The sequence below is a fragment of the Microtus oregoni genome, unplaced genomic scaffold (assembly GCF_018167655.1).
Source record: "Microtus oregoni isolate MIOR12 unplaced genomic scaffold, Mior012 000044F_ref0000062, whole genome shotgun sequence".
Classification (NCBI taxonomy): Eukaryota; Metazoa; Chordata; class Mammalia; order Rodentia; family Cricetidae; genus Microtus; species Microtus oregoni.
This window is the reverse complement of record NW_024543218.1, coordinates 2,790,111-2,862,199: the sequence shown is the minus strand read 5'-3', so window position 1 is coordinate 2,862,199 and position 72,089 is coordinate 2,790,111. Positions and strand designations below refer to the sequence as shown.

The following is a 72,089-nucleotide window of genomic DNA, read 5'->3' as shown; positions in this document are numbered from 1 at the left end:
GAAGGGTATTCCAACTGTGGTTTTCAAACCAGAGCCAAAGGAAAGAACTTTGTCTCTGAATCTAGAACTAGATAACGAAACAACGTCTCCCTGAAAACAGCCAAAACATTAAAAAGGCCCAGTGAAAGATACAATTTGGCTCTCAAACCACAACCATAAAATCCTAAAAAGTTTCAACAATGTTTTTAAGCTCAAAGGATACCATTAACTGAAATATGAGAGACATGAAAAGTCAAATCACTCATACGCTTACTTGTATGTTTTGTATAAAAGTATCCTTAGAAGTTGGGAATATAATTATAGTTATCAGAAGATTGGGAGTGGTCATCAGGAAGGTAGATAGAAGGTGGTTACAAGGAATATTTTCTGAAAAGGAAAGATGGTTTGAAGTAATAAATGATGGAAACATCACTCTTAACAGTAGCCGCAAATAATATAAAATATTATGGAATTACCAACTAAAGAAGTGAAAGGACTGTAGGAAAAGAACATTAAATCTTTGAAGAAGACAGCAGAGAATGGGAAGATGTCCGTTGCCCTTGTTAGGTAGAAATCAACATAGCAATCTACAGGCTCACTACCATTCCCATGTAAATATCAGAAAAATTCTTCACAGATCTCAAAATAAAAACACCAACTTCATATAGAAAACCAAAAACATGCAAAATAGTCAAAACAATTATATATAAAAATAATTTCATTCCCTGACTTCTTCAGATGAAAAGAGAGCTGCAGTACTGAAGAGAGCCTGGTGTTGGCACAAAAACAGATAGGAGGACCAATGGAACTGATGCTGGCTAAGACCCAGACATCACTCCACTCACCTACTACACCTGATTTTTGACAAAGCACCAAAAAATAAAAAATGGAGAAAACATTTAACAAATGGTGCTGGCATCACTGAATATCAATTTGGGGAAGAATGAAAGTAGATCCACATCTATCATCATGAACAGAACTCAAGACTACAACATAAAGACCTACACACTGAACTACATAAAACAGAATATTGGAATTACACTTGAACACATTGGTAAAGAGAACCACTTTTAAATTATAACCCCAGGCATCACAGACACTGAGAAAAATTATAAATAAGATCTCCTGAAGCAAGAACTTCTGTAAAACAAAGGACATGATCAACAAAACAAAAAAAGCAGCCTGGAGTATGGGAAAAGATATTCACCTAACCCTCATTGGACAGAAGACTGATCTTCAAAACATATTAAGAACTTAAGTATTAATATAGTATAGGGTCATTTCAGGTTCCCTATACTCAGCTGCCCAAGGAACTGACTGGGGAAATTGCCTTGGGCTCCTGGGAGCCACTCTAGGTTCAAGTCTCTTGCCAACCCTACAGTGGCTCCCTTAACTAAGAATTGTGGTTCCGTGCTCCCCTGTCCAACCTTCCTTGATCCCAATCCTCCTGTTTCCCCAAGGCCCCCCCTCCTTCCCTTCTAACTTGCATATCTTGCATATCACCATAGAACCTTCATCTGGTGATGGATGGAAATAGAGACAGAGACCCACACTGGAGCACTGGACTGAGCTCCCAAGGTCCCAATGAGGAGCAGAAGGAGGGAGAACATGAGCAAAGAAGTCAGGACCACGAGGGGTGCACCCACCCACTGAGACAGTGGAGCTGATCTACTGGGAGCTCACCAAGGCCAGCTGGACTGTGACTTAAAAAGCATGGGATAAAACTGGACTCTCTGAGCATGGCGAACAATGAGGGCTGATGAGACGCAAAGGACAATGGCACGGGGTTTTGATCCTGCTTAATGTGCTGGCTTTGTGGGAGCATAGCCAGTTTGGATGTTCACCTTCCTAGATATGGACGGAGCAGGGAGGACCTAGGACTTCCCACAGGGCAGAAAACCCTGACTGCTCTTTGGACTGGAGAGGGAGGGGGAAAGGAGTGGGGGGAGGGGGAGGAGGGGAAGAATGGTGGGAGGAGGGGGAGGGAAATGGGAGGCTGGGAGGAGGTGAAAACTTGTTTTTTTTCTCCGTTTCTCAATAAAAAAATAAAAAAAAAGAACTTAAGTAATTGGTCATCTTTTGAACAAATAATCCAAGAAAAAATGGAATACAGACCTAAATAAAAAACTTTTAACATATGAATTTGAAATGACTGAGAGACACTTAAGGAAATTTCCAAACTCCTTAGTCATTAGAGAAATGAAAATCAAAACAAATCTGAGATACACTCTTATATCTGTAACAATAGGCAAGATCAAAACACTGATGACAACTTAAGCTGGAAAGGATGTAGAGTTAAGGGAACACTCCTCCATTGCTGATGGGATTACAAACTGAGCCAGCTACTTGGAATATCAGTATGGTTATTTCGTAGAAAGTTAGAAAGCCACCTTCCTGGTTGTTAGGCATGCCTTAAACTCTGTGCTTGGGAGTCTGAGAGAGATCTCTGTGACTTCAAGACCAACCTGGTCTATAAGAGCTAGTTCCAGGACAGGCTCCAAAGCTAAAGAGAAACCATGTCTTGGAGAACCAAAAATTAAAAAAAAATAATGAAAGAAAATTAGGAAACAACTTATCTTAAAACCCAGCCATGCCCTTTGAATATGTACTGAATGGATGCTCAATCATACCACAAGGACAAATGCTCAACTGTGTTCACAGCAACATTGTCAGAGCCAGAACCTGAAAACAACCCCTCCACTGAAGAATGGACAAAGAAATTGTGGTATATTTACACAATGGAGTACTACACAGTGGATAAAAATAATTACATCTTGAAATTTATTTGCAATTTTATGGATCTAAAAAACATCCTAAAAGAGTGAGTTAACCCAGAACCAGAAAGAAAAATATATGTACTCACTCCTAAGTGGCTTTTTGATATAAAACAGAGGACAGTCAGCCTACAATTCACAATTCCCAGAACATATACAACAAAAAGGAAACAAACACATACATACATAAATCTATTCTATATAGGACATAGAGAAAGACAAGATCTTACTAAACTTGGAACACTGAGTTCATGTTTTAATGATGAATTTTGAAGGCTGTACAAGTCAGAGTGAGAAACCCTGAACTATGTGAGTACTAAATAAATCTTTGAATTTTGAAAACACCAACTTAGAGTGTAAAAATACCTTGGGCTTTTATAGGTCATATGAGCATCTACAGAGCAATGGATCATATATACAATATAGCTAGCATCCAGAATCAAGAGCTGGATTCAAGAAAGCAACCACACACTTTACAGATTCATTTATACTGTTAGAGACCATGCCCAAGTGGATTGATATCTTAAAGCTATCGAGTGGAGGAGCTCTCACAGCACCTACCCATTTAACTTAATAAGAAATTCCAAACCCTATAAAAAACTATGTACACAAGAAACAGATGTCAAGTTAGAATTACAATAGGCAGACGGGCAGTGGTGGCGCCTTTAATCCCAGCACTTGGGAGGCAGAGACAGGCGGATCTCTGTGAGTTCGAGACCAGCCTGGTCTATAAGGGCTTGTTCCAGGACAGGCTCCAAAACCACAGAGAAACCCTGTCTCAAAAAACCAAAGCAAAAAACCAGAATTACAATAAGCATAATCAATATTAAGGAAGGAATACATCTTAATGGCTTGGTAAGCATTCTATCCTAAGGAGTCCATGTTGTTGTAGAAATGGCTTAACTAGATCATAAGAGGATGGTAAGCATGATTATCTCATCTTCAACCCCATCAAAGACCTGAGAAGAGCAATAATATTATTTGAGTAGGCAGGTAGTGCAGTCTAGTAGCTTCCTAAAAGTATAGTAGTTGACAGAGACAACTGACTGAGCAATCAACCAAAGTCTCATCAGTGTTGAAGAATAAGATTTCATATCAGAATATAAAAGAATCTTTAAACAACTATGCAGTAAAGAAGGACAATGACCTCAAAATGGATTAAAATCTTGATCAAAGGTAGAGTTACATAATGCAATATGATAAATACATCATAAAATTGTGTCAATAAAAATATGTTTTAAACAGGTAGAATCATGCATTTATACAATCTGACAAAATAACCTTATATAGTTGTTACAAATATTCTAAACAAAATAGAAACATTATGTATAATAAATATAATTCAAATTTGTGTCAATATACAAAAGTCTATACCAATGTAAATCCATAAATAGTTCACATGTATTCCTTATATTACAAACTGTTATTATTAGTGTAGGTAAGTAATCTACCTATTATCCAATTCCATTTTCCCTCTTTTTGATATCTCTGGGTGTACGTAATTTCACCAAATCCTATCACCCACCCAGCAGGTCCTAAGTTACTCCAGGTTCTTGAAGAGGCACTATCTGAAAGACATGGGAGGAAAGAGAAATGGATGCCAAGCAGTATTTTGTCAAGGCATCCGTTTATTGAGCAAGTTTCATATCTTAAATACTCCTCAGAAAGGAGCTCGGGCAGGGTGAACTCTGGAAAGGGGGAAGGGAAGGAGGGGCTCGGTAGCTAGGCAACTATTGCTCTTGAATGAGTGCTAATAATCACTGTCTCACAAGAAGAACACAAGAGTTTGTGGGGCAGGGAGATTAGGGAAGATCGAAACACACATTTGCAAACAGCATTTGAGAACTGGTAGCCTGGATCGGAGGTCCTAAAACTTACACACGTACTGGAATTATTTAGAAGACTGTCAAAACACAATGTGTTTTCCTTCCAGAGTTCCTGGCTTAGGGTAGATGTGTGCTGTTCCTACTCTGATGGCACAGGGATGAATGTCTCTAAAGGTCCTGCTGACTTTGCTGCAGCCTCTAAGCCATGGCTTACACTGTTCTCAATATATGGAATATTTTTCATTTTTCCCTCACCTGTAGTAGCTGATCTGTCTCTTCTGGTTCTTTTTGTGACACTGTATGCTTTATATCTCAGGAAGGGGGCAGATACTGACCTGTAAACCTGTGAGGAGGCACACCCCCAGAGAGATAATCTGTTAGGTGCTTTGTATGGGCTACAACTTTAGAAGATGTCTTTTTTGTGTTTACATCTCTACTTCAGAACCAGAAATGGTTTTAGAATTAGACAATGTCTATCCTTCTCTAAATCCAAGCCTGATGTTAAAAGAAAAACTCAAAATTCTGTCTCATGTCAACAGCCTTCTGGTATGGGACAGAAAGAAGATCAATTTTAAAGGAATATTTTACTTTCCTTCATGCCCATTTTGTCTTTATCTTATCTTTCAATGAATATATGTCTACATGAATAATGCTTACATTTTCATCAAAGAAGAGCTTCCAAGAAGAAGACATTTGGGTCCCACAATGTCTCTACCTGGGTGATATGATAGCATGATGCTGATAGCACTACGAGACTGATTTATGGGTACAAGCTGCAGATATGAGGCACCTTCTTACAATGTTCTGGCCAGAATTCCAAATAAGAACATCAGAAGAACCCTATCGAATATTCAGAAACCATTTGCAATTATCCAAAACAGCCATCTTGAAATTTAACCATCATTTTACCTTTATCATATCCCATAGGAAGAACATCGCCCCCATGACATCTGGAAGCAAGTCTAGAGGAACCCATTCTCTCTCCCAACAGAGTTTGTCTTCACGGTCAGGGACAACATTTCAGAGCTGATTATTACTCATATAGGGTTGGGTGAAATTATGTACACACAGAGATCTCAAAAAGAGGGAAATGGAAATGGATAATAGATTATGTTCTAACACTAATAACAGTTTGTAATATAAGGAATACTTGTGAACTATTATTTATGGATTTACATTGGTATAGACTTGAAGGCGTAAGTCACAAACAATGCCACACCAATTCGGGGTTATGATTATTAGGGTGGTATTTATTTAAAGGGGAAAAAACTTACAGATCACTGTCCCAGGCAACAGCCCTCTACGCAACCAGGAAAGGAGTCTAGTCGCAGGCGGAGCAGGAAGTGAAGAGAGCGAGGAGAGGGAAGTGGCTGCTTTTTTTAAAGGGAGAGAAACCATGCCCCAGTGGGCTGGTACCTCAGCGGTGATAGGCTGGAGGAGTGGGAGGACCTCCCGCAACACCTCCCCCTTTTGTTTAAATAAGAGAGTTCTAAACCTACTATGAAATTATATACAATAAGTACAAATATCCTATTCTAACTAGCTTAGGTCTTGTATAATAAATAACTTGGCCAAGTCATGAGAGAAAGTAACTACATTTATATAGTCTTCAACCCCATCGAAGATCTGAGAAGGGAAATAATGTTACCTGGGTAATTAGGAAGTTCAGTAAAACAACTTCCAAAACATGCAACAAATTACAGAGACAACTAGCTACCTGGGCAATCACCCAAAGTCACATTAGCAGCGTTGAAGCAACCAACTTTGGCTAAGGCCTAACATAACTGACATACCATTTTCTAAGGCAAGCAACTTTTCAAAACTATCTTACCCTGTCTTGGCAGGATATGACAGTCCTGTTTTATCCATTGATGCATGCTCTGTATCTTTGTCAGTTGTTGAGGTATGGGCATTTCTTTGCCCAAACGCCAGTTCTGCCAAAAAGAAAGGCTCCAGGTGTAGTGTCTTTGGTGCTCAACATTCTCTCGGGAATAGAGTGGTGTTGCCAGGAGCAATTGTGTCTCACTACCACAAAACTCTGAGTTAGATTAAAGGCCATTTTCTACAGCTCTTTGAAGAAGTTGAAGATTATCTATCTATACTGAGTATAATTTCTATATATCTAAAGAACCTGATTAGTCTATTATAAATGACAAACTTAGATGACTATTAGTCTATATAATTCTCAATATCTATCTAACTTAAAGACTAAGACAATAAACGACTGTGAAACAAATGAGGACAATGACCTCCAAATATAAACAATGTACAAATAAACATTGCAGTAGGTAAATATATATCAATACACAATCATTATATAAGTATCTTAATCAGAGGTAGAAATGTACACTGCAATATGGTAAATACATACAATATATATATATATATATCAATACAATATATGTCAATACATAAAATGTTTTAAACAGAGGTAGAAACATGCATGCGTACAATAGTCAATATAATTTAACTTTGTATCAATATACAAGAATCTATAGCAATGTATTTGTCTAAAAACAGTAACTCACAATTACAAATCTATTATCCCATCATCCCTCTTTTTTTTCTTTCAAAATGATCCCTGAGCGTATAAAATTCCTCCCCCAACCCTCAATCGTATACTAATTATAATCAACCCCTAAATGATGTCCCTAAACCCAAGGGCAAGTTTTATTGGGAAAGGGGACGTCGTCCTCTAGAATTACTTCCAGCTGTCATGGGGGCGACGTTCTTTCTGGGGGATCCTGTGAAAGTGAAATGATGGTTAAATTTCAAGATCAATGTCTTTTAAAATTGCCAATAGTCTCTGAGTATTTTGTGCAGGTCTGGCCAAAATGTTGTATAAGATGTGCACCATTTCAGCTAACCAAGTTGGAACTGTCTTGTGCAGCTGGTACCAAAAGCAGGTCTTGTAGTAGCGCTATCAGTATCATGACGTCATATCAACCAGGTGGAGTTGTTGTTATGGGGCCCCATCTTCTTCCTGGAAACTTCAAATGTCACTTCAGGAAAAACTCATTGTTCATTATGAAAAACTTAAACATTAATCATATAGACATATATAGACATATATATATATATATTCAATGAAAGACATGATAGATATATTCAATGAAAAGTATGATAGATATGAAGAAAAGCAAAGATGTTTTCTAAACTCATATTTCTTTCTGTCCCATATCATGGCTCTTGACATGAGACAGAAACTCCAGAAACTCTGGGTTTTTCTCTTACTAACAGGCTTGGAATTGGAGAGGGACTGAGCCAGAGTCCAACTTCAAAACCAGCTTTATAAATTTAGAAATATGGTTTAATATTACTTACACAACCCATTCAGTTTTCTTGATATTTCCTATTGGGCAGGTATTTTTCCATCTGTCAGTATCCAAACATCCAGGGTCCCTTGAATTTCTCAAAGATGAGTGTTTTCCTGTGGAGATAAGAACAGAACCCTGCCCCCATTCTATATGTTTTTCTTACCACCTGTATGAATATCATCGTTGTGGATGAGTTGTCATTTCTCCTTTCCAAGAGGTTTCTCCTCTTCAAATCGAAACTTTATTAATTTTGATGGTATCCACAATTTTTCTTCTCCTGTGGAAACAAGAGCAAAACCCCTTCCCCAACGTAGCACATCTCCTGGCTTCCACTGAGAGGTCAGCACATCTTTGAAATAAATCGGTTGATTTAGTTCAGCAGACTTTTCCATTATCCAATGTCTTTCTGCTGCTGTCGTTCCTTTCTCATTAGCGTTAAGAAAATTCAAGGTTAATAAAGCATTATGTAATCTATTTCTGGGGGTATTTTCAGTCCCTTTCTGTTTCTTCAGCATATCCTTTATAGTATGATTTGATCTTTCTATAACTGCCTGACCTGTAGGATTATTTGGTATACCTGTAATGTGTTTTATATTATAATAATCAAAAAAGCGTTTCATTTTCTTAGATACATATGCTGGACCATTATCTGTCTTTATTTGCGCAGGTATACCCATGATGGCCATAACTTCCAATAAATGTGTGATTACTGAATCAGCCTTTTCTGAGCTCAGGGCTGTAGCCCATTGAAAACCTGAATACGTGTCTATGGTGTGGTGTACATATTTTAATTTACCAAATTCCATAAAGTGGAACACATCCATCTGCCAGATTTCATTTCTCTTAGTACCCTTTGGGTTACTCCCTGCAGGCAACGGTGTTTGATTATAGAAAGAACAAGTAGGGCATCTCTTTATAATGTCCTTAGCTTGTTGCCAAGTAATGGAAAATTCTTTCTTTAGGCCTTTACTATTGACATGATGCTTCTTATGAAATTCCGAGGCCTGCAACACACTTCCAATCAATAATTGATCAATCTCAGCATTGCCTTGGGCTAGAGGACCAGGCAGACCTGTATGGGACCGGATGTGTGTTATGTACATCGGACAAAGCCTGTTCCTGATTATGTCTTGTACCTGGATAAACAATGAAGTCAACTCTGTCATCTGGTATAAATTCAGCGGTTTCAATATGCAAGATAACTCTTTCTGCATATTGTGAATCTGTAACTATATTAAGAGGTTCTTTAAAATCCCTTAGCACCATAAGAATGGCATATAATTCTGCCTTCTGGACAGAATTATAAGGGCTTTGTTCCACTTTACTCAATTCATCTGACTTGTAACCTGCTTTCCCTGATTTATTTGCATCAGTATAGAACGTACGGGCTCCAGTTATTGGAGCATCACGTACAATTCTAGGAAGAATCCAAGAAGTTCTTTTTATGAGATTAAGTCTATCACTTTTGGGATAGTTGCTATTAATTTCTCCCAAAAAGTTAGCACAAGCTCTTTGCCACGGTTCATTGTCTTCCCATAACTTTTTTATTTCTTCAGTAGTAAAAGGCACTATAATTTCTGCTGGGTTTATAATTTCTGCTAGTTGACGAAGTCTCAGCTTACCTTTTATAATTAATTCAGAGACCTTTTCCACATAAGTTTTTAATTTTTTACTTGGTTTATTAGGTATAAATATCCACTCTAAAGTAATATCTTCCCTCTGCATTAGAATCCCTGTAGGAGAAATTCTGGAAGGCAATATGACTAGGATGCAGCTAAGATTTGGGTTCACCCTATCCACATGTGCCTCCTGTAATTTTTCCTCAATCATTGTCAGTTCCTTTTCTGCTTCAGCTGTCAGTTCTCTTGGACTATTCAAATCTTTATCACCATCTAAGGTTTTGTTTAAATGAACTATTAGATCAGGTGTTATCCCAACAGCTGGTCGTAGACTGGAAATGCCTCCTAACAATCTTTGGAAGTCATTAAGAGTCTTTAACCGGTCTCTCCTAATTTGTGCCTTTTGCGTTTTAATTTTCTCTAACCCTATTCTGTAACCTAGGTAATTAATAGAATTTCCTCTTTGAATCTTTTCAGGGGCAATTTGTAATCCCCACCTAGGCAAGACTTTCTTTACTTCTTCAAACATCCTTTCTAAAGTATCTTTATTTGAATCAGATAATAAGATGTCATCCATGTAATGATAAATGATGGACTTGGGGAATTGTTTACGAATTATTTCCAATGGCTTACTTACAAAATATTGGCACAGTGTAGGACTATTGAGCATACCCTGTGGGAGGACAGTCCACTGATATCTCCTATTAGGCTGAGCATTATTATAAGTAGGCACTGTGAAGGCAAATTTTTCTCTATCCTTTTCTTGTAACGGTATAGTGAAAAAACAATCTTTCAAATCAATAACTATAAGAGGCCATCCTTTTGGTAACAGAGAAGGCAAAGGAATTCCAGATTGTAGTGGGCCCATAGGTTGAATTACTTTGTTGACAGCTCTTAGATCTGTCACCATTCTCCATTTACCAGATTTCTTTTTTACAACAAACACAGGAGAATTCCAAGGGCTGGTTGATTCTTCAATATGGTGAGCATCTAGTTGCTCTTGCACCAGCTGTTCCAATGCCTGTAGTTTATCTTCAGCTAGAGGCCATTGTTTGGTCCATATTGGCTTCTCAGTTAGCCATTTTAAAGGTAGGGCCGTTGGTACCTCTAAAGGTTTGGTATTTGCTGTATGTTCTTGTACAGCCTGAATGGCTGGTGACCTTTTTCCATAATACCTCATCATATCCTTCCCAGAATTATGAGTTCCTGGAAATACAGGAATGTTAATCTGGGTATTCCATTGCTGTAGCAGGTCACGGCCCCATAAATTTATGGCAATATTGGCTATATATGGCCTTAGTCTTCCTATTTGGCCTTCGGGCCCTATGCATTCAACCCATCTTGTGCTTTGTTTTACACGAGATAGGGTTCCAATTCCCAGGAACTGAACATCTACCTCTTGAAGAGGCCAATTCAGATGCCAAGATTCTGGGGTAATGATACTTACATCCGCACCTGTGTCTAATAAGCCTTCAATAAAAGTGCCATTTATACAGACTCTTAGTTTTGGTCTTTGATCATTAATAGAAGTCTGCCAAAATATACGTTTACTCTGTCCTATTGGGTTTTTTGACTCATCCTCCACACGTAATTCTTCATTTAGACCAGTATTACTTTTTACAGCAGAAATTGGAGCTTTTAATTTTCTTGGTGAGGCACGTTCTCCACTGTGACTGGGAATGACTGGGCCACTGTTGGCTTGGGGGCCTGCGAGAGGCCCCCCAAGGAGTTTCCCGATGATATCGGATTGCCCCGTCTGTCTGTTGTTGACCTACATTCGTTGGACCAATGCCTGCCTTTACCGCATCTCCTACATATACCTGAAGGCCGAGGTCTCCTATTTTTGTCATTCCCAGAAGAGATATTATTCCTAGAAATTCTTTGCCTGCAATTCCTTTGCAAATGTCCTAATTTACCACAATTAAAACACCTGGCAGTTTGATGTCTCCTCATTGCTTTGGAAATCGCTTCTCCTACCCAAGATTCATCATTATAGCTAAACGTCTCAACATTCATCGTATGCTGAATCCATTCATCCATAGGTGCTGATCTAGACTTTAAAGGCCCAATTATCTTTTTGCATTCTATGTTTGCATTCTCAAAAGCTAGAGATTCAAGAAGTATTCGTCTAGCTTCTGGGTCTGTTACCCCTATGTCCAGAGCCTTAATTAATCTTTGCAAAAAGTCAATAAAGGGTTCTCTCTGTCCCTGCCTAATTCTGGTATATGATTCAACTCTTTTTGCTGGATCTTGTATCCTATTCCAAGCATTTAAAGCTGCTTGGTGACATAGACACAGTACTTCATCGTCATAAAGAGCTTGGACCTGTGGATCAGCATATTCTCCTGCACCAAGAATTTGATCTTGGGAAACCTCAATACCTTTTGCTCTTCCTTGCTGTTCCATATGTTTGGATTCTTCTCTGAAATAAATTCCAAACATCAAGGAAGGTCCATTATCTAAAACTGCAGACACTAACTGATGGAAATCATGGGGAGTAGCTCTGGCATCAGAAGCCCAAGTCCTTATCATTTCCTTTACATATGCATTGTGCAGGCCAAAATTAACAACAGCTTGCTTAATTTCTTTCAGATCATTCATTGCTATTGGCGTCCATCTAGCTTCTCTGACTCCCTTTGAGCCTTTAGAAGTTGATGCTTTTTCAGAATTAAGTATAGGGTATGTCGCTAGAACCCTGGGTAAGCCAGTTCTAATAGCTGGTGGAGGCCTTGTATCCTGTCCTTGTGCCTCCTTACTCTGTTCACCAGCTGCAATAATTTCCCCAATCTTTTCAAATCTTTTTATCATTGTCTCTCTTAAATCCTGAATCTCCTGACCTGTATATATTTCCAGTGATTTCACTGAGGTATCAATTTTTTGGTCCCCATTCTGCACCTGTGATTCCAAAGCTTTAATTTTTTCCTTCAAAGATAACATGTCCTCCTTAAACTTTTCTTGTATATCATGTAGATTCCCATCTTGGAGGTACATTCTGTCTTGTTACCTTATCAAAACTTTGTGATAAAGTCTGAACGTCAAATTCAACAGCCTGAACCCTTTCAGGTAACTTTCTAATACCCTTGGATATGGAATCAATTTTGTCTGTCATAGTATCCACTTGTTCAGATAACCTCTGATTTTCAATAATTTTAATCCTGTCAATTAGTTGTTCATTATTAGTTCATAAAGATTCTATCATTCTTAGGAGTGCCATATTCTTCCTTAATGATAGAATATGGAAAAGAAAACTGAAGGCTAGTAACAAGCAAATTAAGGTATCCCCATAATCATATAAACCTTGTATGATGTAATTCATTGTATTAGTAAATATAAATTTACTAATCCATTGTATTAGTGAAAACAAAGCAGTAAAATTTGTGTTAGAAACAAAAACTGCAATATTACCTATTATCCAGCAGGTGGCGCTGTTGCAGAGTCGCGGTGAAAACATGGTCCTGTTACAGTGCCTTAGTAGATGTTAAAAACTGGAAAATGCAAGTTTCTCAACAAAGTAAATGTAATTAAATCAATTCCTGAGACGGAACCAGAAACCCAGAATCCAGGGGTAGAGAAGAGCAATCTGGAAGCCGCTTATGCCTCCACGTGACAGAGTCACCCTGAGGGGTTGCAGCTTTCAGCAACCACGTGCTCTGGTTCGTGCCACTTAAGAGCTGTACTTGCAAGGGAGATTTAAAAATGACTCAGAAAAGAGCAAACCACGCGGCCAGAGACTACGCGGGCCTGTGGAGTTTAAATCCACGTGGGGAGTCCAAGGCCGCTGGCGGCTAGGAAGGGGAGGGCTCCAGCCAAGCCGAACTAGAGCCCGCCAAGCCCGCGGCCGCCAAGCTGAATTTGCGCCCGCCAAGCCCGCAGCCGCCAAGCCGAACTTGGGGCCGCCAAGCCGAACTTGGGGCCGCCAAGCCGAACTTGGGGCCGCCAAGCCGAACTCGCGGCTGCGAGTGGGGAAAGGAGAGGTTCTAAAACCAAACGTTGGGTGCCAAAAATGAAGGCGTAAGTCACAAACAATGCCACACCAATTCGGGGTTATGATTATTAGGGTGGTATTTATTTAAAGGGGAAAAAACTTACAGATCACTGTCCCAGGCAACAGCCCTCTTCGCAACCAGGAAAGGAGTCTAGTCGCAGGCGGAGCAGGAAGTGAAGAGAGCGAGGAGAGGGAAGTGGCCGCTTTTTTTAAAGGGAGAGAAACCACGCCCCAGTGGGCTGGTACCTCAGCGGTGATAGGCTGGAGGAGTGGGAGGACCTCCCGCAACATAGACTTTTGTATATTGACACAAATTCAAATTATATTTATTATATAGAATGTTTCTATTTTTGTTTAGAATATTTGTAACAACTATACAAGGTTATTTTGTCAGATTGTATATATGCAAGATTCTACCTCTGTTTAAAACATATTTTTATTGACACAATTTTATGATATATTTATCATATTGCATTATAAAACTCTACCTCTGATCAAGAATTTTATACATTGTTTACCTTTTGAGGTCATTGTCCTGCTTTACTGCATAGTTCTTTAAAGATTGTTTTATATTCTGATATGAAGTCTTATTCTTCAACACTGTGATGGGAATTTGGTTGATTGCTCAGTCAGTTGTCTCTGTCATCTACTACATTTTTTGGAAGCTTCTAGACTGCACTACCTGCCTACTCAAGTAATATTATTGATAATCTCAGGCTTTTGATGGGGTTGTAGAAGAGATAATCATACTTACCATCCTCTTATGATCTAGTTAAGCCATTTCTACTACAACATGGACTCCTTAGGATAGAATGCTTATCAAACCATTAGGATGTATGCCTTCCAAATATTGATTATGCTAATTGTAATTCTAACTTTACTTTTGACATCTGTTTCTTGTGTACATAGTTTTTTATAGGGTTTGGAATTTCGTATTAAGTTAAAAGGGTAGGTGCTGTGAGAGCTCCTTCAGTCAATAGCTTTAAGATATCAATCCACTTGGGCATGGTCTCTTAAAAGTGTAAATGAATCTGTAAAGTGTGTGGTTGCTTTCTTGAATCCACCTCTTGATTCTGGATGCTAGCTATATTGTATATAAGATCCATTGCTTTGTAGGTGCTCATCTGACCTATAAAAGCCCAAGATATTCTTACACTCTAACTTGGTGTTTTCAAAAGTCAAAGATTCAATTAGTACTCACATAGTTCAGGGTCTGTCACTCTTGTACAGCCTTCAAAATTCATCATTAAATCATGAACTCGGTAGTACATGATGAACTTAGAATGAATGTAGCTATATTAAGTAAAATCAAACACTTCTGTCTCGTGTGTTTGTATGTGTGATTATAGGTTTGGGAAGATTGGGAGATATGGTACAAATCTTTAATTTTCTTTTGGAAAATGTGAGGATTTTTTTAAATTAAATATCATAAATCAGTCTGCCTTAGCAAGATGAAGTATTTTATTCTGGTACAAAATTAAGCAAAGTTCCATATTTTAGCTATTCATTTTATACTATCACTTTGTATAATTCACCCAGGAACAGCTGTGTATCAAGGATTTTTTAATTGTTTTTTATTCAACTATATATTTGTCTACTATCCTCCCTTCCTCCCCCCTCCCCTTCTCCCACGATTCACATGTTTCAAATTTACTAAGATCTTGTCTTTCTCTATGGCCTATATAGAATAGATTTATGTATGTCTGTTTCCTCTTTGTTGTATATATTCTGGGCATTGTGAATTGTAGGTTGATTGTCCTCTGTTTTATGTCTAAAAGCCACTTAGGAGTGAGCACATATATTTTTCTTTCTGGTTCTGGGTTAACTCACTCTTTTAGGATATTTTCTAGATCCATAAATATGCACATAAATTTCAAGACGTAATTGTTTTTATCCACGTGTAGTACTCCATTGTGTAAATATACCACAATTTCTTTGTCCATTCTTCAGTGGAGGGGTTGTTTTCAGGTTCTGGCTCTGACAATGTTGCTGTGAACACAGTTGAGCATTTGTCCTTGTGGTATGATTGAGTATCCATTGAGTACATATTCAAAGGGCATGGCTGGGTTTTAAGATAAGCTGTTTCCTAATTTCCTTTCAGTCTTTTTTTTTTTAAATTTTTGGTTCTCCAAGACATGGTTTCTCTTTAGCTTTGGAGCCTGTCCTGGAACTAGCTCTTGTAGACCAGGTTGGCCTTGAAGTCACAGAAATCTATCTCTGCCTCCCAAGTGCAGGGAATGAAGACATGCCTCACAACCAGTCAGGTGACTTTCTAATTTTCTATGGAATAACCATACTGATATTCCAAGTGGCTGGCTCAGTTTGTAATCCCATCAGCAATGGAGGAGTGTTCCCTTAACTCTACACCCTCTCCAGCTTAAGTTGTCATCAGTATTTTGATCTTGCCTATTGTTACAGATGCAAGAGGGAATCTCAGATTTGTTTTAATTTTCATTTCTCTAATGACTAAAGAGTTTGGAAATTTCCTTAAGTGTCTCTCAGTCATTTTAGATTCATATGTTAAAAGATTTTTATTTAGGTCTGTACTCCATTTTCATTGGAGTACTCCATTTTTTATTTGATGACCAATTATTTAAGTTCTTTGCATGTTTTGAAGATCAGTCTTCTGTCCAATGTGGGGTAGGTGAATATCTTTTCCCATACTACAGACTGGCTTTTTTGTGTTGTTGATCATGTCCTTTGGTTTACAGAAACTTTTGCTTCAGGAGATCTCATTTATTATTTTTCTCAGTGTCTGTGATGCCTGGGGTTATAATTTGAAATTGGTTCTCTTTACCAATGTGTTCAAGTGTACTTCCACCATTCTGTTTTTTTATTTATTTATTTTTTTTGGTTTTTCGAGACAGGGTTTCTCTGTAGCTTTGGAGCCTGTCCTGGAACTAGCTCTGTAGACCAGGCTGGTCTCGAACTCACAGAGATCCGCCTGTCTCTGCCTCCCGAGTGCTGGGATTAAAGGCGTGCGCCACCACCGCCCGGGCACCATTCTGTTTTATGTAGTTCAGTGTGTAGGTCATTATGTTGTAGTCTTTGATCCATTGGGACTTGAGGTTTGTTCATGATGATAGATGTGGATCTACTTTCATTCTTCCCCACATTGATATTCAGTTATGCCAGCACCATTAGTTAAATATGTCTTATCCATTTTATATTTTTTGGTGCTTTGTCAAAAATCAGGTGTAGTAGGTGAGTGGAGTGATGTCTGGGTCTTAGCCAGCATCAGTTCCATTGGTCCTCCTATCTGTTTTTGTGCCAACACCAGGCTCTCGTCAGTACTGCAGCTCTGTTTTCATCTGAAGAAGTCAAGGAATGTGATGCCTGCAGAAATTATTTTTATATAGGATAGTTTTGGCTATCCTGCAATTTTTGTGGCTTTTCTATATGAAGTTGAGTGTTTTTATTTTGAGATCTGTGAAAAATTTTTCTGATATTTACATGGGAATGGTAGTGAGCCTGTAGATTGCTATGTTGATTTCTACCTAACAAGGGCAAGGGACTACTTCCCATTCTCTGCTGTCCTCTTCAAAGATTTAATGTTCTTTTCCTATAGTCCTTTCACTTCTTTAGTTGGTAATTCCATAATATTTTATATTATTTGCAGTCACTGTTAAGGGTGATTTTTCCATCATTTATTACTTCAAGCCATCTTTCTTTTTCAGAAAATATTTCTTGTAATCACCTCCTACCTACCTTCCTGATGACCACTCCCAATCTTCTGATAACCATAATTTTATCCCCATCTTCTAAGGATACTTTTATACAAAACATACAAGTAAATGTATGAGAGATTTGACTCTACATGTCTCTCATATTTCAGTTAATGGTATCCTTTGAGCTTAAAAACATTGTTGAAACTTTTAGGATTTTAAAGCTCTGGTTTGAGAGCCAAATTGTGTTTCTTTCACTGGGCCATTTTAATATTTTGGCTGTTTTCAGGAAGATGTTGTTTCTTTATCTAGTTCTAGATTTAGAGACAAAGTTCTTTCCTTTGGCTCTGGTTTAAAGACCAAAGTTGAAAAACCCCTCCTGTTTCCACTAATGTTTTATCCATTACTTTGCTGGTTCAAACTAAAATAAAGAGAGTTATAATGATGCATAAACAAATTGTTGACATTATCAAACTTTTTTCTATGCAATAACTGATTTTGGTTAACTGACTATAAGTGGCTAAACATCTGAAGGAACAATTTAAAATAAGCTCCCAGTTTTTCCTCAGGTCCAAAAGATTATGATAATATGCACAAGTTTTCTTAGATGACTACACACAAAGTCTTACTCTTATATGAAGTACAAAACATTATGACACTGAATTCATTTATAGAGTTTAACCACAGTATGATTTTTTTCACGTTTTTGAAAAGTATCCAAATTATCTTCAGGGTTTCTCTACAGAAGGGCTCATATTATGTATTTGGAGATAATTGTGAAAAAGAATTTACCACATTCCATTCACAGGTATCTCTAGAGTATGTTACATTTTAAGCCATTTAAGAGTACCGGGGTCTGCAAAGGCCTTATCACACTGATTACATTCATAGGGTTTCTCTCCAGTATGTGTTCTTTTATGCAATTGAAGATGATTATGTCGTGCAAAGGCCTTACCACATTCATTACATTCATAGGGTTTCCCTCCAATATGTGTTCTATTATGCCTTTGAAGATCACTGTGACATGCAAAGGCCTTAGCACACTGATTACATTCATATGGTTTATCTCCAGTATGTGTTCTTTTATGCAATTGAAGATGACTGAGATGTGCAAAGGCTTTAACACATTGATTATTTTCATAATATTTCTCTCCAGTATGTTCGTTTATGACTTAGATGAGTTTCATGAGGAAGAAGGTCTTTATCATTTTGACCATATTCATAGGGTTTCTCTGCAGTGTGTGTTCTTTTATGCACTTCATGATGATTGTGATAAGAAAAGACTTCGTCACATTGCTTAATTTCACAGCATATTTCTCTGCTATGTGTTTTTCTATTCCTTAGGAGATCAGAGTTATAAAACAAGACTTTACCACAGTGAGAATATACTGAAAACTTCTCTCCAGTTTGATTTCTTTCAATCCTGCAAGGATAATTTACACATGTAAAAGCTTTACCACCTTCAAAGAAGTTGAACCTCATATCTATATGAATTAATTTCTTTTTTTTCAAATTGTAAAAAGGAATCAAATATCAAGGTTTTATAGCTTTGTTTAAAATCATTTTTTGTTCTCTCATTAGGGGTCATTTTACATCTAGAAAAATATTTGTGATGAAAAATACCATTATGTCATTGTTTACGTTTTCATCTATAACTATAACTATAATCTTCTAGGATATTTTTTACATTTTAAGAGAACTCCATATACTGAGTGCTTTACCAACTTTACTCCATTCATAATTTTACTATATTGTGAACCATTATACATTTGGGAAGTGAACTAAGACACCCAGAAGTATTTGCATAGACCAAGAACTCATGTTTGTTTGTTTGTTTTTGTTGTAATGTGAGTTTGTATTTATGTATTACCCATGATGATAGAAAATAAATTAACTTTGTATTTGTGGATCAAATTAAACATGTACACTCTACATAGGAACTACAGTTTATCTTCTTAATTGTTCTTAAAGAGAGGTATGCTAAATATTTCCATATTTCTATTCCATATTCCTATGCTCATACACTTGTGTCAATAGTGACATATCATATATATACATAAAAATATATATGTATATATATATATGAAAAAAGAATAGTGATATGGGAGTGTCATATCAATCTGTTGATTTCATTGGTTAAGCAATAAAGAAACTGCTTGGCCCTCATAGGTTAAAACATAGGTGGGTGGAGTAAACAGAACAGAATGCTTGGAGAAGGAAGCTGAGTCAAGGAGTCGCCATGATTCTCCCACTCCAGACAGACGTAGGCTAGAATCTCCCTGGTAAGCGCACCTCGTGGTGCACAATGATTAATAGAAATGGGTTAAGAGGCTGAAACTAAGGGGCCAAGCAGTGTTTAAAAGAATACAGTTTCCGTGTAATTATTTCGGGGCATAAGCTAAAGCTAGCCGTGCAGGCAGCGGGGGTGCCGGGGACGCAGCCCCACCGCTCCAATGATTACAACAGAATAGTGTATAAAAGGTTTCCAAAATGAATCTACAAGGTTCGACTTTCACAGACTTTTGGTATAGATATTGAGGTTTCTCCACAACAACTGCCCCTTGACCCTTGACTAGTCTGATTTCATTAAAATTAGCACAGTCACAAAAAGTATATGAGTGATACAAGGCTTACCATGGGCTATTGAATTAGTAGAAAGTTTTGCAGCTATACTCATCATCACTGAAATATGTATACATTTTCTGTCATGAATAGCAAGAAGCAAATGAAGCAGCAGTTCTACAACATAGCTCTCATGGTGCTATGGATCAAATGGTGATATCTGCTTAGGTATTGCTACCTAGACTTTTTCTTAAATGAAGGCTTTGCAGATGCAATTCACATACATGAAATTGAGGTATATGGATTTGTGAGAACTTAATAACCATCAATATATTTAAAGCTGTGGTTATTTACACTGTTGCTTTTGTTTTAAAGTTCCAGAACACATTACAAACTATTCAAGGGAAATTGTTATGAACTTGCCCAAGAAAATTACCTTGCATGTCTTCTAGAACATTGACAATGCTCTTTGGTGTTAAGGTCTTCCCAAAAGTATCCTAAAATACAGTACCAGAATATATGTCATATTATTTAAGAATGTGCAACAATTAGCTTATTATCTTAAGTGCTCCTATGGATTGTGACTGTGTTATTCACCTCATTCTTCTTTCTCTAAAAAAATTACAGAACAAAATCATAAACCAAGGAAAAGTTGTCTCCATATTTTGAAACATGAAAGAAATTCTTTTTCACCTAGAATAGTGAGGTTCCTGTAGGTCTCCAGCATCACATCTTTGTAGAGATTCTTCTGGGAAGGATTCAGTAAATCCCACTCTTCCTTAGTGAAGTTGATGTGCACATCATCATACGTCACTGCCTTCAAAAATATACCATACATGAGTACAATGTAAGTATGACAGTGAAATGCATACTTCTTTGAAAGTATAGTTTTATGATTCTGGTGTTCCCCATTTTTGTTCCATGACATAGACAGTCACTTTAGAAGGAAATTGAAAAGGAGAATCAATTCTGTTATTTCTGTGTCCTTTGTATAGGATACCACCTTATAAGAGCAGTATCTATTCATGGGGAAAGAAAAAGAGAAAAGATCAACAGTATGTTGTATGCATGAGAAAATTAATGCCTACAGAAAGGGAAAAAAAAGATGGACAAACTGGGCATATTGGTGTATTTTGCCTTTACCACAATGCTCAGCAAACAGAGGTAGGTATATTTGTTTCTGAGATGAATGCCAGTCAAGATTTAACAGAACTGTTATCCATTTTTTGGATACCATGTATTTTGTCAGAGGTTGAGGCATGAACATGTCTTTGACCAAAGGCCAGTTTTGACAACAAGAAAACAAGCTTTGAGTGTCTCCGGTGCTCAACATTCTCTGGAAATAGACAATGCTACCAGTAGTAATCGTGTCTCACTTCAACAGTACCCTAGGTTATTTAAATTCCATATATTACAGCTCTTTGAAGTGGCTGAAGATTACCTATCTATGAAAAATATTTTATGTGTGTGAAAAACCTGATTATTCTAACTGTAAGTATGACAAACATAGATGACTATTGATCTATAATTCTAATACCTGTATAACTTAAAGACTAAGACTTCATATTAGAATATTGTAAATAAGCAACTGTACAACAAATGAGTACAATGTGCTCAAATTGTAACCAATGAATAAATATCTTGATCAGTGGAAGAAATGTACATTGCAATTTGATAAATATATTTGTCAATATATAAAATGTTTTAAGCATTGGTAGAAGCATGTATGCATACAATATTCAATATTTAACATTATATCAATATACAAAAATCTATATCAAAGCAATTGCCTATAAATTATAACTCACAAGCATTCACTCTATTACTCACTATTATTATTAATGTATGTAAACTCACACAAATCTATTATTCCATCCAATTTTCCCTTTTTTTCAAAGAAATCCCTGGGACTGGAGAGATGGTTCAGTGGTTAAGAGCACTGCCTGCTTTTCCAAAGGTTAAGTGTTCAATTCCTAGCAACCACATCGTGGCTCACAACCATCTGTAATGAGATCTGGTGCCCTCTTCTGGCCCGCAAGCATATATGCAGGCAGAATATTGAGACATACATACATACATACATCATACATAAAATTTAAGAATAAAAATAAATCCCTGAGCCCATAAAATTTCTCTTCTCACCTGCAACCCTATACCAATTATAATCAACCCCTAAATGATGTCCCTAACCCTCGGACAAACTTTGTTGGTAGAGGGGATTGTAGTCTTTTAGAATTACTTCCAGCTGTTATGGGGGCAATGTTCTTTCTATGGGATCCTGCAAAAGTAAAATGATGGTTAAGTTCCAAGATTACTGTCTGGTATAACTGGAAATAGTCTCTGAGTATTTTGTAAAGGTTTTCTGATCTTCCTCTTATAAGGTCTGTCCAGAACATTGTAAAAAGTGGACCATTTCAGCTAACCAAGTTGGAACCATCTTGAGCAGGTGGTATGCAAAACACGTCTGGTAGTAGCACTATCATCATCATGCCATTGTATCAACCAGGTTGAGTTGTTGTTGTGGGGCCCCAACTTCTTCCTGAAACTTCAAAAATTACTGCAGGAAAATTCATTGTTCATTGTGGAAAACTGAAACATTATTTATAGTCATATACAGACATATATATTCAATGACATATACAATAGACTTGAAAGTAGAAATGTAGAAAAGTGAAAATTTTTCTAAATTCTTTTTTCTTTCTGTCCCATGATCCTGACATTGAGAGAGAAACTCTGAATTTTTATTTTAATGACATGCTTGGATTTATAGAGGGACAGAGCCAGTGTCCATCTCCAAAACCAGCTCTATATATTCATAAATATACATCCACTTACAAAAGGCACCCAATGAAATGATAGGATAAAAGTGTACATTACTGAATCTAAAAAAAAATAAAGGGGCATATATGTGTATGATGTAAAAGTGTAGATCATTAAAATTAATTTTAAAAGGCAACTACTTATTTATATATTTTATATTGATATAGATATGGATGCTCCCTTTTGATATAAACTTGACATTTTTATCAAAACATACTGTCTATGATTTTTATATTCTTACTCAAACCATATTATCTAATTTAACTCACTTAAACATGTAATGAAAATTTCTAGTCCTTGAAAGTTATTATTATAAACCAATTAGGATATAAAGTACTGGATGTTAGTACTTTGTTATTTATTACAATGGAAATTATACTCAAGTTAGGTATGTTTTCAACATTATATGGAATTTCATTAGCTGATTCAAATGTAAATACTTTAGAGAAAATGTTTGGTGAAGTAAAGCAAACTTTGTCCCCTGGGAATTACTTCTGAAAATATACAAAAAGGTGATTGTATTAATTATTCAGCATATAAAATAGTGTTATAAAATTTTGAGCCCAAAAATTAAAAATTTGGAGAGGTTATATGTGGAATCCATTATTGGAGTAAAAAATTGAAAATAGTAATTAGAACCAAACCATAAAAGGTGACAAGTCAAAGAGAATTATCATCTACAGCAGAAAAAAATGGTTTTGTAGAAATAAAATTATAGGAGGCAATTATGGATTGTTTGGATCTGGAGTTTGGTTACATTCAAGACTTTTTTTAATATTGAAAAAAAGGTGAAAAAAAAATAAGTTTCCACCTCCTCCCAGCCTCCCATTTCCCTCCCCCTCCTCCCACCCAATTAAAAATTTGGAGAGGTTATATGTGGAATCCATTATTGGAGTAAAAAATTGAAAATAGTAATTAGAACCAAACCATAAAAGGTGACAAGTCAAAGAGAATTATCATCTACAGCAGAAAAAAATGGTTTTGTAGAAATAAAATTATAGGAGGCAATTATGGATTGTTTGGATCTGGAGTTTGGTTACATTCAAGACTTTTTTTAATATTGAAAAAAAGGTGAAAAAAAAATAAGTTTCCACCTCCTCCCAGCCTCCCATTTCCCTCCCCCTCCTCCCACCCTTCTCCCCCTCCTCCCACCCTTCTCCCCCTCCCAACACTCCTTTCCCCCTCCCTCTCCAGTCCAAAAAGCAGTCGGGGTTTTCTGCCCTGTGGTAAGTCCTAGGTCCTCCCCCCTCCGTCCATATCTAGGAAGGTGAACATCCAAACTGGCTAGGCTCCCACAAAGCCAGCACATTAAGCAGGATCAAACCCCGTGCCATTGTCCTTTGCGTCTCATCAGCCCTCATTGTTCGCCATGTTCAGAGAGTCCAGTTTTAGCCCATGCTTTTTCAGTCACAGTCCATCTATTGGGTGAGCTCCCAATAGATCAGCTCCACTGTCTCAGTGGATGGGTGCACCCCTCATGGTCCCGACTCCATTGCTCATGTTCTCCCTCCTTCTGCTCCTCATTGGGACCTTGGGAGCTCAGTCCAGTGCTCCAGTGTGGGTCTCTGTCTCTATCTCTATCTCCATCCATCACCAGATGAAGATTCTATGATGATATGCAAGATATTCATCATTATTGCTCTAGGATAGGGTCATTTCAGGTTCCCTATACTCAGCTGCCCAAGGAACTAACTGGGGACCTCAGCTTGGGGACCTGGGAGCCCCTCTAGGGTCAGGTCTCTTGCCAACCCTAAAGTGGCTCCCTTAACTAAGAATTGTGGTTCCGTGCTCCCCTGTCCAACCTTCCTTTATCCCAATCCTCCTGTTTCCCCAAGGCCCCCCCTCCTTCCCTTCTAACTTTTCTCTCCCCATCTTCCCTTACCCCCATCCCACCCCACCCCCAAGATCCCAATTTTCTCCCCAGCAATTTTGTCTATTTCCCTTAGCCAAGAGGATTACTATATGTTTTTCCTTGGGTTCACCATCTTACTTAGCTTCTTTAGATTCACCTATTGTAGACTCCGTGACCCTTATTTATGGCTAGAAACCAATTATGAGTGAGTACATCCCATGTTCATCTTTTTGGGTCTAGGACACCTCACTCAGGATAGTGTTTTCTATTTCCATCCATTTGCATGCAAAATTCGAGAAGTCATTGCTTTTTTTACCGCAGCATAGTACTCAAATGTGTATATATTCCATACTTTCTTCATCCATTCTTCCATTGAAGGGCATCTAGGTTGTTTCCAGGTTCTGGCTATTACAAATAATACTGCTATGAACATAGTTGAACAAATGCTTTTGTCATATGATAGAGCATCTCTTGGGTATATTCCCAAGAGTGGTATTGCTGGGTCCAGGGGTAGGTTGATCCCGAATTTCCTGAGAAACCGAAACACTGACTTCCACAGTGGTTGCACAAGATTGCATTCCCAACAGCAATGGATGAGGGTATCCCTTCCTCCACAGCCTCTCCAGCAAAGGCTATCCTTGGTGTTTTTGACTTTAGCCATTCTGACAGGTATAAGACGATATCTCAAAGTTGTTTTGATTTGCATTTCCCTTATTGCTATGGAAGTTGAGCACGACCTTAAGTGTCTTTGGCCATTTGAACTTCTTCTGTTGAGAATTCTCTGTTCAGTTCAGTGCCCCATTTTTTAATTGGGTTAATTAGCATTTTAAAGTCCAGTTTCTTGAGTTCTCTATATATTTTGGAGATCAGACCTTTGTCTGTTGCGGGGTTGGTGAAGATCTTCTCCCAGACAGTAGGTTGCCTTTGTGTCTTAGTGACAGTGTCCTTTGCTTTACAGAAGCTTCTCAGTTTTAGTAGGTCCCATTTATTCAATGTTGCCCTTAATGTCTGTGCTGCTGGGGTTATACATAGGAAGCGATCTCCTGTGTCCATATGAGGTAGGGTACTTTCCACTTTCTCTTTTATCAGGTTCAGTGTGTTCAGGATGATATTGAGGTCTTTAATCCCTTTGGACTTGAGTTTTGTGCATGGTGATAGATATGGGTCTATTTTCATTCTTCTACAGGTTGACTTCCAGTTGTGCCAGCACCATTTGTTGAAGATGCTTTCTTTCTTCCATTGTATACTTTTAGCTCCTTTATCGAAAATGAGGTGTTCATAGGTTTGTGGGTTATAATCTGGGTCTTCTATATGATTCCATTGGTCGACGTCTCTGTTTTTATGCCAGTACCACACTGTTTTCATTACTGTAGCTCTGTAATAGAGTTTGAAATCAGGGATGGTAATGCCTCCAGAAGATCCTTTATTGTAAAGGATTGTTTTGGCTATCCTGTTTCTTTTTTTGTTTTTCCATATAAAGTTGATTATTGTCCTCTCCAGATTTGTGAAGAATTTTGATGGGATCTTGATGGGGATTGCTTTGAATCTATAAATTGCCTTTGGAAGAATTGCCATTTTTACTATGTTGATCCTCCCAATCCAAGAGCAAGGGAGGTCCATCCATTTTTTGGTACCCTCTTCAATTTCTTTCTTCATTGCCTTAAAGTTCTTGTCAAATAGATCTTTCACTTCCTTGGTTAGATTCACCCCAAGATATTTTATGCTGTTTGTGGCTATCGTGAATGGTGAAGCTTCTCTGATTTCCCTCTCTGCTTCCATATCCTTTGTGTATAAGAGGGCGACTGATTTTTTGGAGTTGATCTTGTATCCTGCCACATTACTAAAGCTGTTTATCAGCTGTAAAAGTTCTTTGGTGGAGTTTTGGGGATCGCTTAAGTACACTATCATATCATCTGCGAATAACGAAAGTTTAACTTCTTCCTTTCCTATTCGAATCCCCTTGATCCCATTATGTTGTCTTATTGCTATTGCTAGAACTTCAAGCACTATATTGAAGAGGTATGGCGAGAGTGGACAGCCTTGTCGTGTTCCTGTGTTAAGCGGGATGGCTTTGAGTTTCTCTCTGTTTAATTTGATGTTAGCTGTCAGCTTGCTGTATATAGCTTTTATTATATTTAGGTATTACCCTTGTATCCCTAATCTCTCCAAGACTTTTAACATAAATGGATGCTGAATTTTGTCGAATGCTTTTTCAGCATCCAATGAAATGATCATATGGTTTTCTTCTTTCAGCTTTTTTATATGCTGGATTACATTGATAGATTTTCGTATGTTGAACCAGCCCTGCATCTCAGGAATGAAGCCTACTTGATCATAATGGATAATTTTTCTTATGTCTTCTTGGATTCGGTTTGCCAGTATTTTGTTGAGGATTTTTGCGTCAATGTTCATGAGTGAGATTGGCCTGTAATTCTCTTTCTTGGTTGAGTTTTTGTGTGGTTTTGGTATCAGAGTAACTGTAGCTTCATAAAAGGAATTAGGTAATGACCCTTCTGTTTCTATATTGTGGAATACATTAAGGAGTATAGGTATTACCTCTTCTTGGAAGTTCTGGTAGAATTCTGCATTGAAACCATCTGGTCCTGGTCTTTTTTTGGTAGGGAGGTTTTTGATAAGAGCTTCTAATTCTTTGCGACCAACAGGTCTGTTTAGATTGTTCACCTGGTCCTGGTGTAACTTTGGTATATGGTATTTATCTAAAAAAGTGTCCATTTCTTTTACATTTTCCAGTTTTGTGGCATACAGGCTTTTGTAGTAAGATCTAATGACTCTCTGAATTTCCTCTGTGTCTGTGGTTATGTCCCCCTTTTCATTTCTGATCTTATTAATTTGCGTGTTCTCTCTCTTTCGTTTGATTAGTTTGGATAGGGGTTTATCAATCTTGCTGATTTTCACCAGGAACCAGCTTTTTGTTTCATTGATTCTTTGGATTGTTTTCTGTGTTTCTATTTTGTTGATTTTCGCCCTCAGTTTGATTATTTCCAGTCTTCTACTCCTCCTAGGTGAGTCTGCTTCTTTTTTTTCTAGAGCTTTCAGGTGGGCTGTTAAGTCTCCAAAGTGAGCTTTCTCTGTTTTCTTTAAGTGGGCACTTAGTGTGATGAACTTTCCTCTTAGCACTGCTTTCATAGTGTCCCATAAGTTCGAGTATGTTGTCCCTTTATTTTCATTGAATTCAAGGAAGACTTTAATTTCTTTCTTTATTTCTTCCTTAATCCAGGTATGGTTCAGTAGTTGACTGTTCAGTTTCCATGAGTTTGTAGGCTTTTTGGGGGTAGCATTGTTGTTGAATTCTAACTTTAATCCATGGTGATCTGATAAGACACAGGTGGTTATTAATATTTTTTTGTAACTGTGGATGTTTGCTTTGTTACCGACTATGTGGTCGATTTTTGAGAAGGTTCCATGAGCTGCAGAGAAGAAGGTATATTCTTTCCTATTTGGGTGGAATGTTCTATAGATGTCTGTTAAGTCCATTTGATTCATTACCTCCATTAATTCTCTTATTTCTCTGTTAGGTTTCTGTCTGATTTACCTGTCCATTGGTGAGAGAGGAGTATTGAAGTCTCCTACTATTAGTGTGTGCAGTTTGATGGCTGCCTTGAGTTTTAGTAATGTTTCTTTTACGTACGTGAGTGCTTTTATATTAGGGGCATAGATATTCAGGATTGAGACTTCATCCTGATGAATTGTTCCTGTTATGAGTATAAAATGTCCCTCTCCATCTCTTCTGATTGATTTAAGTTTGAAGTCAACTTTGTTAGAAATTAGTATGGCCACACCTGCTTGTTTCTTAGGTCCATTTGCTTGATAAGCCTTTTCCCAGCCCTTTACTCTGTGTAGGTGCCTGTCTTTGTGGTTGAGGTGTGTTTCTTGTAAACAGCAGTATGTTGGATCCTGTTTTCGTATCCAATCTCTTTGCCTGTGCCTTTTTATAGGTGAGTTGAGCCCATTGATATTAAGTGATATTAATGACCAGTGGTTGTTAACTCCGGTCACTTTTTTAGTAGTAGGGTTTGTGTGTTTCCCTTCTTTGAGTTGCACTGGTGAAGGGTCTCTAGATGTCTGAGTTATTGTGGTCATTGTTGGACTCCTTGGTTAGTGATTTTCTTTCTATTATTTTCTGTAAGGGTGGATTTGTGGCTACGTATTGTTTAAATTTGTTTTTATCCTGGAAAATTTTGTTTTCTCCATTTATAGTGAATGAAAGCTTGGCTGGATATAGTAGTCTGGTCTTGCATCCATGGTCTCTTAGTTTTTGCAGTACATCTATCCAGGACCTTCTGGCTTTCATGGTTTCCATAGAGAAGTCAGGTGTAAGTCTGATAGGTTTACCTTTATTAGTAACTTGGCCTTTTTCCTTTGCGGCTCTTAATATTCTTTCTTTATTCTGTATATTTTGTGTTTTGATTAGTATATGGCGAGGGGATTTTTTTTTTGATCCAGCCTATTTGGTGTTCTGTATGCTTCTTGAACCTTCATAGGTGCATCTTTCTTCAGGTTGGGAAAGTTTTCTTCTATAATTTTATTAAGTATATTTTCTGGACCGTTGAGCTTCCCTTCTTCTCCTTCTTCTACTCCAATTATTCTTAGGTTTGATCTTTTTATTGTGTCCCAGATGTCCTGATGTTTTGTGATGAGAATTTGTTGGTTTTGCTGTTTTCTTTGATCAGTGTGTTTTTTTTCTCTATGGTATCTTCAGTGTCTGACATTCTTTCTTCTATCTCTTGTAATCTGTTGTTAGTACTTGTCTCTGTAGTTCCTGTTCGTTTACCCAGATTTTTCATCTCCATTCTTCCCTCGGTTTGTGCTTTCTTCATTGCTTCCATTTCATTCTTCAAGTCTTGAACCGCTTCCCTAACCTGTTTGATTGCTTTTTCTTGTTTCTCTTGGTTTTCTTGCATGTCTTTGAGCGATTAATTCATTTCCTCTTTTTGTTTGTAATCTCTAATTGTTTATGGCAGTTTTTTACCTCCTGTTTAAGGTCCTCTATTATTTTCATATAGTTCACTTTTGAGTCGATTTCTTCTAATTCTTCTGGAGTAGGGTGTGCAATTCTTCTTATTTCGGGATCCCTGGATTGTGGTGATGTCATGTTGCCTTTCAGGTTGTTGGAGGAATTCTTGCATTGGCACCTTCCCATCTCTTCCTTCAAATGGAGCCAGGAGAGGCCTGGTGTCTTGGTCCAGTCTTTGTTGTGATTGACTCTCTGGGTATATCTCTTCAGTGTAGAAGCAGGAACCCTTCCCGTCCAGATGGAATTCCTCAGCAACTAAACAGGGCCGCTGGTAGCCCAATGATCCAGGGCCAACAGGATGAATGGAGCAGGGGGGGGCGGTATCCAGGAGCGCACAGGAAGCCTGGCGCCGGAGCTGAAGGTGCCCGGGCTCCCTTACATGGGACGCTGAGGCCTGCCAGGTAGGCAGGCACTCACCGCTCCGGGTGGGTAGCCTTTGTGTAGGAGCTTAAAACTGTTCTTGAGCACTGGTCCTAGCATACAGCAGGGCAGGGTTGGGGAGGCGTGCTGGGGGGGTCGGTCGTGAGAAAGAAAGACAGCCCTGCAGAAGGAGCTGGGGGAGGGGGGATTGTGCTCTCTTCTGGGACAGTCCGCCCCTGGATAGCACACACTCACCCATCCAGATGGGATTTCTCAGCAACTAAACAGGGCCACCGGTAGCCCAATGATCCAGGGCCAAAAGGATGAATGGAGCAAGGGGGGGGTATCCAGGTGCGCACAGGAAGTGTTGTACCTAAATCATTATTTATCCCAACCTAAAATAAACTTTTTATATCTCTTAACCTTACATATTTCATGCTAGTTTCTGAGTTGTTTCACTTTTGTAACAGAAAAAACTACAATTATCTAGTATTTAAGTCCTTTAGAGACCTGAGTAGGTTATAGTACTACCTGAGTAAACAGAAAATATAGTGTTTATCTCCATGCAGAAATCTCAAGTCCAAATTGATCAAAACATAAAAACAACCACATTGAACTTCATAGAAAAGAAAGTGGAAAGTACACTTGAACACATTGGTACAGGAGACTGCTTTCTATATATAACCCCAGCAACATGAACACTAATAGTAATATTTAATAGATGGGACCACCTAAAACTGAAAACTTTCTGAAAAGCAGAGAAAATGTTTAATAAAATGGCAGCCTACAGGATAGAAAAAGGTCTTCTTCAACCCCACTTCAAACAAATGGCTGATATCCAAAATATATAAAGAGCTCAAGGAACTGGTCATCAGAAGAACAAATAAGCCAATGGAAAAAAATTGTACAGACTTAAACAGAGAAGTCTCAACAGATGACTATAAAATGACTGAAAGACACTTAAGGAAATGCTCAACATCCTTAGCCATTAAAGAAATGTAAAAACAATTCTGAGATTCCACTTTACACCTGTAAGAATAGCCAAGATCAAAAACACAGAGGACAGTTTATGCTGGAGAGAATGTGGGGTGAAGGGAAAATATCTCCATTGCTGGTGGGCATGCAAACTGGTACAATCACTTTAGAAATCAGAATGGTGATTTCTAAGAAAATTAGGACACAACCTACCGCAAGACCAAGCAATACCACTTTGGGTATAACATAAATGATTCTCAATCATACTGCAAGGGCATGTGTTTAGCGATATTCTTAGCAGCACTATTTCTATTAGCCTGGTAACAACCCAAGCACTCCCTGACCAAAGAATGGATGAGGAAAATGTGCTGCATTTACACAATGGAGTACCACACAGCAGAAAAAAAAATAATGACATTTGGAAATTGCAGGCAAATTTATGCATCAACACATCATACGGAGTGAGGTAACCCAGACCCAGAAAGACAAAATATACAATGTCCTCACTCATAAGTGGCTTTTAGACCTAAAGTAAAGAAAACCAGCCTACAATTCTCAACCCCAGAGAACCTAGATAACAAAGAGGAATCTAAGTGAAATACACATGGATCTAATCTACATGGAAAGTAGAAAAAGACAGAAACTTCTGAACTAATTGCAAGCATGGAGATCATTACAGAAGGTAGAAGAGTGGAAGAAGGGAAGAGAGCAGAGAAAAATATATACCTCAATAAAAAACAATTTTAGCCTGGATAGTCACCCAAGATTCCACTGTACTGTTGGACTTTTTTAACTATAGCCTATACACCTAGAAGATCTGACCAAGTTTCTGTGAGGCAGGAATTTTGAAGGATTGTCCTGCTTTGCCATGGCAATGCTCAGCTGTCACTTTCTTTCATGTCCTGCCTATCTAATTTAGACAGTCTACTGTCAGTAGTCAACTCAAAGGGCAGTTTCTTGCCAGTGCCTAAGTCTTGCCAGCAAGAAAGTTAACTACATTTAGTCATTTCTATGATAGCCATCATATCTCTGAAATAGGTTGGTGTTGTCAGGAACAGACATGCCTTGCCATAAAAGCCTTATATAATCATAACATCTTAAATGCCATATTTTGAATAGGAAATGTTTGATGACTTATTTAAAATGTATTTTTTGGCCAGGGAGTGATGGTCATGTCTTTAATCCCAGTACTTGTGTGGCAGAAGAAGGTTGATCTCAGTGTGCTCAAGGCCAGCCTGGTCTACAAAGTGATTTCCAGGACAACCAGAGTAATACAAAGGAACCCTATCATGAAAAAGAATGGAAATGAAATGTATTTTTGTTTCACTTTGAAAGACTCCCTAACATGACCATAAGTATGATTATAATATGTAACTATTAACCTGTAATTTTATCAATTTAAATAGCTTGTAATAGTAATTTTCAGGACTAGAGATTTATTTTACATCGTAAAGTGACTTGGGCAAAAACAATACATAAGAGTTAGAAATGTGGGCGCTTTTATATTCGGGGCATAGATATTCAGGATTGAGACTGCATCCTGATGAATTGTTCCTGTTATGAGTATAAAATGTCCCTCTCCATCTCTTCTGATTGATTTAAGTTTGAAGTCAACTTTGTTAGAAATTAGTATGGCCACACCTGGTTGTTTCTTAGGTCCATTTGCTTGATAAGCCTTTTCCCAGCCCTTTACTCTGAGTAGGTGCCTGTCTTTGTGGTTGAGGTGTGTTTCTTGTAAACAGCAGAATGTTGGATCCTGTTTTCGTATCCAATCTCTTTGCCTGTGCCTTTTTATAGGTGAGTTGAGCCCATTGATATTAAGTGATATTAATGACCAGTGGTTGTTAACTCCGGTCACTTTTTTAGTAGTAGGGTTTGTGTGTTTCCCTTCTTTGAGTTGCGCTGGTGAAAGGTCTCTAGATGACTGAGTTATTGTGGGCATTGTTGGACTCCTTGGTTAGTGATTTTCCTAATTTTCTGTAAGGCTGGATTTGTGGCTACGTATTGTTTGAATTTGTTTTTATCCTGGAAAATTTTGTTTTCTCCATTTATAGTGAACGAAAGCTTGGCTGGATATAGTAGTCTGGTCTTGCATCCATGGTCTCTTAGTTTTTGCAGTACATCTATCCAGGACCTTCTGGCTTTCATGGTTTCCATAGAGAAGTCAGGTGTAAGTCTGATAGGTTTACCTTTATAAGTAACTTGGCCTTTTTCCTTTGCGGCTCTTAATATTCTTTCTTTATTCTGTGTATTTTGTGTTTTGATTATTATATGGCGAGGGGATGTTTTTTTTTTTTGATCCAGCCTATTCGGTGTTCTGTATGCTTCTTGAACCTTCATAGGTATATCTTTCTTTAGGTTGGGAAAATTTTCTTCTATAATTTCATTAAATATGTATACACACTCATGCACAAATATACACACAAAGTATATACACTGGCACATACATATACATACAAATCATTACTAACTTTGCTTGTGTAGCTTTCCAAATGCTTATTTATTTTAGTTTATATTTGTAATATGAACATTCCCAGCTATTGGGTAGGTTTTACATAAAAATGAAGTCATAGTTTCATGAGTAGCCAGGTTTTGAATATTTGGTAAGCCAAATCCCATTTTCAAGTAATTTTATTGTATACTCTATAGATTTGTCACTCAAATTGGTTGAATAAAACACTGACTGGCCAGAAGCTGGGCATGAGGCATTGGGAGCTTGACATGAATGTGTCATGCTGATAAATGTTTTACCAGGGAAAGATACTAAATGGGGAATATGGGTTAACTTAAAATTTAAGAGCAGGTTAGTAATAACTATGATCTTTGTGTAAACATTTTCAATTCTTAAAATCTTAAAACCTTCTGTGTGATAATCTTGCGCTGGCAGTTAGGGAAAAAAATGTCTGTTCACAAATGGCATTCCAATGTGTAGCCAAATTTCCACATAAAATCTGAAATAACTTGGAAAAATTCTAAAGACCCCAAAACATAGTTAAATGCAGCATCTTTGTAATGCCTTTTCTTTGGTGGGCTATGTTTTCTAGCAGTGACCAGAGACTTGCCTCCTCAACCAAGGACTTCATGACTCAATATTAGCAACAAATAAGCAGCTCTCTTAAGAGATCCTAAGTTTACTGTTTGTGTGTCTTCTTTCTCTATCTGGCCAGAGAACACAGGTCAGGCACCTTCTGGCTGCTTTCTCTGTATTTCTGCAAATCAAAGAATGTGTGAAACCTTAATGTGATTGTCTACGACAGACACCCACAGGTTTCAAGGTCATGCATTTGTTTGTGGCTCCAGCCCACCTCTGGTCTGTTATTCAACAGGGCTGCCTTTGAATAGTTTTTGGGAAGCATTACTGGGAATTACCTCCAACTCCTTCCCAGAAATGTCCTTTCTTAGTCAGTCCACTGATCTACTTTGTTACCATACACTAGACCCTATAAAAATTTGCCACAAAGTTCTTGGCCCAAATACGATTGCCGACTTGTAATTTGGAATACTATTTTCCCATTTTTAATTTGTGTCAAATTTATTGATAGTTCAGAATGATGAATTAGTTAAATGCATGATGGTTAATTGAGGTCTATAAACAAAATTCAGGATAAGAGAAATTTGTGATGTGTAAGCATACAAAAGTAATGTTATTTTTACTGTAGACACTGAAAGACCTTCAGAGAGGACTTTTTATCTGATGAAGTCCCCAGAACCAGGACACTCCGAGACCAGGCCACAGGATGCAATTAGCAAGAGGTTTATTGAGTAAACACAGGTACCTGCTGGCGGCAAAGTCTTTCGGAGGACTTGCTTGCCTGCAGACTGGGGGAAGGTCCTTTTATAGGAAAGAGGGCAGCAGAAGCAGATTACAGAAGCAAATGCGTGGTTAGTGGTCGGTTGGAATGGGGCAAGGGTCATAAGTGGTTTTTCCTTTCCCAGAACAGATGTATGGAAACAGATATCCTGTTCCTCTTTTGGTTTTTCCTTTCCCAGCACAGATGTATGGCAACAGACATCCTGTCATATGGATGTCCTTGTCTTATATCCTGCTTTACAGATTGTCCTATTGTATCCTGCTTTGCAGCCAGGGACCCTGACCTCACTCTGCACTTACATTTGTTAGTCAAAAGCCTTGTGAAATGATGTTACCGCAGCTAAGCTGGGATCTTTCATAGGGGGAATTGTTTCTTTTGTGAACTGCTGATATTCTAAGTTTGGCACATATGCTAGCTATAGGCATACTGTTTCCCCAAGCAAACAGGATGTTCTCATGAGAGCCAGCTAGCTGGAGGCCCTGAAAATTTTTTTAACAAAATAGGCATTCTCACGGGAGCATGTTAGCTGGGGTTTTGAGGGGGGGGGGGGTCTGTAGGGTCTTTCAGACACTAGGTGGTGCCACCAATAAATTGAAACAATGTGATTTCTTGCTGGCCTTTGTGGTACATGAATGATCAAGTGCATATATCCAAGAATGTGTGCACATGAAAGAAATGATTTCACTAGTCCTCAAAATGTAACATAAAATGTACTTGTGCATATAAAGTCATTTGTTAAGTTGAAGCACTCTGGAAAGCAACAGATTGAGGTAAGACAGCAAGAACTTGCAAAGGCTTGAAAATCAGCTAGTAGTCTGAAATGACTGCTTAGGAAAGCTTCAAGTGGAATACTGCAAAATTTTTAAGTGTAGGTGGAAATGCAATCAGCTGAAACATGTTTGTATATTAAACATGGGGAATGTTACATCTCTGCACAATTTCACAATGTAAAAGTTAAAACATACAGAAAACAAACAGGCCATATTCTTGTGCTCTCTTCCACTAGTTTGAACTGTGGAATATTACAGAGATCCTTGTTCATTTAATTCCAAAAGAATGCTTTTGCTTTTCTTAAGGAGAAATACCATTTGAGTAACTATTTAATAACATGAAAACATAAGTAATGTTATAATGTTTTGCTATGTTAATTATGTAATAATCATATATTAAGAGATGTATTAATCATATATTAAGAGTTGTGTTAAATATTGTTTAAACAGTATGCAAAGCAAAAATGAAAGTGTTACTCTCTAAGGTGATTTACTTCAAGAAAAGAAAACATTCAATTGTCTAATATTATCCCATTTTTGTCAAACTACCATGTATTGTCATTATTTAAATTCAAACAAAACAAGGCAATTTATTTCCTCACTTTAATTTTACTTTTTGTGTGGTATGACTCATTGGCAAAAAGTTCTCCGACTAATCAAATAAAGCAATTTTTCTGCACTTTTATGCCATAATACCATATTTTCTCCTTTTCTCCAAAACAACCCTTGCTTTAAAAAGCTTGATATTTTAGTTCTCCACATATCAACTAAATGAACATTAGAAAAACCCTTTAAAAGCGATTACCTCAGCAATATTTATTTTTTGACCTTAATTTTTCATTGCTACCTTAGTTAGATTAATTATATCCAGCTCTTCATTTTTTATTGCTGTAGCTCTTACTTCCATGTGATTTATGAGAGCAAAATAGTGATTAAAAATAAATGAGAGAAATAGGTGGGTTGACATACCGTAATCTGTAATTACTTTTTATTTTATGATGGACACAGTACTGACTGTGACAGTCCTTTAGGAGTTCATGAGCTTTTGACCATTGTTATCATCCTCATTATTTAGCACACTGGCCTCATGAGACAACACTTTTTTTCTAGAAGTGAACATTTAGGTTGTTTTTATATTTAGAACACCATGAATATAGCTGCCATATGCATGCAAATACAATAATTCTTAATTCTAATTTCAATAATATGAAAAATATAATGAGGATATTGCTGGGATCTATAATAACTTATGACATTTTATGAGTACTACTCTGTATATAATAAAGACACATAAACACATGGATTTAGTTTTTTTTTTTTTGGTTTTAAACACATGGATTTAAAGAGAATGTCTGGGCATGACACTTTACTGTCCCCTGTGGAGTATTATGTCCAAATGAATCAAAATACATACACTAAATATGTGTAATTTTACATCAACTATAACAGTGCAACATGTTGTTATTTAATTAGTTGATGTCTGTGGGAAAACCCCACCTATTGCTATCAGAGTTTATATTCCATGATACTACACAATTTCATGTCACATTCAGATTCATTGTTAAATTCTGGAACATGCATTATTTTCACTGTTTGTTTTCTCATTTAAATCATACCGAGTGTTGAAACTTTAAGGTGAAAAAAACAATGTATTTTTTGTCACTGTCCTATACTATACTATACTATACTATACTGCAGTCTTCTTTCTATGTCTCTGTACATTATTTTCCAAATACACACTCAAGAATGTTTAGAGTCCTGTGTGAATGGCCTAAATAACACCCGAATGAACAGAACCACAGTCTATCATATTGTACATCAAACTCCCAGAAGATCTGTCAGCTCAGTCAACCTACTCTTTCTATTCAGAAGGCAATGTACCTCCACTTCCCATGGTATGACTTATGGTCTCCCTCACATTTCCCCAGAGCATCATAAGAGGAGAAAACTAGAATGATCCCCAAATCTACCTCCCAATTGTATCCCTTACTATCACCCTGCTGGGCCTCAGGATAATAGCAGCCCCCCTACTAGCTGAGCAGAGATCAAAGATTAGACTGCACAGGCCTTCCCAGCTATGGCCTTCTACCCTAGGGGAAGACAAGACTCTCATTAAGGAAATTGGTTTTTAGTAGGAACTCTTCCAGTCTCTCAGTGCACTTCCTGTTCCTCCTCCAAGATACAGTGTTTCTTGTGTGCATGTTTCTTTACATACTTGATGTCCAGTGCAGACAAGTCCATGCATCACAACTCATGAATTATCCTGCCAAAGAAAAGTCACATTTACACAGTAACTGCTGTTAAAGCAAAGGGAGGTCATGAATTAAAAATCAATGGAGAGTGTATGAAAAAGCTTAGAAGAAAGATAAGGAAATGGAAATTATGCAATTGTTCTCCCCAAAAATTATTTTAAAAAGTTGAAATAGGCTTTATGGCCATATGCTCCAGAGTCAAAAGTTTTATAATAGAGCACACCAAGATTCAGTCACTTTCTCTCAGAATGTTCATCTTAAACCTATAAAATAAGTAATTTTAGGCAGGGCCATATCATTTTATCCAGTTATATTTTGTTCAAATTAGTGTATCTTCCATAATTTGGTTCCATAATAAGTTCCAATCTTTATCCACATTCTCAATTTCCTTGTCTGTACATGTGAGAAATGACCAGTCAGGACATTTATCAATTACTACATGATATTTTGTTTGTTCCAATAAATAAAGCTTGCTTGGATATTAAAGGTGGGGGGTAAGCACTAGTGGACCGCAGGGTGTGGCAGGAAGTGGCTCATGCCTTTAATTCCAGCATTTGGGAGATTAAGACAGGAATATAAGATGGGTGGGGACAGGATCTCATCTCCCATTTGGTCCAAGGATTTAGACAGCTAAAAAGTGAATTTGCTGATGGATTTCTTCTCTGTTCTGTCAGATTTAAAATCTGACTCTGGAATTTTATTAATAATACTAATTAGGATCATGCTTCAATCAATGAAGTTAACTCCTTATTTTTAATGTGGCTGCTTGGTTACTTCTTTGTTCTCCCAGTTTTACCCCAATATCTTACTCTGGAATTTTATTGATAGTACTATTTCAGATTACACTTCAATGAATCAACTTAACTACTTCTTTCTAATATACACTACTTTCAAAAGAGGCAAGTTTTTATGCTCCTTCTTGTCTATGCCTTTTTCTGCTGGGATTACATATGTTTTACATTTAGCCATTGAACTCAATTCTTACAAAGGAGCACACTCATTTACTGGTCTATTTTTCCTTCTCACTGCCTAGGTAAGACCCATGCTTGAACAGTTGCAGGACTTTCTTTCTGGCAATGGGTGGCAAAAGCAGGATTATGAGTTCAAAGGAATTCTCAAACTGCTCACTGTAAGAAAAGCCTAGGTTACGGAAGACATTGCTCTAAACAGAAATAAATAATCAACATAACTTGAGAAAACAAGGAAGAAATTCTTAATGACCTAGAAGCAATGGAGAACAGAAAGAAATAAGAAAGTAGAACAAGGATAAATGTAAAGGAATTCAAATTTAAAAACTGAAACTCATAATTATTTTTAAAAAACAAATATAACTGAAAAAAGCACATAGCTAAATTGACTTTGCAAAAGAGAAAATAATTCTCTGGCAGAGGGAATGGCATTCATAAGATATTAATTTACCCTATGCTTATATGTAATGTTAGCTACTGAGACCTGTCACCTGAAATATGCAGTTACAGCTAATGGATGGAACAATGAGAGCAAGGTTGAACATATCTGTATATGAGAGCACCTTTTTAGAAATTCCATATTAATTGGTTCTATTAACCTCCACATTGTATACGGAAATCTGGCCTGATTTCATTTATATGGCATGGATCAATACATGCTGGGAAAAACAAAATCCCATAACCATCTAGAATCATACTATGTTTCATAATGGTGACTCTACAACTGTTTGCCTTCACTGTTTCCCCTAAAGTGTACACAGTAAACTATTCCACCTATTATGGTATGAAGGCAAAAACCATGCTGCACACACAAATCCTATTTCTATTACTGAAATGGATACATGACTCAGATTTGTAATTTTATAACTGAGTGATGATTGAGTTCTTTACCCTAAGAATTTAGTTGGTTTAATCATGAGGAGAACAAGCTCATTTCCGGGGAACAATGGAGTGAGATCAATGCCACATGATCCAACATAAGAACTTTTGGTTCAGAAACATTTTGTTACAGCTGGAGATACTGATGTTCAAGAATAATATGCCTTCATCTGCTTAAATCATTTCACAAACTTAAAAGTTGAATAAACAAAATCTCTGTAATAACACCAGGCATCTGGGGTAGTTAATTTTAAAATGAGGAGCCAGGCTGGAACAGATTTTGCATTCCACATAAGTTATCATCTTGAAGTCTGTTTTGGAGTCAAGCCCAGGGTTATACTGTGAACAATTTAAAATGGGATGGGAGAACCCAGTCGGTAGTGGTACAAACCTTTAATCCCAGCATTCATGAGGCAGAGGCAGGTGATCTCTGTGACTTCACGACCATCCTAGGCTGCAAGAGCAAGTTTCAGGACAGGACACAAAGCTACAGAGAAATCCTGTCTTGAAAAATGAAACAAAACAAAAAACTAACGAATGAAAAATGGGACATGAGAAGGCATGTCTAACCACTTATTCAGATGGAGATTTACAAAGCATTACTACCTTTTTTTTAAGATTTATTTATTTATTATGTATACAACATTCCTTCCATGTATGCTTGCATGACAGAAGAGGGCACCAGACCTCATTACAGATGGTTGTGAGCCACTATGTGGTTGCTGGGAATTGAACTCAGGACCTCTGGAAGAGCAGTCAGTTCTCTTAAACACTGAGGCATCTCTCCAGCCCACCTTCTTTTTTTTTTTTAGGTTTTTCGAGACAGGGTTTTTCTGTGGCTTTGGAGCCTGTCCTGGAACTAGCTCTGTAGACCAGGCTAGTCTCGACCTCACAGAGATCTGCTTGCCTCTGCCTCCCGAGTGCTGGGATTAAAGGCGAAAACTATCTTTTTGATAATTCATGATGATCAGAAATTCAAAAAGAACCAAGTCTAAGTTAGTTTCTGGTGCTATCGATTTTTTATTTCTTCTGGGTCACCAAGCCTGAGTAAAAGATGAACTTATTATACCAGCCTTTCCCACATGACTGTTATTAATGACATGTTCATGAGGCTGAATAGAAGATCAGCACCTAGAACACTGAAGACTCATCCACAGGGCCTAACATGGAGATTTACTACCCACAACTGTCTGTACCTCCAGTTGCAAGGGATTAGACACCATCTTCTGGTCACCACTGGTACCTGGGATACCTTTCATATATTCACTGGTCAAACTTTTATATCTAAATTCAATTTCATTCTTTTCTAAAATATGAGACAAACAAAAAATACCTACTAAAATAAAGAGTCAAAGAGATACATGTCCTTTCAGCATTTACATATCTGGTGCCCTAGGAGACCAGAATAAGACACCAGATATTTAATGTCTGCAATGACAGGGAGTTCTGATCAATCAGGTGTGGTGCTACGACTTGAACTTGGGTACCAAAGAGGATCAGTACTCCTGAGACAACTCTCCTGTTCCCACATGTGTCATTACAAAGCTGAAGGTGAAGATGTCCCACTGTTCCTTCTGTCTCATTGCACTTGAAGGATCTAAATGTCCTCTAGACGGTTGTCAAATGATTTCATGGACTGAATGTTAATGGAATTTCAATACTGTTTATGGTTATTGTTATCACAGTTCTTTTTTATGTAAGTGAAGATTAAAAAAAAAGGTTGGTTGAAATCAGTCTGAGTCCAGCCTGATTTTATTAGCAAAAAAGTTCCATAGTTTGAGATAGGCTTTTTTTTTTGGAATTTTTGAGACAGAATACCTCCACATAGCATGGAGGCCAGGAATTTATTATGGGGAACTAGCTGGCCTCACTAAGATCAGTTGACCCACACTCCTGTGTGCTGTAATTATAGCCATATACCTATAAGTCCAGTTGAAATATGTGTTTTAAGGACTTCTCATTGAATCATAGAAAGAAATAATAAAATAATATACAAAAAGGAGCATCATTGTTCTGATGAATAGCAATGTTTCTTGAAGTTCTATAATTTAAATGACCAAATCATTTCACATGCTCTCAATAATGGGTTATTTTTATTGTGTTGTTAATTCCATCCACTTAAAAATGTTTGAAGTGTGACTGTGGGAATACACCTGTGTCGTGATGTGTATGTAGCACTGACAGGAAAACTAACAGGGGTCTATGATCTACTTCTGCTGTGTGAGTTCTAATGATTAATCCTATGGAGACATTTGACTACAAAAGACCTAAATGGCACTTCTTTGGGTTTAAATATTATTCATGAATGTACTCTTAGAGAAGTGTCTATGTGTCACTGCTGAAGTGAAAAAATGTAAGAAAATTTGTAGAAGTATTGTATATAACCCAGAGTATTGTATATAATACCAGGTCATCAGACTTGGCAGCAATGAGCTATAACTTTACTAAATGAGACAATTTTCTGGTGTATAGTTTTGGTCCTGAGGAAGTGTTATAAATAAATGTCTACTCTTCAAAATGAACAAATTTTTCTGTTGTAATATTTTTTTCACATTTAATTTGAGCACCAGTGAAATGGCTCAGTGGGAAAGCACTGTTGTGAGCAAGACTAAAAACCTTACCTCAATTCCTATAGAACATCAAGCTATGGAATTTCATATACAGATGTTTGCTGATTTTCATAAATTATTATATCCATATCAGATAAATGGAAATACTTCGTTGAATACACACATGAGGTATTTAAATTTCTCATAATTTTTATCAGGTATTTTAACTGATAAAACATTGGTGTATTATAACTGATAACATTGTTAAATTCTCTTGAAATCACAGTACATTGGGTGTACATCATCTATCCTTGGATTTGTACTCAAGAGTAAGACAAATGAGCATCATGAGATCAAATGTATCCCTGAATCATTACTGACATAATAAGACAAATATCAAACAACAAAATTTCAATGAAATTTGTGAAAAGATGAAAATCAAAACCGGAAACACAATCCACCACCATTATGTGAAAAGTGTGATTGAGTGTGGCCTGATATTTCAATAACCAATGGGAAAATTATATGATAGGGGCTCCATTATATACATTACAGAAGAAGAATACCTATCACATTGTACAGGCACAACAGAATATGAACAAAAGTCATAGAAGGAATATAAGGTCTACAAAATAAACTTCACTAAATGAGTTTGCCACACATACAGCAAACTCTAGTGACTACCTCAAATGTTTAAAAATAGAAACCACAATGCAATTATCTCCTCCATCAGTCTTGACAAAACATGGTTTATAGTTTACTTCCTCCAAGGCTATGATGAAAATAATTTATTTTGAACCTGAAGAAATCTGTGATGTTTAAACGCATTAACATTTTTTTCATGAATAGGAATTTCTTCTTTATGAGCTTGTTTCAATTTTAGTCTTAAAATTGATCTAAATAGAATTTAAAACACTAGAGTAATGGTTACTTGACTAACTGAATTTATTCACAGAGTTTCAATGCAGTATGATATTTTTATGGTTTTGAAGCCTACATTCATTAAATTCATACTTTCTCTCCTGAATGGTTGATTGTGACAAAGGATTTACCACATCGATTTCAATCATGGTTGTTCTCACATACAGGAGATTATGCATTTAATGATGAATAAAATATAAAAAGGCTTTATCACACTGATTACATCCATAATGATTCTTACTCTTTTAAGCCTTTGAACATTACTGTGATCTGCAAAGGCTTTACACACTGAATACATCAATGGGGTTTCTCTCTTTTGTATGTTATTTTATGCCTTTAGAGATCAGTATGTTGTTCAAATGCCTTACCACAATGATTACAATCAAAGAGTTTCTATCTACGATGAGATCTTTGATGCCTTTTAAGATTATTGTGAGCTACAAATTTCATATCACACCGATTACATTCATAGGGTTTCTCTCCAGTATCTGTTCTTTTATGACTATGAAGTTGATCATGTGCTACAAAGGCCTTCTCACACTGAATAAATTCAGAGTTTCTATCTAGGGTGAGAATGTTTATGCCTTTGAAGATGACTGTTCGTTGCAAAGGCCTTACCACACTGATTACATTCATATGGTTTTTCTCCGGTGTGTGTTCTTTGATGACTTTGAAGATTACTGTGTTGTACAAAGGCCTTACCACACTGATTGCATTCATAGGGTTTCTCACCAGTATGTATTCTTTTATGCCTTTGAAGATGAATGTTCGTTGCAAAAGCCTTACCACACTGATTACATTCATAAGGTTTCTCTCCAGTATGTGTTCTTTTATGGCTTTTAAGATGATTGTATTGAGCAAAGGTCTTACCACACTGAGTACATTCATAAGGTTTCTCTCCAGTATGTGTTCTTTTATGGTTTTGAAGAGTACTCTGAGCTGCAAAGGCCTTACCACACTGATTACATTCAAATGGTTTCTCTCCAGTATGTGTTCTTTTATGCAATTGAAGATGATGATGACGTGCAAAGGCCTTACCACACTGAGTACATTCATAGGGCTTTTCACCAGTATGCATTCTTTGATGGTGTTGAAGAGTTCCCTGAAATGAAAAGGCCTTACCACATTGATTACATTCATATGGTTTCTCTCCAAGATGTGTTCTTTGATGGTTTTTAAGATTACTCTTAGCTGCAAAGGCCTTACCACACTGATTACATTCATATGGTTTCTCTCCAGTATGTATTCTTTGATGACTTTGAAGATTACTGTGTTGTGAAAAGGCCTTACCACACTGATTACATTCATATGGTTTCTCTCCTGTGTGTGTTCTCTTATGGGATTGAAGATGACTGTGAGCTGCAAAGGCCTTGTCACACTGATTACATTCATAAGGTTTCTCTCCAGTATGTGTTCTTCCATGGTATTGAAGAGCACTGTACCGTGCAAAGGCCTTACCACACTGATTGCATTCATAGGGTTTCTCTCCAGTATGCGTTCTTCCATGGTATTGAAAAGCACTGTACCATGCAAAGGCCTTACCACACTGAGTACATTCATAAGGTTTCTCTCTAGTATGTTTTTTTTTATGCTTTTGAAGAGTACTGTGATCTGCAAAGGCCTTACCACACTGATTACATGCATAGGGTTTCTCTCCAGTATGTGTTCTTTCATTCCATTTAAGGTGACTGACATGTGTCAAGGGTTCACCTTGTTGAATATCTACTGAAAGTTTTTCTTCAGCTTGAATTCTTTCAATCCTGCAAGGATAATTGGCACATATAAAAGCTTTACCACATTCAATACAGTGTTGTGCCTAGACATTTGTATAAATTAATTTTATAATATAGTCCAACTATAAAGAGGAATCAGATACTATGTTTCTATAACTGTGTCTAAACTTATGTTTTGCCATCTAATTAGACACTTCTTTGCAACTTGGAAGATACCTCCAATGGTAAATTCCTTTCTTTCATGGCTTACCATTTTACCTTCCATGAAACTTTTTTCTATAGGATATTTTATACATGTGTGAAGAGAAATGGATAAACACAGAGCTTTAACATTCATGAATTCTCCTATACTGTGAATCATATGGCATATACTATGTCAACTAGCACACCCAGAACTATTTGCACAGTTGTAGAAGTTGTACGGCTTTTTTGCAGTGTGAGTTTGTTCATGTATTAATGATGGTGGAAAAACAATTAATGGTATACTTGAATCAAATTCAGCAAGTATACTCAACATGTGGCTACTAGTTATCTGATTGTTCTTAGAGAGTGGTATGCTACATCTCTCTATATCCCCATGCTCATACACTTGTATCAAGAATAATGTATGGTATACTTAGTAAAGAAGAATAACAAATAAGAGATTTCCACATTGAATTCTCAGGTTTTGAATTGCTGTTCCTCGCAGACTGGTGGTATTGATATCAGGGTTTCTGTAGTACAACTGCCACATGACTCAACTCTAACTGCTTCTATCACTAAACTTATCACAGTCACAAGAGGTATCTGAGTAATACAAGATTTACTATGGGCTGTTATTTTGTTTTACAAAGTTTTGCAGATATACTTATCATCTTCAATGTGTATACCTTTTGTATTATGAGTAGCAAAAAAGAAATTTAATTGCAGATCTACAACAAAGCTCTCATGGTGCTATGCCTCAAAAGGTGATTTTTTTAGCCATTGCTTTCTTAAAAGAAGGTAATTCAAATGATATTCACATATATGACTTATGGATTTGTGAGAATTTGATAAGTGTCAGCGCACTTAAAGCTGTGCTTATTTACAGTGTAGCTTTAGACTAAAACTTTCAGGATGAAGAAAACTTTCATTAGAGGCACATTGTTATAAGCTTGCACAAGAAAATTACCTTTCATGTCTTCTAGAACATGGACAATGTTCTTCAGTGTTATGGTCTTCCCAAATGCATCCTAAAATATAATACCAGAAAATGTATGTTATGTTATTGAAAATTGTGCAATGTTTAAGCTGTTATCTTAAGTGACCCTTAGAACCATAACTGCTTTATCCAACTCATTCTTATTGTTTTTAAATAAATTACTGAAGAACATTATTAACCAAGAAAAAGTTGTCCATTTAGTTTGAAACATAAAGGAAATTCATTTTTACCTATAGTAGTGAGGTTCCTGTAGGTCTCAAGCATCACATCTTTGTAGAGATTCTTCTGGGAAGGATCCAGCAAATTCCACTCTTCTCGAGTGAAGTTGATATGCACATCATCATAGGTCACTGCCCTCTAAAATATTTCATTCATGTTTATAATGGAAAGCAGAAAGGTGACAACATTGTAAATCAATACATCTTTGACAGTATAGTCATAAAATTCTAGTGTTCCCCACTATTATTACATGACACAGATAATCACTTTAGAAGGAAATTGATTAGAAGTCACCACTGTCATTTCTTTACTGTTTGAATGGGATATCACCTTACAAAAGAACTTCCTATTCATAGAGAGAACCAAGGAAACAGATAAACAGGACATAGTACACTGAGAAAATTATATGAAGAAATACTAATTACAAAAAAGAAAAACACAGTGGGCAAAGTGGGTGTATTGACTCATGCCTTTAAGCACAGCACTCAGAAAGCATAGTTGTGTATATTTTGTCTCTGAGTTGAATGCCAGCCAAGTCTATGGAATCATTTTTAGGACAGGTGGAAATACACAGTAAGACCCTAACTCTATTGCAAAAATCAGGGAAACAAACAAATCAGATTGAAAGAATTCAGAGATATTTACTGAAGTTCCTACAATGAATTATGCATTCACTCCATATCTGTATTCATAATACAGACAGCTAAAGTTTCCTATTTTCAACTGCAATACCAAAAACATTTTATGAAAAGCTACTTCATGTTCAAAATAATTACAAGTTGACAGGTGAAAATATTAGCTATATAAATGTTGGGCATAACAAGTTAACACAGATCTGGAAATATGGCTGAGTACTTCTGAGCTCTTCCTGGTCTTGAAAAGAGGTGGGCACAATTAACAGTACTTACATGGGGATCACAACTACTTATTATTCCAAGTTCAAAATTTCTGAGAAGCTTTGATCACTCCAATAACCGAGTACCCATATGGTTCATATCCTTGCAGACACATAAAATAGTCAAATTGAGTGAAACATTAACAGCAAGCACAACAAGCAGAAAGAAGTTCATGCACCTGCAATTCAGTGACTCAGAATGCACAGGCAGTATTAATGTCATGGATACATGGAATCCTGGGAATCAGAATGATACCCTCTGTCAAATTTAAAATTCAAGATATGTGTGAAGCTGAGCACAGCAGCGTATGCTTGTCATGTAAAAAGCCTACATTCCAGGGTCATCATCCAACAACATAAAAACAAATAAAGCCATGAATGAAGTCCCCCTCCCTTTAATTTCAGGAATTTGGAGCTACACAGCAAAGGTTACTCAGACAAGCAAACAAAACAATTAAAACTGCAGGCTACCAAACTCCTTAGCACTGAACAGCAACTATTTCTTCTATATTTTATGTGATTTACAGAATCAAGCCTATTATGATAATCAAAACAGTTCAGTATGAGTGGGAAGCTGACTGATTAATTCCAACAACAACACAGTACACATAAAAGTCAGAAAATTAGTTGAGGATATTGAGACTCATCACATACAATGAGGCATTTCATCTAGAAAGGCCTTTCCTACTAAAGATTCATAGGAAATTGAAAGAAAGGCCACCAAGGAGAGAAACTTGTTCAAGTACATGATCTTTTCTGGGAGGTTGTTCATTCAATGAACTGCACAGACTGGACCAAGAGAATGACCCAGGAGAGCAGACCAAAAGAGCAGGCCAAGACAGAGGGCAAAGACGGACTTCTGAAGCGTTGCTCTCTGAAACACAGACTAGGCCAAGAACAGTTCTCAAAAACAAAATCAGCTACTTTATAGATTAGACCAAGAGGCAAAGACACTGCTTGCAGCCATTGAAGGATGAGATGGGTGGGTGCCAATGCCAGAATTCAGCCGACAACATAGAAAACCACATGGTGACACCAGAACCAGGAAGATTTGATCATCCTAACCCAGAAGAAGCCACAGTAAATGATTTTCAGTGTAACTTTGTGAGGATGATGAGGAAATGAAAATTCCCTTAAAGATATTTAGGAAAACACAAACAAAAATGGAAAACATCAATAAATCTCTCAAAGAAACCCAAGAAACAAAGAAAAAATAATCAAAGAGGTGAAGCAAAAAACTTAAAAGGCATAAAGACTGGGGCTGGGCAGTGGTGGTGTGCGTGCCTTCATTCCCAGCACTTGGGAGGCAGAGGGAGGTGGATCTCTGTGAGTTTGAGTCCAGCCTGGTCTACAAGGGCTAGTTCCAGGGCAGGCTCCAAAGCTACAGAGAAACCTTGTCAAAAAAAAAAAAAAGACTTGAAGACTGAAATAGAGGCAAAAAAGAAAACACAAATGACGGTAATTCTGTATATGGAAAATCTAGGTAAACAAACAGGAACTACAGCAGGAAGTGTAACCAACAGAATACAAAAGATAGAAGAGAGAATCTCAGGTGATGATGATACTATAGAGGAAAGAGAATAATTGGTGAAAGAAAACAATAACTCCAACAAATACATTACACAAAACATCCTGGAAATCTAGGACATCATGAAAAAAAAATCCAAACCTAAGAATAATAGGGATAGAAGAAAGAGAAGAACACCAACTGAAAGGCACAGAAAATATAGTCAACAAAAAAAATATCTTAGAAGAAAACTTTTCCAACCAAAAGAAGGGTATATCTATAAATGTACAAGAAGCTTAGGGAACACCAGAAAGACTGGACAAAAAAGTCCCCCTAACATATAATGATCAAAATGCAAAACATATAGAATGAAGCGAGAATATTAAGAGCTGCAAAGGACAATGGTTAATTACAATATAAAGGCAGACCTATCAGAGTAACACCCAAATTCTTCATGGAATCTATGAAAGGAAGAAGACCCTGGACAGATGTGCTGAAGACACTAAGAGACTAAGGACTCTACTATGACCAACAAAGCTTTCAAACACCATCAATGGAAAAAACAAGGTATTCCATGAAATCCAGTCATACAGAAAGTACTAGTGGGAAACCCAAGAAAGCTAACTGTAAACACAGGCAACAGATAACTTGACATCACAAACCCAAAGAAGATAAACACACAAACACTACTGCTGAAACATAACAGGAAGTAGAAATCACTGGTCATTTATATCTCTTACTATCAATAGATCCAATTCACTTACAAATTGTCACAAGCTTAGAGAATGGATCCTAAAGCAGGATTCATCCTTTTGCTTTATAGAAGAAATAACCTAAACCTCAAAGACAACATTACTTCAAGGCAGAACCTCGAGGGTTGTGTCCACCCACAGAGACTGTGGAACTGATCTAGTGGATGCTCACCAAGGCCAGCGGGACTGGGTCTGAATGAGCATGTGATTAAACCGGACTCTCTGAAGGTGGCTGACAATGAGGGCAGACTGAGAAGCCAATGATAATGACACTGGATTTTGATTCTACTGCATGTACTGGCTTTTTGGGAACCTAGTCTGTTTGGATGCACATCTTCCAAGGATGGAGGGGGTGCTTGGACTTCCCACAGGGCAGGGCACCCTGACTTCTTTTAGAACTGGAGAGTGAGGGGGAGGGGGAGGAGGGGAGTGGGAGGGAAATGGGAGGATAGGAGGAGGTAGAAATTTTAAATAAATAAATAAAATAAAATAGACTGCAAAGTAAAATCAATCAGATTAGATGAAGGACACTTCATACTTGAAGGCGTAAGTCACAAACAATGCCACACCAATTCGGGGTTATGATTATTAGGGTGGTATTTATTTAAAGGGGAGAAACCACGCCCCAATGGGCTGATACCTCCGCGGTGATAGGCTGGAGGAGTGGGAGGACCTCCCGCAACACATACTCATAAAAGGAACAATTCATTAGGATGAAGTCTCAATCCTGAACAGCTATGCCACAAATATAATTATGAACACCCACATATGTAAAAGAAACACTACTAAAGCTTAAAATGCACATCAAATCCCATATATTACTAGTCGGAGACTTCAAGAATCTACTCTTCCCCAAAGGACAGGTCAATTAGACAGAAACTTAACAGAGAAATAAGACAACTAACAGATGTCTTGACTTAAATGGACTCAACAGACATCTACAGAATATTCCATCCAAAAACAAAAGAATATACCTTCTTCTCAGCACCTCGGGGTATCTTCTCTAAAATGGACTACAAACATGGTAACAAGGCAATCCATGACACACACACACACACACACACACACACACACACACACACTCACACACAAATTGAAATAACCCCCTATGTTTTATCAGATCATTATGCTTTAAAGTTAGAATTTAACAACAACAATAATCACAAAAAGCCTAAAAACTCATGGAGAATGAAGAGTGCTCTATCAAACTACCCCTGGGTCAAGGAAGAAATAGACATACTACCGAAAAAGTTGTTCTATACAAAATTTGAAAGTTTAAACACATCTAAACAGGTTTAGTCAGCAAAATTAAATCAACCTAATGAGGGCAGACAACTTATCCAATTGTTTTTGGCCAACTTTGATGAGACCTGATTTTGAAATTCAAGAGGCTAATTAAAAACTGAAGGTTTTAACTAACACAGTAAGGCTATATACAATAAATATATATGTAATATATACTGGGAAGAATTATATTGGCAATGTCCAATCCCTCTGCATTTGGTAAATTTAGAGAAAATATTTTATCATCTATCCAATCTCAGTAAGCCCAAGGTGTTGTTTGTAAATTTCTTTTTATCCTAACTTGTATTACCAACCTTAAATAATGTTCCTATGTCTCTTCACATTATATACTTTACATATTTTTTGCATTCAATTTTCAATTTGGTAACATGCATAATTACAATTATTGAGTCTTTAGCTCCATCAGAGAACCCAGAAGGAGAAAATAATACTACCTGAGTAAACAGGAATTATAAAGCAAACAACATTTAAAATAAAGAAACAACACCACCTGTATATTTAAAATAATTTTTTGCCAGGCTGTGGTGGTGCAGGCCTTTAACCCAGCACTTTCATAGCAGAGGCAGGTATATCTCATTGACTTTGAGGCCAGAATGATCTACAAAATGAGTTCGAGGAAAGCCAGAGCAACACAGAGGAATCTGTCATGGAAAAAAAAGGAAAAATGTCCTTTTGATTTCTCTTGAAAACATACCTAATATGATTATAATAAGTGACTGTTATGTCAATTTATACTTTTGGAGGGGGACATTTTGTTTGGATGATTTGGTTTTTTTTTTTAGATGTCTTGGTTGTCCAGTGGATTTTAGATTCCTTAGTTTGATGTTTTCATGCTTTTGTAAAGATAAAACAAAACTTTGCCTTAAACCTAACTTTATGGAGTGCTATTTTTGGAAATTGTATTTAATCAAAAGGAAAACATCTGTTAGTCTTACAAATTAGTTAAGATTGACTGGTAATGCTCTCTGATGAACTATTATCTTTTTTATTCAAGAGATCTTTTTTTGAAACTAATATTAACTAAAGTTATTCCAGTGTTAATCTAATTAATTATTATTAATAAAAATCAGGAGTCAGATATGGGGGTATGAACCTGAAAGTTCAGAGAAGCAGCAGAGCACAACCAGTGATTCTGACTGCCTCCATCTAGAAGAAAGAAGGATCCTCTCTCAACCTCAACTGTCTACTTCCTGTCTCTTATCAGTTTGCAATCCTCAAAGTTTCTATGATATTTTGTTAAGCTAATGGCTAGCTCTTATCTCCGACTACTAACAAAGTTTATTATCAATATAAGGTCAAACTATTACAAAGATCCCTGCCACTTCTCATATATATATTACTCTATTATTGCTTCCATTCCTCATATGCAGGCCTCGATGACAGATGTCTCATAGCTTGGAAATTTCAACATCCTGTGGTCTCAAATGTAACCCAGCTTCATCTTCAACACTTAATGCAATGAACTCCCACAATCTCTTCACTAGGGCTCTGAATCTCTCAATCATAGATGGCTATAATTGTGATGAACTTACCACAGAAGAAGAATCCATGACCTTCACATTTTGCATCTTTCTTATTTCCAGCATCAGTAAAACATAGGTGATCCTGCCAAGATCCAATGAACCCTACTGAACTTTGACTATATTTACTGCAGGTTATGTATGATGTTGCTCCTGAGAGTGATGTGGGAGTACACTCTGTGTGCTGTGATTATCATTAATGAATAAAGAAACTGTGTTTTCCTGCTGAAAGGGCAGAACTTTGTCAGTTGGGGAGGACTGGACTGAATGTTGGGAGAAAGAAGGGCAGAGTCAGGAGATGCCATGGATCCTCCACTGGAGAAAAATGTGCACAAACTTTGCTGGTAGGCCACAAACTTGTGGTGAAACACAGATTAATGGAGATGGGTAAAATTAATATGTAAGAGTTAGCCAATAAGAAGTTAGAGCTAATGATTCAATTAATATAGTTAATATTATTAACTATAATATAATTATATTAATTAATATAACAATTAATATAATTAATATAGAGCAGTGATTCAATTAATATAGTTTCTACATGGTTATTTTGAGGGTCTGGGTGTGCGGGGAATGATCAAGGGGCCAAGTAGCATCCCTCCAACATGAGACAAGAATTACATTTTATACTACTTCCATTAATTAAGGGCATAGCTGGATAGAGTCTTAGGCATTGGGCACTTTCTTAACTTTAAATTCAGAGCAAGGGCCTTCCTTTAATGGTGCTGAAAACCATGAAAACCCCTGTCTCTTTTTCATCATAGGACTTCCATCTGAAACTACCTAGGGCTTTTATTCTTCAGATATGGAAAAATCAAGATAGTTTTGGGGCCAAGTATCACACAAATGATCTCTACTTAAAAGATTTTATGAAGTCTTCTAAGCACCTGCCCTACTTACCAGGCCAAGATCACATAATAGAGCCATGAGGAATGAATCCAGGCTTGGGATGGAGAGGGCACAGCAAGGTAAGCTGTGACTGTGTATTGAGAGCAATCAGATATTTGATAACTTTATCAGAAATAGAAGATAATAGAAATTTGCAGGATCAACACAGGATAGCTGCTGGGATATCATGAAGACTGTAAACTATACAGGGAATACAGGATTATTGTCTCAGACCAATTTTGCTGTTGAACTTCCAAACTTCCTTGACCACTAAGGGAATACTCAAGAAACACAGATTATCCTAATGCCTTACTCAAGGCACACTGTGTCCTAGCAGCCATGGATTTTAACCTGAAAAAAAACCTAAGACAAACATCTCTCAGGATAGATAGACCAATCTAATGCCTTTGTTTCCTGCAGAGCCTTTTGCCCACTAAAATGCTATGATTTTAACATGCACTGTCCACAAGTACTCAACATTCACATCTTTCAGGTCCTACAAAATAAAATTAAGCTGTGTAGAGTTTTCTGTGACTGACTTTTGCCAACTAAAGTCACAGTATCTTGAAAATTCTTCCACAGTCAAGATTCCCAGAACTTTAAGATACCATCTTACACCTGTCAGAATGGCTAAAATCAAAAACACCAATGATTGCCTATGCTGGAGAGGATGTGGAGTAAAGGAAATACTCATCCATTGTTGGTGGGAATGCAAACTTGTGTAACCACTTTGGAAATAAGTGTGGCGGTTTCTCAGGAAACTGGGCATCAACCTACCTCAGGATCCCACAATTCCACTCTTGAGAATATACCCGAGATGCCTAATCATACTACAAAAGCAGTTGTTCAACTATATTCATAGCAGCACTATTTGTGATAGCCAGAACCTGGATACAACCGAGGTGCCCCTCAGTAGAAGAATGGATAAGGTAGGTGTGGGAGGGAAATGGGAGGATGGGAGGAGGTCAAAATTTTGAAAAAATAAAGAGAAAAAAGAAAAAAAACCCACTCAATTATGCTGTGTAGATTTTTCTGTGACTGACCTTTGCCATCTAAAGTTCTGATATCTTAAAAATTCTTCCACAGTCAATATTCCCAAGTCCACTGCAGCAACCAAAACCACTGTTAAGGTACCTCTTTTATTCCGACTCTCTTCTTTTTTGCTGTGATGAATCTATCTAAACAAAAGGAACTAACTCTGGTAATGAACATGTTTATTTGGTTATTACTCCTAAGTTAGGGTCCACCACTGTGGGAGCTTAGGATAGAAACTCAAATTAATCACTGAAGGCAAAACATGAGGAACCATTCATTCCTAATTTTCTCTTTTGCTTTGTTACTGTCTTGTGCTCAGTTAGCTCCCTTAATCAGCCCAGGCCCACTGGCTTACAGACACTGCCAACTCAGGGGAAGAGTATTCTTCCAAGTCAATCATCAATCAATACAATCTCTTTCAGACAGAAATCAGACATTCTGATCTAAGCAAGGACTCAATTGATGTTGCCTCAGATGACACTAGGCTTTGTCATGTTGACAGCTGAGGCTAATTAGCACACAGAGACAATATTATATGGAAAGGTTTTAAAGAACCAAAAATAATGTATTATTCTTGTCAATCACTTAAGCAGCAAAGACCTAAACATGAGGATAACAACAAATGGAAAACACAGATATACCAAAAAATTAAAAGAGGCACTCATCTAAGATCAAGAAGAGAAAACTAATACTGTCACTCCACAGAAACTATTCAAAACAAAAACTTAAGGAACTGATAATAGAAGGCATATTCTAAATGCAAATTGGTGAAGGTTCATTATTTTTGGAAATTTAATGACATAATTAGATTACGGTTATAAAATCCACAACAGAGATGGCACCACTGACAAAACAGGTCTCAAAGACAGACCTTCAAATTCATATTATGGTCTCTTAAACAAGAACTACAAGATTCTAATCAAAATCTAACTCCAAGAAATCACTGGCCATCATGCATCCTGTACACTCCAGTTCTCTCCTTTACCAATAAAGAAAATGGGTTGGATGAGAAGGGCTGTTCACCAAAATTTGCAAGATTTATTTAATGCCTTTGATATTTTTGCTTTGTGGAAAATAGTTTTGGTTACTTAAAGTATGTCATTCCTTATAATAAAGAAAACGATGTCTGTTAGGATCACATAGATACCATTTCATTTTCTACAATTGGGGAATGCCTCTCAGTCTGCATCAGAGTGAAGAATTAAAACTTTTAAATAAAATTTCAGGAGAAAGATTTCTAAGGAATCAGTGTACATGTGAAGTAACTTGCTTGGCTCTGCTTTATAAGCAAAAACAATTTTGAAAACAAGGTTATTCCTATTTTTTGAGTATGTTTGTACATGAGACAAAATGCCTTATGTATGTGCACATGTGATATACTAAAAAAGAGACTGTCAGATCCCCTGGATTGAGAAAAAGTAGAGATTTCTTAACCTCCCAACATGAATGTACGTTTAAACTCACATCATCCACACAAAAATAATGTGTTGAACTACATGCTAAGAGACACAATACCTTGTACCAAATAAGCCAAGTCTTTCTCAGATAAATAGAAACAAGAAAATCAAAAATAAATAAAGAAGTAAAGAAATGATCTTTGGGAACATGATGCATCAAAATTTGGATGGTCTGCAAGGTAAATTTGCAGAATTAAATAAACACAATTTAATAACTTTGTCCAAGAATTTATAAGAGGAAAGCTAACCACAAAGTTACTTTCCATTGGAAACATTCAGAATGCTCATTGGGATTGTGTGTTAATCATATCAATACTTAAGGAGCAAAGACTCAAACGTCAAGATAGCAACAACTGGAACACACAGATATGCTAGGAAATGGAAAGAGGCAGGCATCTAAAATAGAAAAAAATCTCTGCACAAAAACTTCCCCAAAACCCAAAACTTGAGGAACTTATGATGAAAGAAATTTTCTGAATAAAATTGGGGAAGGTTGATAATTTTCTTGAATATGAATAATATAATTAGATTACAGTTATAGATTACAGAAAAAAATAATATACAGATTCACATAATTTGCTTTCTGTATTTTCCACAAAGATCCTTCCATCAAAAATGTGCCCAATGTTTGTGAAAGAATAAAGGTGTTGAAGAGAAAAAGCCATGAACAAAAGCAGGAATATGTTGTCAATTTTTAATTAAAAGACCAAAGTAATCCTAGGCAAGGAAAAGTGTGATCTTGACCAATGTTCCCAAGCTATCTTTCATGATATGTCTCCAAAAATTAAATAAACTCAAACTGAACAACTTCAACAAAAATAACTCCAAGTGACACACTGTTTTTTCTGACCCCCAGTTACTGATCTGTCTTCTGAGACAGCAGCCTCATGATACAGTTGTTATCTTTGAAAACAGAAAAGATCACTTCCTACAGCTCTCCAGATCTTGTGCTTTCCACTGGTTTAATGTAAATACAGTCCCAAAACGTCCAATCTCAAAACAACCAAAAAATAATTTAAAATCTGCTTCCTACTACATGGCATGTGGCAGAATATGTGGATTGTGCCTTGCCTTCCTGTCTAACACAATGCATACCTGAGAAATCTCTGCAAATAAGAAACTTCTTTTGTCCCCTGGTAAGCTTCACTGTATCACATCATTGTGGTTAATGGCAGGATCATGTTAAAAGCATTCTACTCAAGTATTGCTCTACCAGTTCTACAATTTGTAATCTTTATAAAAAAAACTAAAAATGGAATGCAACATTCAGAACTTGTAGAATCTAGAACTTCAGTTTTCTAATCTCTCTTCCCACTATACAACAAAAGCAGTGCCATGTGTATACTCTGGACATAGATAAAACCAGCATCATATCCTCCATTTCCAGGGTTTCAGAGTCCCCCACTCCCTAGTAAATCCATACACAAGGAGGCTCAGAGAACAAGGGCCACTGCCACCACAAATAACATGGACCAAGATTGCTAATGTCTGGCTCATGATCATTCCAAGCATAGCAGAAATGACAGTTCAACAGACCTGCTCTTGACACCTTCCACTCACTATAGATAGCTTGTGATCTTCCTTACTGCTTCTTACAGCAGAGGCAGAAGAAAATCATGGAAAGAACCCACAAAATGTCTGTCACTAGTACCCCCCATTGCTAGCACTTCCCAGAATCCCTCACTGACTAGGGCCACCCATCTGGGACTCACAATATTAGCAGCTCCAATGACTCAGACAGCATAGTCCTTCCAGTTCTGCCCTATCAGCCCAACTTATGGGGGTCTAGTTTAGAAAATTTGTATTTAGTACACATTATTTGCCTCGCCTAGAGCACATCCTGATCCTCACACAAAATATAGGTTTTTTGTGTACACATTACATAGAACACTCACTTTCCAGTGTAGACATTTCATTGGCTCACAGATGAAAAATCCTGCAGACAAACACAGGACCCATTCATAAAGTATCTACTGTTACTGTGTAAGTGTTGTTAAAGAAATACAGAAGATGAATTAGAAAACAATCAGGATCATGTTAGGACTTGGAGGTAACAAAGACAATATGGATATGATGTAGTTTTAATCTCAAAAATTATTTTGAAACATTGAAACAGGCTTCATGGCCATGTGCTCCAGAGACTAGGGATTTGTACTAGAGCACAATAAATATATTTTATATATTTTCTAGAAAGATGAAGATCTTAATCCAGAAAACTAGCAGTCCTATTAAGCAGGGACACAACATTTTACACAGATCTTCTATTTTGGATGAACTACTGTATACATAGCAAGTAGGTTTCAGTCCCTTTCCCAGATTCTTGATTGCCCAGGTTCATGGACTGCAAACAATGGTTAATCAGGACAATCATACAGCATCTACAATGGACTACCTGGTTCCAGAAAAGTAATCTCAGTTGAAGGAGGAAAGCTCTCACCCTCAGGACAAACACTCACTTCCTGTACTGTGTCTCCACCAGCTTCAAAGTTGGACAATGAGTTCAATTCTTATACCAATCCCTCTTCATTTCTAAGTCCCCCCAAAAGCCAGAATGATTAGCAGATACTCATTAACTGCTCTATTTTTCTTTCTCACTGACTAGTCAAGGCCAAACCCAGAAGGAGTTGCAGGAATGTCTTTTCACGACTGGGCAGCAGAGGCAGGATTAGGTGTTGAAAATAATTCTCAATTTACACAGAATGAGGCAAGCCTAAACTACAGGAGACATTGCTGTATGCAAAAATCAACATAACCTAAAAGAATTTAATTGAAACTATTAATGACTTAGAAACAATAGATAACAGAAACAAATAGAGATAACAGCAGCAATATACTTTAAAAAAAGTATTTGAAAATGACACCAAAAAGTGATTTTTAAAGTGATGATAATAATGAACTTTTAAGATTAAATAAAATTTTCTATTTTGCCTTTGAAAAACGAGTAGGCCCTTCCCTGAGAGAGGGGATGTCATCATTAGAGATAGACTGATGGTGCTCATATACATATGCTGACTGCTGAGACCTTTAACATGACACATAGACTTAGTCAATGGTCTCTTTCTCAAATCACTGAGCTGACATAACTGTGTTAGGCAATGTTGATCATATCTGCAGAGGACAGTTGCCTAATTGCAAATTCAATGTTCCTTGACTCAAGAAAAGCTTCCCAGTCAGGACAATCATGCATTCTGCTCTGTGTTCATTCACTTGACAGTAATTTAAACATGGAGAGAAATTATAAACCACTCCCAGTACCACAATTGGGCCCTTTTTATAATGGTGGCTCCAATAGCTGATTGCCTATGCTGTGCCCCCTGCAGTGTACATAATAAAATATACCTCCTATTGTGGTCTGAAGAGAAGGGCTGCTCCATATGCAAATCCTTTCCCTGTTAGTGCATTGGATAGTCAACTACATGACTCAAATGCATAATTTTAAAACTGTGAGGTGCTGCACTCATTTAAGAATTTTGAAGGTGTAATGTAGGGGACACTCAAGGTCATTGCCTTGGAAAGCAAAAAAACAGGGACTGAGGCCACCTGAGTCAACATAAGAGAAGTTGTCTGAGAAACAATTTTTCTATCAGGATGGAAATTCAGCAGTTCTAGAATTAATATGACTTTCCCCTGAGAAAACACTTCACACCCTTAAGAGATTAATTTTAAAAAAGTCTCTTTAATGATGGCATGCATCAATCTCTGGCCACTGCTCAAGGGGAACCAGGTTAGACAGATTTTGCATTTAATATATGCTGTTATCCTTAAGTATCCTTTAGGTTCATGATCCAGATTACACTTTGAACAATTGAAATAGAAACAGGCAACTTGCCAGTCTAGACATTTAGGGGAATGGTAGAATTACACAGCAAAAATATTCCCAGAATATTTTAAGTACACCAGGGACATGTTACATCAGTTCATTCTGAACTGATAATGAAGGACATGGGGGATGAGAAAGACAGGACAACTAAAAGGCAAAAACATAGGGTGGGGATGTATTGCAGAAGATACGTCCCATGCCTAGTAAGCTTCTGAAGAAAAATAGCATTTTGCAAGGTGGTGGTGGCACACACCATTAATCCCAAGACATAAGGGAAAGAGCCATGAGATTGTCTATGAGTTCAAGGCCTGTCTGGTCTACAGAGTTCCGGGATGTTCAGAAATGTCCCAGAGGATCTCTGTCTCAGAAAACCAAAAAATAGAAGACATCAGCTAGCATTTTATATACTACTTCCAGAGGAAAACTGAAAAAATTTTATAAAGTCAGTAGAAAATATCATCCAATGAGACAAATTTAGAAGGAGGCTAGTCCAAAAATTCTACACAAGGGGAACATGGGGTATTTCAAAAACTTTGTTTAGTGCAGAGTGGCCTTGGTACTGATATCCATAGCTCTGAGTTGGGGTCTCCAGAGCTGAGGCAACCCCTCCACAAAGTCCTTAGCACCAGACCAGACCATTACCAGCTGCAAAGAATATTTCTGGTTTTTGAGAAGAATCTATGTTTGATTATCAATACATCAGGTCATTAGGGAAACTCACAAGGCTCAGGTCCTAGGCTGTTTCTAGATCTTCCAAGAGTATCCCTCCTCCCTGCCTGAGGTCCTAAATGGAAGCCTTGATTGATCAGGTCAGTCACTCACACAACAATGTTTTACATTTCAAATATATATCATTTGGTGTCATATTGCCCATTTGGCAGAACTGTGCTTTTCTCAAAAAGGAAACTGGAACTTTTAGACACACCAGGTCTTAAGGTTGGTTGTGACCCTGTAATACCTCCTTGAGCAGCTTGGTAAGAGGCTTGTTATTTGATATGTGGATGGGCCTAGTGAATTTTTTTTAAATCAGTGATATCTTCTTTGAAATGGTTTGGATCGAAGTATCTGGGCAATCATGGTGACCAAGCATCTAATCTCTACCAGCCATGATTAGCATATTCTTAGCTTTTGGGTGTTTTAGACACAGTCCTCCCTCGGCTAAATTCTACTTTGTGAGACTTAATTACTCACTAAGCATTGGTAAATCCTTTGTGTCACCAATTCTTCTCTTCTGCATTATGGTATAGTAGTGGCTTCTACCCAACACATAAGAAGCCTTTGATAACTTCCAAAAATTTAAATATAAATTCATATTATTATTAAGTTGGGGGCATAGCCCCAGCCCCTGGCCTGGGAGTTGCTTTGCTCTGGACTCCTAATCCCAGCTTGTAAAGTCCTGACCCCCAACACAGGGAAGGGTCAGGACCAGTCCTACAGGATATTTAAGGGGCCTCCTAGAGGAGGAACAGGTGGTTTGGGGGTCTGCATGAGCTCCTTGCTGTCCTGTCACCCCACCATGCGTTTGGCCACCTGAGATCGTCTTACTTAATAAAACGATGGGCATTTTGATTTGGTTTGATTTGACCAAATTGGATTTCTTGTACCAGTGGGGATTCTCTTATTCTTATCCATTATATTTAAAGGTTATATGCAACGGGTTCAATATTGAAAAGACACTGGTGTATGTAGGCCTGAGTTTGTTTCCATGGATGCAACAAGCCTGTTGAAGTTGACTAGAAAGGTGTTTGTACACACAGCTTCCTGTTCCCAATATTTTAAGCAGATTAAGTCAGAGTAAAGTTATTCAGAAACCTGCCCCTAGGCCCATGAGTTAGCAGGGACCACGTGGGACTTAACAATACAGGGAATACGGTGGCAGTTTCTCATCCAGATCCCGGGAGGACACACCATACTGTTTTCCGCACCTCACCGTCTCTTGTTCCCACCAGGAGTCAGCATTTCCCTGCTCACCATGTTGTCGTTCTTCAGGTCACCAAAGCTCTCAGTTCATCATCGCCAAGCAGGAACAACTGCTCCACAGGACAGGAAAGCACTGCTGCCAGCTCCCCTTCAAAGTCAAGCCTGAAGGCGGCTGCTGGGAAGAGACCTGCCCTGCTTTGACTGGCAGGTCACCTGGAGGGTATGATTGGCTAGTGAGCCCTGAGTGGAGGAAACACCTCCCATAGAGCTACAGTGTACTTAAAGAGACAGCATATGGATTCCTGGTCATTCCTCTCACCCCATCAAAAATTCTTTTCCAGTTCTGAGAACATATGCATGACTTGCCCCTGGCTACAAAAGCACTCACTGTCATCTTTTTGCACTCCATAGGAACTTTTCCCTTTTCCTCCTGGATGCAAAGTAGCTAGCTAGTTTGTACAGTTTACCAAGCTAGCTGGGTGGAGTAATTTCCTGTCCCACAGGGAAAAGGATGCCCAGAATATTAACAACTAGAGAGAGTTTTTAAGTTACAAAAGGAGATGCTTGTTCTGTGGATTCATGCTGAGGTCAGATGAAATGAAGGTACTTTTAACATGGTTTTCACAGGATTTTCCAACAGAAAAAAAAAAAATAAAAGCAAAGCAGGAACTAGATCACAAACAAGATGATAGGTCAGGCCAGGTGTTGTTGGTGCATGCCTTTAATCCCAGTTCTAGGAAGGAGGCAGATGCAGGCAAATCTCTGTGAGTTCGAGGTCAGCCTGTTCTAAAAGAGCTAGTTCCAGGGCAGGTTTCAAAGCTATGGAGAAACCCTGTCTCAAAAAAAAAAAAAAAAAAAAGATAGGTCTTTCCCACATTGAAAAGCTGGATGATGGCTCCATTGCTTTATGGGTTTTATTCCTAATAATAAAAGCAACCTCCAGGCAAATGAATAATAATAAAGAGGGTAGTATTCATGAAAATCTGAATACATAGAGATAATGGAGCTAGGAAAATTGTCTTCACAAGCACCATTGTTAGCTAGCACATCTCCCTCCAAGATCGGGTGAATAAAATATACAACTGCAGCTTTCAAGATTCTCGACATGAACAGTATTGATAGAATGAATCTCACCATTTAAGTAGGAAGCGGGCTTATCATAATGTCTCACAAGCTGTGATCCTGATCACCTAAAAATAGCTGCTACCAATGGCAATTGAAGAATCCACTAGATTACTACTCAGCCTCTTGTCTAAGATCAAGTGAAGCATTCAGTTGTTTTTCAATCCATGAGACTCGATGTCTAAGTTGGTTTTCAGTATTCACCAAAATTCCAAAGAAGTGGACTCTAATGCTAGTAAAGAAATGAACTTGGTAGGCAGAGGTAGAGTAAAGAAGCCAAAATAAGAGAATTTTCTTCTTCAGTATACTTTATATGTGACTGCTGATACCAGATTGTGAGATCCTGGTTAAAGTTAGATCATAGTCTTTGTATTATTTGGGTTTATTTTTATTTATTTATTCAGGTGATTTTTATGGCAGGGTTTATCTGTGTAGTTCTGAAACTCATTCTGTAGGCCAGACTCGTCTCAAAATCAGAAAGTCCCACTGCCTCTGCCTCTCGAGTGATGGTGTTTAAGTGTGCACTGACAACAAGCAGCTAAAGGTCAGTCCTATCATCTCAAGTTTTCCCGATTAATGGAGGGTTTTCCCATTTCAACACCTTTAAGTAAAATCTCTCAGGTATATTCAGTTCTATGTGTATTAATTAATCCCAGATATAGTCAGTTTGACTACCAATAATAGACATCTCAAAAGCTAAGACAGTAGGAATGAGAAAAAATCTAGCGTGCATGAGACAGGAAGAACAAGGGAGTAATTTTCAAGCAAACTCTTTGTCTGCAGTTCTGAAGCCATATTTGTACTTCAGTGATGGGGCTGGAGAGATGGTATTGTGGTTCAGAGTACTGATATCTCTTCAAGAGGAACTTGGCACAATTTTCTGTACCTACATGGAATCTCACAACTATCTGTAGCTCCAGTTCTTGATGACATGACACAGTCACACAGACATGAATCCAAAGCATAAATACACATAAAATAAAAATAAATAAATTTAACATATGGGATGAAATTCAACATTACTTTCCAAATGGAGATATCTTATATTAGTATCATCCGTACTTAATGAATTTTCAGATATATGTCTGTAATGAATTATTAAAATTCTGTGAGTCCCCAGCAGCTTGCTGTGAGATGCTCACGGTGGCAGATAATGGGTCCTGGTATGGCACACAAGATAATGCGGCAGTTCTTCGATGAGGCATATGGGTGGTGGGTGGGAGACAGACAGATAGACACACCATACAATGTGGAGTTGGATATTTATATAGTGATTATCGAAGAGAGGGGAGAAGGGGAGGAGATGAGAGAGAGAGAGAGGAAGTGGAGAAGTGGGGAAAGGCAGTAGTTGCCTCTTCGAGAGAAGGACAGAAAGAAAAAAGAGGGGCTAAGACTTCAAGTAGGAAGGGAGTGTGGATGGCTCATCTCTTAAAGAGATAGAACATTACATTCTCATATCTTTTTTATAATAAAAGCAGGAATCATGGATGTAGGGATAGAATAAACATAAAATTTTGGTGTTACTTTTGGGTGAATGTGTATATTGCCTCTAGGCTTTACTAGCTTTTGATACTATGAAACCCTGAAGAAAGAAATCTGCAATCTGTATGGAAAGAATCCGGTATTACTGGACGAGTTGGAGGACAAAAATTGCTGTCCTCTAGAAATGACATCGCTACTGCATTCATGAAATATTTGTAGTTGTTACCTGCTTAAGACCTTAGGAAGATCAATCCAACTAGGTCAGTCAGCATTCCAGCAGATAGGGGGTGAGGGAGGGAGGAAAAATAGGGAGAAAAGAGAGCATGCATAAAAGTTGTGAAGAAAATATAAATTAGATACATTGTGTCTACTTATGGAATTTTCAAAACAGATACAAGTCAAGAAATCTAAATTTTCTGGAACAGAGGAGCAGATCTTGTTCTATTAAATTTATTATTCCACATTATTCTCAGTCCTGTTTCCCGATACATGAATCCAGTGTGACATGCATGCTAATCAAGTGTTCCAGCACTGAGTTAAACAGCCAGCTGTGGCAGAAGTCATATACAATAATGTAAACCCTGAGATATAATTTCACTTTTATGAACTAGGATGGCTTTTCCTAGCAGTAAACTCACAAATTAGAAAACTTTGTCCCAAATTTGGTTCAGAAAATAAGCTCTTGCCGGGCAGTGGTGGCGCACGCCTTTAATCCCAGCACTTGGGAGGCAGAGGCAGGCGGATCTCTGTGAGTTCGAGGCCAGCCTGATCTACAAGAGCTAGTTCCAGGACTGGAACCAAAAAAGCTAAGGAGAAACCCTGTCTCGAAAAAATATATATATAAAAAAAAAGAAAATAAGCTCTTGTATTGCCAGCACTGGTCTGCTGACCTCACACTGTTGAGAGCTTTTCTGAAGAGATTCAGAAAGTAGATTTTGTACATGTTGATACAAAGTGAGATTGCCAACACAACTGAAAAGCAAAAGAAAGTGCTACCAGCCAGCAAGAAAGACTGAAGATCTCCTCAGAAATGACAATCAGATGAAATGGGATTGTTGGGAAAAACCACTGTGGGAAGGTGGAAGCCACTGTGCTAATCAAGCAGGTGGTTCTCACTCTACTAAGTCTAGGACATTAGGAACAGGAAGTGCCTCAGTTGCTAGAAGGTAACTAACTTGCCAGGTACTCCAAGGAATGCAGACTCCTGAGGCAGGTTGGACATTGTCAAAACTTTCTTAGACTCAGAGAATCTCTGGAATATTGGAGAGTGCAGATGATACCTCAGCACCAGATAATTCCTCAAGTCCCCCCTCATGATTTCTGGTCAAAATACATGCACCTCATAGATAAGATAAAAAGATACCTTACCAATAAGAAAAAACACACCTCGAAAATATAAGCACCAAAGAGGAAGAAAATAAGACCAAAGAAAGAATTAGCACTGAAAACATTAAACAAACTGAAGACATTGAAACATGTGCGATTGGCATATCACAGTGATTACACTAGATCACTCATCCACAACCTACTAATAAATCAGCATGAAAGAAAAGGCAAGGAAAGAATCTAAATCATGATATGGTGGTACACACCTTTAGTTTTGCTACTTTGGAGGTAGACTTAGATTAATTTCTGTGAGTTTGTGGTCAGTCTTTTCTACTCAGAAAGGTCTGGGACAGTTAAGTCTACATAGAGAGACAACATGTCAAAAAAAAAAAAAAAGAAAAGGAAGAAAGAAATGTTTTCAGCTGATTGCTACAATAAAGGTATAACAGGGGAAAATCCAAAATCCTACAATGGATTGGGTGCATGTGTAGAGACACATATAAAGAGCAGTTGACCAAATCAGAAGGCACAGTTGAGGAATACTCCCAAATGAAAAGGACTGTAATGACTGGGCCTGTAAACTCAGCCCTTGGGAAGTCAGGCAAGAAGAGGGCCAGGTGAACTAGGCCAAACATGGGCACATAAAATAAAGAGAAAGGAGGAGTGACAGGGAAGTGAGATGGAGGAAAGTAGTTAAGAAGGAAATAAAGAAGGATGATAAAAGAAAATGAGAGTTCGAGGCCAGCCTGGTCTAGAAAAGCTAGTTCCAGGACAGGAACCAAAAGCTATGGAGAAACCCTGTCTCAAAAAGAAAAGAAAAGAAAAGAAAAGAAAAGAAAAGAAAAGAAAAGGAGAGGAGAACTGGAAAGGAAGGAAGACACATAGGCAGAAAGATAAAAAAAAAGGAAGAAAAGAAAGAGACAGAGATAGAGAGGGGGTATTTGTTCAGCAGGTAAGCTGTTTGCTGTAGGCAAATGCTGATTTCCATTGCTGACACCCACATTGTGGACAAAGTTTAGGTTGTGCTCTAACCTTCCCACATAATACAAGTTGTATTATTCTTGGCTAAACTGTAGAGAAGAATTTTAGGATAAGCTCTGTTTGACTGATTGGACATTAGTTTGCACAGTGCCTGTCTTTGAGTCATTATGAAAAACATTGCCAAAAACCAATAAACAACAACAAAAACTACCAATATTTCTGCTTGATGTGTTTAATCATGTTTCCCTTTTTTGGCCTTTCTTCTAGAAAAAGGGGTGCAGAAACTATGGTATCTCTTTGGTTTATGTATTGGAGAACTACTAGGCTCTTTTGCAAAGCAGCTGCCTAATTTTCCAACACAGAAGCTGTGCATAAATGTTTTGGTACCCTGGAATTCAAAGCAAGATCTGCTCTTTTTTTTAATTATAGCAGTGCTAAAATAAAGGATTAATGAATATCTCCTGAATTTCCTTTCTTCCCAATGAGTAAGGACATTGGACATTTCTTCAAGTACTTATCAATAATTTTTGTCTTTGAAAAATTGTCCTAGCCAGGTGGTGGTGGCGCACACCTTTAATCCCAGCACTTGGGAGGCAGAGGCAGGCGGATCTCTGTGAGTTTGAGACTAGCCTGGTCTACAAGAGCTAGTTCCAGGACAGGCACCAAAAGCTACAGAGAAACCCTGTCTCGAAAAACCAAAAAAAAAAAATCATCCTAAATCCTCGTGTGAAAATTGTACTACCTATCTTTCTGCAAGAGCTTTGCATGTTCTAAGTGGAAGGCCTTGTCAGATGGGTTCTTTGAAAGCACCTTCTTCCATCCTTCATGTTGTTCTAAGCTGCCTTTTTACTTTTAAAGATAATCTTTTAAAGTCCCCTGGAACCTTTCTTCCTAATATTATGAGGGATTGGTATTGTTTAATTGTTGAGTAAACTGACTAGAAAAGTGACTGGCCTCCTTTTTCTATTGTCAAGTCACCCTTTTTATTGAGGATAAGTTAGCCTGGTTTGCTCCCCACTGCTGTGAAACAACATGCCCACAAAGTACATGGGGAAGAAAGAACTTATTCTAAGTCTTAGAAGCAGGAGAAGATGCAGAGGCCATGGGAGTGCTGCTTACTGGGTTGCTCCTCAGGGCTTGTTCAATCTGATTTCTTAAAGCACCCAGGGACACCAGACCAGCAATGAAAGCACTCACAATGGCCTGGGCCCTTATGAGTCGTTAATCAAGAAAATGCCCTATGGAATTGTCTACAGCTCATCTGGTGCAGGTGTTTTCTCAATTAGGTTTCTCTTCCCAGATAATTCTAGCTTGGGTCAAGTGGATGGACAAATAATCAGAACAAAATTCTTCTCAGAATTTCTAATTTCTCTGGGTGAGTTTGAGTGTGTACAGAAAGCTTACATGCATGTGCATAAGTGTGATTGTGAATGCTGGTGTATGTGCACTGCAATTGTTACAGCTCCAGAGGGAAGGGTATCATGGCTTGTCAGGAAGTCAGGCTATACTTCAAAGTGTTACAACTCTGGCAGGAGTATTCTCAATTTGGGGGGAGTTCAGATATACCTAAAATTGTTATAGCAATAGAGGTAAAGGTATTTTAACTTCTCAGGAACTCAGGCTATACCTACAGTTTTGAAGGTAATGTAACCTGGTTACATACAGTCACAAGAAAAAAAGTGTCCTGAATTCATGAGATGTCAGGCTATATCTGAATCTGGGGTCCTGTATGGGATGGTCATTCACAAAATAAGACAACCCTGCTTTTCTCCGAGAGAGAGCCATTAGAGCTAATTTCCTCTATGCTTCTCAGAAAGATTCACAGCAGAAATATCCTTTTAATCTCAACTACTCCCCAAGTAGTTATTATTTCTGCTTCACTCTGCTAAGGAGAAACCCTGAAGAAATGGACCAATCTGCTGCTTATGAAAATAAGTTATTATTTGGTTATGCCACCCTGTTGGAGCTTCCAAGAATAGACTCTGATCTTTGTCAGCAAAAGATCTTGACACAAAATTCCTTCAAGATTCATCAGCGAAGGAGGAATCCAGGAAAGTGGCTGACTCAGGAAGAGTGGAGAATGGCAGTTCCCAACTGAACATGAGCAGGGGCTTTTCTGGAGCTCCTTAGGAAGGGATTTTTCCAGGGAGAAGATTTTTAGGGAGGAAATTGGTCAGGTTTCAATCTCCTTGAGCTTAGACAACCTCAGATTGGTTAGATTTCATAAAACTGGGAATTAGATGGTTTTATATTCAACTGTTGGTTGGTTTTCCTGCATAGGGATTGTTTAGTTTTATGTTCAGTTGGTCAGAGGCCAATTTGGTTTTGGTTCCAGGACCAAAGTGTATCCTTTGGCTCCAGTTTTATGTCAGGTTGTGTTCCTTTTGTTTTGCTTTCATGGTTAGGGTGTGTTTCTTTCTCTGAATCAGCTCTCCCCTCCCCTTCTACCTTCTCTCATGATCTGTGTGCTACCAATTTACTCATGAGATTTTGTCTTTTGCTACACACCACAGACATTAGATCCAGGAATGACTCTGTTAGGGTCTTCTTTGTTGTCTATGTTCTCTGGGATTGTGCCTTGTAAGCTGGTTGTCCATTGCTTTATATCTAAAAGTCATTTAGGAGTAAGTACATTATTTGTTTTTCCTGGTCTGTTAATTTATTTTATAAAATATTTTATAGATCCTGCCATTTGATGGAAATTTCAAGAGGTCATTATTTTTTTCCACTGTGTACTACTCCGTTGTATAAATGTACAACAATTTCTCTATCCATTCTTCAGTTGAGGGGATGTTTCCAGGTTCTGACTATGACAAATAATGCTGCTGTAGATACAGATGAGCACTTGCCCTTGTGGTAAGATCGAGCATCCTTTGGGTATATATAAAAAAGTGTTATTTCCAGGTTGTTTCTTCATATTTTTTTCTTTTCCTTTTCTTTTTTTATCTTTTTTGATTTTTCAAGGCAGAGGTTCTCGTAGCTTTGGAGCCTTTCCTGAAACTATCTCTTGTATAGCAAGCTGGTTTCAAAATTACAGTGATCCACCTGTCTTTGCCTAAAAGGTGCTAGGATTAAATATATGCACCACCACCTCCCAGTTTGCTGCCTAATTTTCTGAGAAATCACCATATTGATATACAAAGCCGCAGTACCAGTTTGCACTCCTATCAGAAATAGAGGAGTGTTCCCTTTATCCCATAACCTCTCCAGCTTAAATTATCATCAGTGTTTTGATATTGGCTATACTTAAAGATGTAAGATGGAATCTCAGAATTGTTTTCATTTGCATTTCTCTAATGACTAAAGATGTTGGGCATTTCCCTAAGTGTCGCTTAGTCATTTTAGATACATTTGTTGAGAGTTCCCTCTTTAGGTCTGTACCCCAGTTGTTACTGGAATTTTTGATGACCAATTTCTTGAGTTGTTTTTAAGTTTTGGAGATCAATCCTCCGTCCAATGTGCAGTTGGTGAAGATCTTTACCAATTCTATAGGCTGCCATTTTCTCTTGATGATGTGTTCTTTGCTTTAAAGAAGCTTCTCAGTTTCATGAGGTCCATTTATTAATTGTTTCTCTCAGTGTCTGTCCTACTGGGCTTATATTTAGGAAGTGGTCTCTTGTGCAAAGCATTCAAATGTACTTCCTACTTTGTATTCTATGAGGTTCAGTATGTTTTTTTTTTCTATCTGTCTTCCTGATGACCTTTCCCATAATTATGTCCCCAACTACTAAGGGAACTGTTAAGTACAAGTGAACTCATGTGAATTTTGTCTCTTCATGCCTGACATGTTTTACTTTATGGTATCCATTAGTCTCAAATACACTGTTGAACATTGTACATTTTCATCTTCTACAAGATGTTACAGATATTACTCTATGATCCTTATTCTGCAACATTGGGAATGGTGTCTTCCATTTATTTTCTGATTTTAAGAACATAAGTATTTTTCTTCTAAAGATTTACAATCTGATCATGGTTTTCAAAAGAATAATATTATGGTCTTATTGATTTCTTTATTATTTTTCTGTGTTATATTGTTTGTTTCTGCTCCTTTCTTCTTCCTTGCTATTGTAGAACATGGCAAGGCAGGTTTGGCCAGGAACAGAGGTGGGTTTTTTTTTTAGCACTGCCTTGCTTTTACATAACAAGAAATTAAAAATACCTCAGGAATTCCCTATCTCTAGATTTTAGATCACCTCAGCTCCAACTCTATATCCTGACATCAACATGACTTGAGTTCCTAGGATCCACCTCTATGTGTTATGGAAGAGACTCGGGTTCCTTCTGTAGTCTCTGACCCATCCTGCACCTCTCAGTGCTCACACCCTTACCAGTGCTTTAGCCAAATCTTCTTATAGTCTGGTGAGCTTGGGGAACTCCAAATACATAAATCAAAGTTTTAAGGTTCATCTGCTCATACTTCTCAGCTCGCACAGTCTCAAACCCAGAGCATTCTTAGTCATTTTCATTGGGTTCTCACCCTGGAACAGTTATGCTGCTATGGAAAATCAGGCTGAGTTCCAGGGACAACTTCCAAGGTCAGTAGACTGTGATAATTGAACATTGCTTTTTGTGTTTATGATAATCTTACAAATGTCCTGTTAAGAAGCAAACTTTCACCTGACTGCCATCAGAGTTTCTCATACCAATTGGGTGGCGAATGTGACTAAATTCCAGGGAATATCCTGATCGTATCATAAATAAACAAAAACATGTTGCTCAGTATAGACTGTACAATAGGATTCAGAGTCCTTAAGTAGGAGGCAGATGTGTATTGGCTTTTCTGAACTTTCTAGTTTCTCTGCAGCTGCACCTGTGATACTTTGGAGAAGACCAGTCTACCTTCTTTGGGACAGACATAACTTTGTAGGATACTCAGCTATATGTGATTCTTGAACACTCAGTGTCTGCTCTATCATACTAACAAGTTCAAATGTACTGATATTTCAAAGTGTTGTCCAACAAAGTGAATATTTCTGATCTAAAGAAATCAAACCATATCCTCAGCTAGGCAGTCACTGTGATTCACAGCAGCACAAATCATCTGGTGTTCTCTTCTCCACTTTGGCTTGGTCTAGGATTTTAAGCTGGCATCAGTGAATGTTAGATTGATCTTTCATTTCTCCAAGACATAAGACAGTTTGGAGCAGTAGGAATGAAGTGTGCTTCTGCCCAATAATGTGCCATTTACTTTTTCACCTCTGTGATATAATTTACTGACATCTGGAAATAAAGAATTTCAACACAAAAAAGTCTCCAGTAGATCTCACTTATAAGGGACATCTTATGATTAGTGATTTAAGTGGGAGCACACAGACCACTGTGAGTTATGACACTGTCGAGCAGGATAGGCAAGACAGCAGAGCAAGGCACTAAGCAACATTTCTATACCTTAGTTTTTGCTGGGATTTCCTCAAGGATGGACTGTGTTAGGGAAATTGAAGTCAAATAAGGCCTTTCCTACTCAAGCTGCTCCAAACATTGTGGCTGATATCACAATAATAGAATACAAACTGGCATGGGTAGAAGTGAGATCAGACTCACATTTCAAGCAATTTGGCTGCCATAACAGATATTCCGAGAGAAGAAATATGAATAACGTCAATGTTGAATTTATATTTTGCTTGCTAAGTGTATTAACTTTGATTACTAAACTTTGGAGTAAAGAGGGCACACAGTACTTAAAGGATCTCAACTGAATCAAGCTGTCTCCTTAATGATCATGTAGTGCAATATTGGAGAATATAAAAAGTTTCTCCTTGCCTATCCACTTTTCAACAATTATATACTTTTCTTCTAGTTTTCCCTTCGCTTTCTTTCTTTTTCATTCTTTCATTTCTTTCTTTTTTGTGTATGCATGAATCTTTTCAAATATAAAATTAAATCTAAGATAAATCTAAAATAAATAGCTGTGTTGGTTCATTTACAGTGCCTGTGACTAAGATACCCATGAGAACAACTCAAGGACAGAAAGTGACCAGTGGTTCATTAGGGCCAGTCATTGATCATGTCAATGCAGAAACACAA

The 72,089-nt window shown here is 37.6% G+C and overlaps 1 protein-coding gene across 1 annotated transcript; it reads right to left on the bottom strand.

Annotated features, from left to right (window-relative positions):
- Positions 1-17,989: 17,989 nt before the first annotated feature.
- LOC121434672 (zinc finger protein 431-like) lies at positions 17,990-61,205 on the bottom strand. The gene is made up of 3 exons (XM_041633596.1): positions 61,162-61,205; positions 43,493-44,680; positions 17,990-18,326 (listed from the first exon to the last, which is right to left on the bottom strand). Exons 1-3 carry the CDS (start codon positions 61,203-61,205, stop codon positions 17,990-17,992), a joined length of 1,569 nt encoding a protein of 522 aa, XP_041489530.1.
- Between the last annotated feature and the right edge of the window lie 10,884 nt (positions 61,206-72,089).

What these genes read in the sequence shown, in the direction of transcription:
- LOC121434672 (XM_041633596.1), bottom strand. Translation starts at nt 61,205, where the DNA reads ATGGTGAGCAGGGAAATGCTGACTCCTGGTGGGAACAAGAGACG. An exon ending in CCTGGTGGGAACAAGAGACG is followed by an intron (nt 44,681 to 61,161) that starts GTGAGGTGCGGA and finishes TTATCCTTGCAG; the next exon opens with GATTGAAAGAATTCAAGCTG. An exon ending in CTTCAAAGGCATAAACATTC is followed by an intron (nt 18,327 to 43,492) that starts TCACCCTAGATA and finishes AGTCATAAACGA; the next exon opens with ACATACTGGAGAGAAATATT.